Source organism: Strix aluco, chromosome 3 (assembly GCF_031877795.1).
Source record: "Strix aluco isolate bStrAlu1 chromosome 3, bStrAlu1.hap1, whole genome shotgun sequence".
In the NCBI taxonomy this organism is placed as follows: domain Eukaryota; kingdom Metazoa; phylum Chordata; class Aves; order Strigiformes; family Strigidae; genus Strix; species Strix aluco.
Genome location: NC_133933.1, coordinates 34892774 through 34963915, shown reverse-complemented (window position 1 = coordinate 34963915; position 71142 = coordinate 34892774). Strand labels below are relative to the sequence as shown.

The following is a 71142-nucleotide window of genomic DNA, read 5'->3' as shown; positions in this document are numbered from 1 at the left end:
AGCCAGCTAAAGTGTGTTTAGACCAACCAAAAAGGTATTTGTCCATTTTCTTGAAAAACTGCAATGAAGGCAATTATACAGCATCCCTATACAACCTGGTTTAGCACTTTATATAATCAAATGATGAAAATAAATCAGCCTAACTTGCAGCAAGGAAGATATATATTTAATATATGAAATATGTTACTGTTGTAAGGATGAAGAACAGCTAAGCACTACATTTTTATAACATCCATTCATGCACTGGAAAATTGTTAAAATCTCTACCTGTAACCTTCTCTTTCTTAAGTGAACAAACTAATTCCTTAAGCTTTGCTTTAAGTTGTGTTTTCTAAAATCTGCCATCAAGACAAAGTTTTCCAACTGAGTCTTTAAAATGATCAAGTAGAGCAGAATAATTACTTCCCTTGTTTAAAATATGACAGCCCTGCCCATTCATCCCAGAATGAAACTATTTAGTTGACTCATCTGTAGCTTGTAAAATACTTTTGTTCCTATACACTTTTCTGCTGTACTGCATAGTGTGGTTATTTTCTATATATGCAGCTACAATTTCTCCCTTCCTTGCTAGGCTAGTTACCCTTTTAAAGAAGAAAATTAGACTTGTTTGTCTAAGGACAGACTGTGGGGTGGACACTTATCAGTGCCTTACCTCAGCTCTCACATATTCATTCTTTGGTGTTTTATGCCAAAACTCTCCAAGGCATGAAGTTAGGCTGATGAATCTACAATCTCTGACTTCTCTTTGGAGCCAAATGCATACCATTTCTATTTTCCAGACCTCGTAGATATCTATGAGATGATTGCCAATTTTCAGCTAATTGCTTGAGTAAAAGTAAAATCAATAATGTCATACTTCAGGTGAATCGCAAAATCAGAGAGCAATTGCAAATTATCTACTGTTCGATCTGGAACAGCCACTGCTATACATAAAGATGGTGTCTCAAATTAATAGATATGAACAGATTTTACCTTGTTCTGATTTGGCCAGTACAGAGCGTCAGAGGTTCCCTCTGCATAGCAAGCAGGGCAAGCCTGCCTTGTGATTCCTGCTGTGTGCACAGCTCATGCTGGTACTGGGAGCCCCACACTAGTTCTGTTAGTTTTACAATTTTCTTTGTAATGAACATTTTCCGAGCACAGTACAATTGATTTCATAATAGCATGGGTTAAAGTGCAAATGTGTCTGTCATTAGGGAAAGCCTGGATGGTTGGAGTGGCAAGATACATGAATCAAGACTCAGGAAAATAGGCTGTTTAGCAGCACTCAAAGGCAGCTTCAGTTGGATGCGGGATGCAGGGAGCGGGGGGGCTGGGCCAGGACTGGACCAGGGAAACATGGGGTCTGTGGGTGCCAGGCAGAGTGCAGCTGAGCTGAGGGGCAGGCAGCTGTGCACTGAGCCATGCTGTGCTGGGCCACAGTGGCCCAGCTCATCCCACACTGGACCGTGCCATGCCACGCTGTGCTGTGCCATGCCATGCCATGCCATGCAGGACACACCATACCCAGCCGTGACAGGTCGTGCCATAACAACTTGTGCTGGCCTATACTGGGCTGACAGATGCCAGAATCTCATTAGCAAGCTAGGGGATGACTGGGGGAGGCAGGGATGCCCCGGGAATTGCAAACTGTGCTTCAAGCATGGCACTTTCTCAGCTGCAGGCAAGCCGGTCTGGCTGGCACCACACTGCTCTTACCTCCACTGCTTTTTGCTCTCCCACTGGTGATTGAGTATTCTTCCCCCAGATTTCCCTCTTACTAATTCCTCTATCCTAGACAGTATTGGAAGAAAGTGTTATCTGTAATGGGAAATTAGTTGTTGAGATTGTTTGAGCATTTTCCTGGTTCAAACTGCTGCAAATAAATAGAGCCATGTTTCAGTCAGTAAGGTCTGAACCTTCTGATGGAAAGTTTTGAGACAATTGTGTAGATACAGCCTTTCCCCCAAAAAGATAAATTTCAATACCTGTCAACTAGGAGAAAGTTGTGCTAATAGGATTCATTTCTACCTGCTCCCTCACTAGTCAAGTTGTTGTAAACAGAGGTCCTTTTCCCTGTCAGAAGGCCCAAACCTAAGGATGTCCTGTTCTAGCAGGGCTGTGGAGGAGGACTCTCAGAGCCTCCTCTTGTGTTGGTTTTAATGTCAGTTGCAAAAAGGAGTGAGCCATCTGGGGCTGCTGGTGCCACCATCTTGGGGACACTCTAGGGCTCAGCAGGACATTCAGACCAATTATATCCCATCTTGCGATGGGGCAGGAGGGCCCCTGGGCAGTAACTGTCATTTCCCAACTTGGAACCTCTCCAGGATCTTCTCTCCCCATTGTCTCCTGCAGTACATGAAATATGCCCTACAGGTCTGGGCTAGTAAGGTTTTAGCATATGTCTCCCAACACCAGGAGAACCAGTCTTTCCTGATACAAACGATGCAGCCAGGGGCTGGCTGGTTTCCTTTTTTCTGAACAGGACTGTATTCCTACTTCTTGAGAAATAATTTTTACTTAATGAGATATCCTCTTACTATAATGGCCTATTTTACCTCATGGGTCTGCCATGTCAGATGCGTAAAGAATATTTTTAATGGAAAAAAATTGGGTTTTTTAAAAAAAGGTCCTGCTTCCAAAACTGCCTGGGGTTTTTATTTCCTTTTCTCCATTTTTAATAACATGGATGATAAATAATATGAACTTTACTCCCACAGATTATATTTGTGTGCTTTAAAATATTCATTTTCCTTTGGAAATCCATTGCATGCATTAGTTCTACCATTGCTATTGTTATTTTTAAAATTCTGGGTATTCACACAGCGGTAGGTCAGAAAGTCCTCCTATTATTTCTTTTGTTGAAAGTATGTCAGGGATAATCCTTTTAGTAGGGGTCTTTTATGAGTCAGTATTTAAAGACCAACTAAAACAGCTATCTTCATGCAAAGAGAAAAATCAGCAAGTGGTTAACAAACGTATTTGTCATTAATGAAAATATGAACAAACACCAACATACACAATTTCGTGTATCCTCCATTCTGAGAATCCATTCCAGAGCCATCTTTTAAGATGCTTCCCTTTCAATTATGTATGATAATTTGATACTAAAACCAAAGGCCAGATCTTGAAAGTGTTTACATGTATGCATTATCTGTGTTCACATGGAATTTGCCTGAGCTAGCATGATTAAACCGATGCTGGTGCCAAAGTGTTCACTGAATCAGGTCATCCATCAGGTAAGAAAGTACTCACAGACAGTGCTCTTGAGACCAAAAAAAAATCTAGGAGTAGTATAAAAAAATGAAGATTTACTATGTGATGAGAAGAGAGATTTGCAGAGCTCATCCTTTGTACTTAGTCTGACTGGGCTTTGCCTTTCTTTTGCTATGGTCATCTGGCATTTACCTCTGCTTTTCCCCTGGCAAGCTGCTCAGTTCTGTTGTCGATTTAAGGCTATGATAATACTGTAACACTGTTAATAATTGGTAAAGGCATTCTTTAGGCAGTACTGCAGCGATGACTTAAGGGAAGGATTTGAATGAAGAAAATGGGAGATAAGCTGAAGGGAAGATGTATGTACGACAGAAAGGTAGATGGAAAATGTGAAAACTGCTTTACCCAGAAAATCTCCTTCAATAGATTGCTGCTTATTCTACTCAGTTTTTCTAATATTGGAAAATCTCCTTCCTCTCAAATAAATGCTCATTCTTTTTTATCACTTTCTGAGCTGCAGCCTTTTATTTGTGGAACTGAAAATAATGATCTATCCAGTGCTTTTGCTGTGACTCTCATTTCATTCAGGGATCTTCTGTGTGTCAACTTGATTTTGCTCTCATTGTAATTCATATGTTTGGGAAGAGGTTCCTCTACTGTGCATGGCAGACCTATTTTCTCATTCCCTCACCTCAGCACACTCACTACTTGTAAACTTGGGATTTTTCAGAGTTTATTTGATTTTTATTCTGTTATAACAAATCCATGTCATTTCACAGAATCACAGAATGAATCATCTAGGTTGGAAAAGACCTTGAAGATCATCCAGTCCAACCATTAACCTAACACTGACTGTTCTCAGCTACACCGTATCCCTAAGCGCTATGTCGACCCACCTCCAGGGATGGGGACTCCACCATCTCCCTGGGCAGCCCATTCCAATGCCTAACTACCCGTTCTGTAAAGAAATACTTCCTAATATCCAGTCTAAACCTTCTCTGGCACAACTTGAGGCCATTCCCTCTTGTCCTGTCACCTGTTACTTGGTTAAAGAGACTCATCCCCAGTTCTCTGCTTTCAGGTAGTTGTAGAGGGCGATGAGGTCTCCCCTCAGCGTCCTCTTCTCCAGACTAAACAACCCCAGTTCCCTCAGCTGCTCCTCATAAGACCTGTGCTCCAGACCCTTCACCAGCTTCGTTGCCCTTCTTTGGACACTCTCGAGTAATTCAGTGTCCAGTGAGGGGCCCAAAACTGAACACAGTAATCGAGGTGTGGCCTCACCAGTGCCGAGTACAGGGGTAAGATCACTTCCCTGTCCCTGCTGGCCACGCTATTTCTGACACAAGCCAGGATGCCATTGGCCTTCTTGGCCACCTGGGCACTCTGCTGGCTCATGTTCAGCTGGCTGTCAATCAACACCCCCAGGTCCCTCTCTGACTGGCAGCTCTCCAGCCACTCCTCCCCAAGCCTGTAGCGCTGCTGGGGGTTGTTGTGTCTGAAGTGCAGAACCCGGCATTTGGCCTTATTGAAACTCCTACAGTTGGCCTTAGCCCATCGCTCCAGCCTGTCCAGGTCTCTCTGCAGAGCCTCCCTACCCTCGAGCCAATCAACACTCCCACCCAACTTGGTGTCATCTGCAAACTTACTGAGGGTTGACTCAATCCCCTCGTCTGGATCATCAATAAAGATGTTAAACAGGAGCCCTGTGGGACACCACTCGTGACCGGCCGCCAACTGGATTTAACTCCATTCACCACAACTCTTTGGGCCCGGCCATCCAGCCAGTTTTTTACCCAGCAAAGCATGTGCCCATCCAAGCCACGAGCAGCCAGTTTTGCCAGGAGAATGCTGTGGGAAACAGTGTCAAAGGCCTTACTAAAGTCAAGGTAGACAATGTCCACAGCCTTTCCCTCATCCAATAAGCAGGTCACCCTGTAAATAAAAATAAAATATTTGTCAAAATATGGGGAAATGACCTAATGAGTATTGTAAGAGTTCACATTTAGAAGGGCATGTCACTGTGCCTTAATTTGCAGTCAGTAAAATAGTTAAACAAATCAAGTTTAATCCTAGAAATTTATCACATTGTGACCAGGACTGAAATTGGTCAGAATTCAGACTTGGTGAAATCTCAGCAACATTCAGATCCAGGTTAACAGTTCAAGACTGGAAATGCACCCAAGTCACAGATTTGAACCCAGAGCAGAATCCTCACTTTCTTGAATGGATGGAAAAAGGAAAGACAGGTCTGGATGCAAACCCCCACTTCCTCTTAGAACTACTGAGTCTTCAGAGTAACCCCATAGATTAACTACAGTTTTCTTCATTAAAGCCATTTTCAATGGTTGGAATGTACACCTGCATTTCCCATTTGGCAAATTTCTCTTTGTCTCTTTGGGCTGTACAGCTCATTTGTTGCATTACAACTGTAAATCCCTTTAGAGCAGAGTTTTCTGCTCTAAAGTCAGATATTTCCTTTCCAGTAAAAGCTCATCTCTGTCCTTTTCAGTACACTTAGCGATGTTGTCTTGATGAAGGTCATGGTGAGATGATGACCATCAAAGACATTGACAGGTTCTCCCTTTATAAGCATCACTTAGTACCCTCCTTTTTTAAGTTATTTATTCTCCAGCTGTTTTATGGAAAAGATCTGTTTTTCAGAGTCTTGGATGTTGGGTTGAATAAAAGGAAATAAACCAGGAGACAATAGCAAGGAGAATAAAGGAGGAAAAAATGCTGTGAAAAAAACACCCAGCAAGGTAAACCAGAATAGCAAATACTCATCCTTAAAGGGATATGTGAAACAGTAGCTTCTTAAGAAGGCAGTTTGAGGAGCATGAAATGTGAAAGTAGTTGTATCTGTGGCATAAAGCAGTCCAGAGCTGGTGACTCTAGATATCCACCAAAAGTAATAGAGTTACATTTATTTCTGTAACTAGATAGCTGAAAGCTGATGGCCTAAGGGGTAAAGTTGCTGCTCTCCTTTAGGCATTCATAATTCCCACTGAAGTGAATGACTGTAGCACAAGTGTTTCTCATGTAAACACTGTGCAAGCAACACCAAGGAAGTATCTCTACCCAAAGTCAAACAAACTTAATCCAAATTTTACATTCACTGGCTTAATCTTGAGATCCTTCCACAACTGAAACTTCTGCTGCATTTATATACTAGAATGACATTTAAACAAAACAGATGATTTTGTTCTCTACAGAGCTTCCCTTTTTTCCTTCAGCCATACACTTTGTCTATACTAAAGCTTTCACTATTTATAGCGTCAGTATTTACTCCATGGGAATCCTTGGCAGCTTGAATAATTTGGAATGTGCAAAAATATACCTGCCTGCTTACCTCCTTACCAAAAATCCTACTTTGATCCAAACATGCATAAACTGTCCCTCAAAGTAGATGGATTAATAATTTGAATCACTGTTTTAATTATGATTTAATTTGGCAAATGGAAATTCCTGACTTGAATAGTTTATCGTTTTCCACTCCCCTGTTTTTGTTACTTCCTAAAAAAGTTGGATTCTCATTGATTAGTAATCTAGTGTTCATTTGCAGCAGAATGCAGCCTCTACATTAAATTTGGTCTTCTTTTTGCTAATCAGCAAGACATGTTCTCTACATACACAAGCACTTATTCAACATGACATACATTTATTCAGATTTCTAATGTTTATGTTTTATGATGCTAGAAAAAGGTAGCTGATATTTCTTAAGAGTTGATTTCTTTTTGATTCCTGATTAGTGTTAGGCTACATTCAGGTGCAAATTGGAATTCAAGTATAATACAAACATTCAGAATACTAAAGTAGTGTTTTATTAGCTGAATAAAATCAGGTTAAATTCCTAGCTATAGGAATAAAAAGGCTTGTCAAAACAAAATTTCCATTTAAAATGTCACCTTATCTTCATATATGGAATGATTGTTCCTGGGCATTCCATCTTTTACAATGTTAAGGGTATTTTTATGTGGAAACTGAGTTTCTCAGCTTCTTAGCATCCCAGCTGTCAAGAACCTCCACATATGCACTGTTTACCTCTATAACTACCACGCTTTGTGTATCTGACTTATTGACGACCTTTTCAGAATTTCAGATGCAGTATTGAATTTCCTATTGGTATTAATAGGAAGATATGCAGGCTTGAAGACCACAGCTCAAGAGCTCATTGTTTACAGTTTCTGATTTGCACCTATACTGCTGTGACCATGGGCAGCTCCATAGACTTGCACAGAAATCCTCTTCAGTCCTTACTTTATTTAGACTTCACCCTTCCTTCTAGGATCACTCCTACTAAACCCTTTCTTTTTGCAGGTATGCATCAGATACTTATGAAGAAAGTGGTTGCGCTACACAAGCTTGCAAGGTAACTGGATGTATATAGACAACCAAATCTATGGAACACTATAGTTAAAGTGCAAGAGGCAAGTCTCATTTTCAGAACTGAGACTGCATGGTGGTGAACCATGCAAAGAGACAGATTCACAGCTAGGACTGAAATCCTGATACTGTGGTAGTAGGGTGCCTTCTTTGAGCCTTGAAAAAACTGGCAGATAGCTTTGCATTGTCTCCCAACCTGAAGAAGTGGAAAGACCTCCAGGGAGCAGCTCAGGGTACACAGGTGAATCTCCATCTCCATCCCAATACCTTCCCCTTCTCATAGGAGGCAAATGTCTTTTACAGACAACAGGAACAGTGCCAATGATAGATTGTCTGTGGTTTGTTTGTTCCAATAACAAAGATTATGAGTGATCTCAATGTATTTTTTCGTAGGAAATTAGGGTTTACATATTATGATTTTATTATATTTTATATAGTTACTTGCAACTTTTTCATGGCAGGACACTTTCATGCCACGGAAAGGCTATCTTTTCTGACTCCATTTCCCATTCAGAATTCTTGACAGCTTGTACACAAAACAGTTGCTATCATCTACAAGCAGAAAGAGATTGGCAGGAGGGTGTTCACTGTGAGAGGTACTTAATTGAGGAGTTGGCACCTCACCCTGAACTGAAATAGCCTCATGGGCATGCTGCAAATATTTTCCTATTGCCCAGACTTCTCAGTGGGGAGGTACTTGGCAGGAAGCTAAGATCTGTATGAAGGGTAGATTCGGTGATCTTGTTAGTTAAGATCTAACCACCAAGCGTACATATTTTACTGGCAGCTGCTGATGGCCCTGCTGGTCATCTGCTAGGTTTGCCAGGTTAGTTTTGTAAGCAAATCAGGGATATCTCTAACTTTCAGACTGGTGTCTCTTTCTGGATAGAAAAAAAGATTTCTCACAAATGAGGAGCTCTCCTTTCTGTTGAAAGGGCTGAGGCTATCAAATAATGAGCATACGCCCTACATTTAAAAAAATGGTCCACACACCAAAGAGATAATAAGAAAATAATAAGAATGTTTCCCAGTGACCCTACTGTATTCCTACTGTACTCTGAACTGCAATGAACACACTGTGATACTGGAGGTTGCTTTGTAATTGTGATAGCAAGGCTGATAATGCACTGGAAATAGATCACACAGGTAAAACATGATCTCTTTGTTTTGGCTGACAGATGTCTCACAGAAAAAACAGAGGTTTTCATATGCTGACCTTAGAAGATTGTAACTACATTTATAAACTACATGGATTAAAGTAAGTGGGTGCTAGTCTACTACAGGCTGACAAATACTGGGCTGGAGCAGAGGGGCAAATGGGTTCAACCACAGCTGAACTGAAGAATGTGAGGCATGTAATCCACTGGTTTATGCTTATAGGGCTGGTAGTCCCTAATGCCTGCTTTGAATGAACCCCAGAATTGCCATAACAGTCACATAATCTAAACTGCAATAGCAGCTCAGTACTAAAAAAAAAAAACAACCAAAACACCAAAATATTTTGAGAGAGAATTCTACAAAGAAGAATATAGTAACGGTAACTAGTATATAAGGTATTATAAGTAGGCCTGGATGTCTAACTAATTTTTAATCAGATTACATATGGTGGTGTACAATCATTTATATTCACTAGCAGTCAGCACCTTTTTAAATACTCAGAGGTTTAGAGCTGCCAGCCCAGTACGCCTCATTAGCACTACACTTACTGGCTTTCCAAAGCATTAAAGAAATGCTTCTAGCACAAAAGCTCACTTCCTTACTTGGTGTTAGAATTTGATGCAATGTACCTGGAGTGTAGTAGGACCATCTCAATGTTACAAGTACTGGCAGTGATAGCAGGGTTTGCCAGATTCTACTTTTCTTCTGCTAGTTATAAGAGCAGCTTATGAAACAGATTGCTCTTACAGTTAGTGAAGCTCTGAAACCTGCTGGAGTTCCCACAGTTGTAGAAGTAAAATAATTCCTGATGTTTAATTATCGTGCTTGACTAAAAAGTCAGGAACAGCTACACAGTCCCAGTGTATCACTGTCATCTCCTTCTGGGAGATTTTAGGGGAGATTTTGAGCCAGCTCCCAAAGCTGATTTTGTTAATGACCCAGGTACCATGACCTCAGTGAAGTCATTTGCAGATAGCGCCACAAGAGAGACATCAATGTCCCAGTGCTTCATTGTTAGGCCAACTCACATGCAATGGGATCTTCAGCCTTGAGGTGGGTACTGCAGCTTTCCTGCACAAAAACCTGTCTGTTATTGGGGGGCTGAAGGATGAGATCCTCAAAAAGCAACAATCTGAGTGAGAAGCTACTTAAGCTGTGTTAAGGTCTTAATGCTTAAAGGTTGCTAAGTATCAAATTCCCAAGATGAAGAGGAGGAACATGTCTTCAGTCAGTCAGACTTTCACCATGAACTCTATTCTAGAGATAAAAGGCAGATCATTCTTATAGGAAAGAGGAATACACAGTGGGTGATATATGGGTTTTCTGAATAACTGAAGCATGTTTAAATATTGACTACTGAAAAACAGCAGTTCATTTCAGAGCTGTTCTTAGAAGTTAAGAATGATACTTCCATGAACTTTTATCCAGACTTAAAATATTTTAGAATATTAAACTAAGGTTAAACATTTAACAAATCACTTTGTGGACACATATGCACGGTATTGCTCAATGTTGACAAACAGCAGGACAGTCATCAGTGTCATTCTTGGATCTTGCAAGAAGATCCAAAATTCAAGGAAGAATTTTCTCATGCTGATCAAGAATTAAACAGAAACAGATTCTGAAACACAGTTTGACGGCACTAACAGTAAAAACAATTGCCAGACACTGATTATCATATGTGGTATATTTGGAGAATCTGTACAAGAGGAACAGCTATTTCACAGCTTTGTTCTCACTTCTCGTTAGCACCTTGAGGTCTCCTAAAATTCTTGCTAAAATGATTTAATTCATAGCTACCCAACAAAAAACAGACAAGGTGTTCTCTCACTGTTCACAGCATAATGCCGGTGTAACATTTTACTAGCTGGAATCCAAAATGACCTACTCATCCGAACACAAGAAATAAAAACCAAACCAACTCATCCCAACTACTAACAAAGCTTACAGAAGACAAACTTAACTACATATCCCTGAAGAAACTCAGACATTACCCAGATTTCAGTCAGAGCTGGATGACCGCACACCTTTAGGATACAGACCCCTACTCCTTGCTCCCGAAGATTCTGTCCCATTTCAAAGGATTCTATGGGTTACTTCCCAAAAAATGCTTTGACCAAAAAAACAGGTCTCCATAGTCAGCATTCTCCCTGTGAATAGCCAAAAAATGTATGATTGATGTAATCTGCTTCTACACTGTCCTCTATCCTTTCTGGCTGGCAGGATTAGAGTGCAAGCTAAAATTTCCAGCTGGCATGGCAAGACAAGCATGCCACAGTGCTTCAGAAACTGCTGCCTGATAAGCTGCCCTTTGGAAGTCATAGCTCACTGGAAAAACAGTGAGACAACTATGTGCCCATTCCTAAAATTCACTTGCAGAAATCTGGTTAAGTGGACTACAGTGAAATATGGATAAGTGGCTGCAGAGAGCCACTCCTCCTCCAGAACTCCCCCCTTCTTTCACATGAATGCTTCTATATCCTGAACTTAGGACTCTAAAATACATAGAAATGTTATGAGAGCTTCTGCAGGATTCAAAGAAGAGTATTTGTTTAGCCCTCAAAAAATATTTTTAGTCCTTTTCCTTATCCTAAAGCAATTTCCTAGGAGAGACTGGAAAAGGATTGAATGATACTGTAACATGCAATGATATACCATGCAATCTATGTATTACAGTAAGTCAGTACTGCACTATCAGCCTGTTTCGATATATAGAAAATGCTCAGTCACCAGTTAACAGGCTGCCTCATTCCTCCTGTGAAGGTAATTTATTTATCACTAGCTGGAAATTCCAGCTCAGAAGTTCTGTTTGCCACTTTTTGAAGGGAATACAGAACCAACAAGGTAACACAATGCTGTTTCTTAAGATCTCTGGGATCAAACAGTCCAGATGCTTATGCATAGTAAAAAGATCAGCTGATATTGTATCGCTACCTACCTGCTGGTGGCAAGCTGAATTTTTATTAAAGCTTTATTGGAAATAAACCTGCAGTTAAGAGTAAATCAGATAGAACAAGTGGCATATTTTAATATACCATCACTAATATGCCACATTTTGTACCTTAGTTATACCACGCAGTACCTTAATACATGGCTTGATGTGAGAACCTGTTCTCAATGAAACCAATTCAATGCAAATTAGGTCCCTAACTACCTTTAAATATTTGCACCTCTGAACCAAACTATGAGCAATACTTGGAGAAAAAGATACTGTTCTACATCAAGAAGAGTGGCAAAATCTGACTGTTAATCTGAATTTGAATTAAAATTTTATCTTCTATAGATACTTGGAGTTTTTTTCCTATCAGATGATTGATTTATTTTTCTACCTGTTCTTTCTTCAGCATTCTTAGTTTTACCAATTTTATAAATATAACATTTTTCACATGCAAATGTGCTTTGAGGTATAGCTGTGTTCTGCAATGCTCTGTAATCGTGTTGACCTATCTTCTTGAGAAAACATTGTCCTACAACAACCTGGATATGCCTTAATCTTTGGCAGTATTGGGATAATATATCATAACTCATAGGTGTTCAAATAAGAACAAGTTAAACTGATAGTTTTATGTATGAAATGTTCAATAAATATCACATTTCCTGCCTAACTTTAATCAATACTGGAAGTTGAACAATTATACAGAGGAAGCATTTACACAAATAAAACTGTACAGCCCAAAGTATTAAGTCCTGGGGGTGAAACTTATGTACACACACATATGCACATACACATACATAAAATGTTACTGAAAACTGTTTGAAGGGACCGTGAGGGGAAAAAATCCCACACAAAAACTATGCTCTATTTTCTGAATTAACTAATTCCTTCATTAAAGGGGTTCTTGTGTGGAACTCTTGTCTTAGTCTGCCCTGGTCACACAGGTACCAAAAGTATTACATACACAAAAGACACAAGTTATCTCCTAGCAATCTACATATGACAGTTATTTTAAATGAGTTCTAACCCCAACCTGACACCAACTTCCTTGGCAGCCTTGGACAAATGCACTGAATGGTTCTTAGTTGTCTACCTCGGGTGGCATTGTGAGGGAAAATTAACGCTTACTGAGTGCTCAAGGACAGAAGTGTGCATTTGTGCTCCATGCACTTTTTCTGTTGCTAGTACTACAATTTCCTCCTTCAGTCTAAACACTGATTTTTCATCATGAATACACAGGCAGGAACAAAGCCAGAGCATATGGCACTTTATGATAAAGCAGTCTTTATAATACACAGCTAACATGTGACAGGTGCACTTGTCAAAACCTGGCTAACCTATATATTCACCTCCAAACAATCTTCATGACCTTGCCGTATATAGTCTTATGTTGGAAAGAATCTGAAACTTTTAGTTATTTGCTTAAATAAACTTAACCTTTAAAAAAACTGTCATTGGTACCCAGTTGTTTCTGAAAAAAACCCCAATCTTCAGAAATATTTTATAGAATAAGAAGGTAGAGATTGCAAGCTACTTTATATCCTTAATATTTGCATGATCATTAGTTTTAAATTTAGCTAAGGTAAGTAATTTTTAAAGTTTTCTCATTTATAACAAATGTATGTGACAGTCTTTAAAAGTTGAGGTTTTTTCTTCATGCACTATAATACCTGGTTGCCTATTTTTTCCTCAGTGCAACTATCAATGCTGCACTTACTCAAAGTTCAGCAATAACATAGGCTTGTATGTTAGCCAGGTGCGGAGAGGTAGTTATAATAGGAAATCTGGAAAAAACAGAAAGAAATGGGGGTATTATCAGCAAAATCTTAAGAAATCAATTGCTTTTGCTGTTCTCTACAGCATTTTCCTAGAAGCTTCAAAGATTCACTCACACAGTTCACTATCTGTAATGTTTTAGAACCTGGGACAGATATTAAATATAACACTTTGACTCCTAAAGCCTGAGTTCTGCTACCCTTGCTAGCAGACACTTTTTTTCTTAGCTACCACCAGGATAGGCACACGGAGTCTCTCTGCCTGGAGCCTCCACAACAACACTGCAGGATGCCACATGGAACACGTGAACGATGTCCCCTTCTTCCTCTTCGCTGCGGCCCTACCAAATCTGTGTAAATCCATATTGATCTACTTACCTGTCCACTATTCCTAACCTAGGCTGGGAAATGTGTCAGTTTGGTAAGTTTCTGAATTTAGATTTTATATATTCTGATGAGATCAGCAGCAATTAATCTTATTAATATCTCATTATCCAAACAAGGATCCATTTTAAGCTTGGAGCAACTAATCTCTCAAGCACTCCTTCAGGCTCTCTTTGAGTTCAGGCTGACGGCACTGCATACACAAAATATGCCTGACCTTTTGAAGACTTCTGTGAAACTTTAATAAGTAGGGACTACCTGAAAACAAAACAAAACAAATGTGAAAATCAGTAGAATAACTCTTCCCTTATATCACTTTTGCCTATTTCCCATCCTTTAGGAAACAATGATCTTGGAAGCCATTCATCACTGAAATGTCCTGCCATCACATTTTCAAAAGCCTTCCATAAAAAGACAGATTTAAGACAGTGGAGTAAAGTCTTTGCTTAATACAATTAGCATTTAAATATTTTAATCAATAAAAGATGGCAATTGGACTGGGCTAGATGCCAGCTCCCTGAGAGCCATGCCTTTTGTCACACATAGTCTCAGTTGCACTAATGTGTTACTGAACAGTAGTAAACATACCAGAACAGTAAAAGTACATGACACAGTCTGGGAGCTCTATAAACTTAAAATCTTTACCTTCTATGGCAGCAAAAGGAGTAACAGAAAATTAACAGCAAGGAATGATTTCCTGAAGACTGGACTGGTAACGATGTATTTAAGATGCCTGTGACGAGACCCGTTAGCCGGTAGAAAATGGCAACTGTGAGTTCTGTGTGTTTGCATGTGACCTGAAACAGTTAAAAATACTGATATTTAATCATCATAACCATGATGAGGCAGGGAAAAAAAAAAAATCAACATTTCTTTTCCCAATACCACTTGGCAGACGAGCATATAGTAAGTGCATTTGCTGGAAGTGCTTATGGTTAATGAACACTAACATTGCTAAATTCAGTCTGCATCTTCCAGTGCAAAGAGAGACAGGAAGGAGGGAGAAGTAGTTTCTAGAGCTTTCCTGCTAGAAAGACAATCTGGAAATGTCTGCTTAATTAGGTAGTTATTTGGCCATCAATTCAGCGGTACCTGAAAAATCTACTTGCTATTTATTGCAAATGAATGGTAGCAAAGCAAAAGAGTAAGTCAGAATTGTCTTCGTGAACCATGTAAGAAGCAATCTTTACCAGCGATACCCACATGGAGAATACTCCATTCAGCTCTTCCTTCAGTTTCTTGGCAAGATTTCAAACAGATTCTTCCAGGTCCCTTCAACACATCTGTTCCTGTTGCCCTAAAGCGGGTGAAGGAAGCACTCCCTGTCAACGGAGAACTCGCGTTTTCTGCAGACGTTAGCCAGACACAATGCAAGTTCTGCAAAGTGAGCTATGGCCTCCACACATAAAAGCTGATGCAAAATCAGCTTCTGATGAATTTCAGATGACAAATTCTTCCATAAAAGCACAAGTCTGGGAAGAAGACAAGCAGTTCAAAACCAACGGGTCTTCACATGAGGCACATTTATAATCCTTACTAAAGAAACATTTGGCTCTGTTATTCCTAAGGGCTGCCATCATGACTTACCAGATTGTCCAACCAGTTCTGCTGATTGGGAGAGCAAAAATATTTTTGCTTAATAGCAAACCTCAGCTGTGATGTGGCAAGGTGTTCATTCTCTCATGATATTCACGGTGAATCTTCCTGTCACCAGCCGTTTTGCACCCTGACACATTTTTTTTTTCTAAACCAGTGATCTGGTAAGATACTGTAAGCAAGAGAGATACCTGCATGCTCCCATGCTGAACCAGTGCTCACTGAGAAAATAGTCTATTAAGCAACTGGTAAGTCAGTGACTGGGCAGCAACATCCCAAGTGACACTCTTGGATTCTCCAAGAGCCAAAGCAAATGACAGAAAAGGGTCCATCTGTAGGCTGTATATACTTACAGGAGATCAGGAAGCCCAGTTTCAATCCAGGGGAAACAATGACTTGTCCAAGGGAGTTTTTAAAGACTTTATTAGCCCCAGAATCTTATTCTCAGTGTAGAGGCCCTATCACAAACCAAGTTTTGCCACACCAAATGTGAAGAGCCACAGCTCCTGCTCTTTCTTACTGTCTTTTGATGAATAATGAATCTCTCATGCTGGCGATTCTTTCTGTGGCTGGGAAACTTACAGCTTTGTATTAGGAAAATACAGCAACATGGTTCATTGAATTACTTTGTGCAGCTGTTTAATTCAATCTATCGGTTTCTGATTTTTGCACATACCTCTTATCTCCACTGATAATACAAAGGCACCAGTCATTCATGCTCAGAATTCAAGACAGTGAGATTGGCAGAGGGTCCTGGCCTCAGTGTCTCTGAGTAGAGCGATGCTCAGCTAGTACAGAACTGGAGCATTTGTGTAACCTCAGGCACTGTGGACAGACGGGCTGATGATAGCAGTGATACCAGAACAAGCACGTAGGTGCCACAGACTTACAATCTGAAACCTGTACATCTCTTGTTTTGCTAAATATGAGATTTTGGTGCAAGTCTAGGCCATTCTCAAGAAAAACTGAATGCAAAGTGGTCAGTAACATCCCAGTATAAAAGACAAAGTATTTCTTGCTATCCTTCTGATAATGAAGGAACATAATAAACCCAAGAGGGAGAAAAACCTGCCACATTTCTACAGGTAAACAATTAAAACAGTCCTAATGCCTTGGGACAGTATTGCCAAATGACTATCCCTGATGGTTCTTTCTCCAGCTTTTGCAGCATAAAGAACAGGGTAAAAAAAAACACAAAAGAAACATCACAGTAACAAATGGTAAGGATGGGGAAGAATGTGAGAACACCCTGACACAGCAAGGACCCTTCAACAGTTCCTGTTCAGTTTTCATCTGAATCTGACTGGCTGCTACACGGTAACATTTTTATAGCTAGTCTGTTCTTTTCTCTCAATAATCTCCATCAAAATGTTACACTCAGCTCAGTAACAGCTCTAGCCATAGAACACACAGAAACAGCAAGGACAGTATAGGAGTTCAGCAGTGCCAAGGAAAATTCTAATCCTACTAAATTTGGCAGCACAAATCTCTTACGTAACCTGCGATTTAGAGGACAGTCTGATCATCTGGAAACATTAATGTGTTCTTCGCAGTACATTAAACAGAAACAGCAACTTTCGATTACAGATTTTCTTTTGTTTCTCACTGCATAATGTCTCAGGAAAGGTGTCCCACGCCCACAGGATATTTTTAGTATCATCAAAAATGCTTTTATATGACCGTTCAACTATATTGAAGGTGTATGTATGTTTAAAAGCTAACTTTAAGTGCTTCTTTGCCAAGACTGCCTTGAACTGTGGTGCACCTCAGAGGTGCAGGAGAGGGCCCGTAATCTAAATTTAAAGCAATGGGTCTCCAAAACAATGCTTGGAAAATGGGCTTTTTTGAAAGTTGACAGTTACATCAACGAATTTTACAAATCTCAGGAACTGAACCTCTCGCAAGCCTAAGAAGGTATGAGAACTACAGATGGAAGGTCCCCAGCCTGTAAAAACCACTAGAATAAACCACTGTTTGTATCGACCATTAACAACAACAACAAAAAAAAAAAATCAACAAAACAAAAACTGTCCTCCTTTTCCAACCAAAATGCATTCTAACATGCAAAAGCAGCTGCCCAGAAATAGGATACAGGTGCATAAAAGCTCTATTCACAAAATAATTATGAACAAAGGATCATATTGTTTAAATCCCTGTTGCTCTTAAATCAGTTACAAAATGAGGTAAGAGTTCATTCAGTGCCAATATTTACAGAGTGCAATAGACATTCAATTCATACCATGTATTCAAGAATTACAAACAGTAATGCTTTTGAAATAAAGATACTGGGAAGTTTTAGGAAGACCACAAAAGAAGTTTTATTCACAGAATAGCAAAAATCAACCAATCATAGAACACACCCCTAAAGGGTGAAGAGTTCAGCGAATATCAGAAAACCTGCCACCTGAAATTGCCACACACTCTGCTGAAAGCACTTGAAGCCAATTACATTTTCTTTTCATCCATACAAAGGATGTGTCATAGAGCTGTAGACTAAAATTAGAATTCCTTGATGTGTTTGGAAACAAGTGGCCACCACCACGTCGAAATAACTTTGCAGGCTGCCAGCTATCACCAGCCAGCTGATCCACATACCTCCATTCAACTGTTAAGGTAGGTGAAACTTTTCAAATTAATAGCAGCAACATTCCTCTCTTCTTTTGGGGGACCCAGCTCATTCCACTATCCTGACAAAGCTTCTTAGCAGCTATAAAATGCTGAAAATAATTACCATTTTAGCAACTGCAGGATGTCAACACATTTGGAACACGAAAATTTGGTGACAAATGCTCAGTAATGGATAATTAAGGATGACAGGAAATGTCAGGCAATCCCCCTTAGTGGGCTACTTACAGCACAACCACAGCATGGCAGGAGCTAAGAGTAAAAAGAATAACTATATATGCCCAGTGTTCTTTATTTTCTGCCACTAAGACATAGAAAGAACAGTGATTTTTCAGTCTCCATTATTCATGCAGTTGTCTCAGTAATAGATATGAGAACAAAAGGAAACCTAAAACGAGTATCTATTCATAGGGTAATTCCCACTGATAAGTTTTTTCTGTTACAGTTGAAAGTTGCAAAAGCATAAGAGATTGCCAAGAGGAGACTGCTGGGAGGAGTAAACACTTAAATAGGTCTAGTTAAAACCCCAGCATGAATTAAGAGTACCATTTTTTTCCCTTAAAATGAATGCACAGTGAACACTTACTGCTCTCCATAACAGAAATTGCTTTGTTATGTAGAAACTAACCAAAGGACAAAAGAAATGCAGAGCCACACTCACTCACAGTCTCTCATGTTCAGAGAGACTCACTTCAAGTCTTACATCAAACCAGTGCTGAAAGGAAGGCAGCCTGTTTTGATCTTTCAAATTTGACATGTATATAAGCAATTACATCATAGAATTCAAGAGCTAGTTTCAAACCAAGTATTTAAAAGCAAGACTAACTTAGAAAATGACGAGACTGAGACTTGGCATTAGAAATTGATGCTCATTATTTTATTGCCTTGGGCCACCAGATGCCGTATGTAAAGCATCCTTAGAGGCTAACAAGGGAATACCTAATCAGTCTTACTGCTAAAGTAAGAACTGGCAGAGTAACACACTAGATTTCAGTAGTTTAACAATCTGTGATTTAACCAACCCTACTGTAGGCAGAAACAAAATTCAACAGGACAATTGCATTAAAATCTGAAGAGCAATAGTTAGAGGGGATGATGTAATAGTCTGGAGTGAGAGTAATAAATACCTATAAGCACAGAACTAAATGAAGATACTACTTTAATGAGGTGATACAAGCTCATAATTTATTCATCTATAAAATATTACTATCAGACAAGCAGAAGACTCAAGTTACAGCAAAAGAGTGTTAATCACAAAGATCTGTGTTACGATGGTAACATAGTTTCAACCTATCCACTAGGATCTTCTCATTCACTTTGAACTGTATCCATTGCTGCAAACCATTCCCTTTAAACATCAGTTAACATTAGTGACAAAACAACAAAAATCAAATATTATGTACATTTCTAGGCAAACAATCAGGCTGTCTTTACCTTTCATCTCATTCCAAGTAAATGTATTATCTTCCAGAAAATAATATTCACAAATTATTTTAGAGAAAAGTTACTGTACAAAGACACAGAAGTTAAAGTTCATAAAAAGACTAGTCAGTACAATTAGACAGAAGTTTGCTTGTAGTTCTTCGTATCCAAGACCTTCTTGCCACACATTGAGCAGATGCCTGTAAGTATACAAAAGGTGTATAAATTATTAAAGTCATTTAAGTTCTTCATCAAAAACATAGTTGCTATGTTTTTGTAAAGGCAGTTTTCAAAAAATTGTTTAAATGAGCTCTCACTGACAATCTGTGACAAAGTCTGTGCATTTTCTCACCAGATATTGCAAATTCAGAACTAATAATATGACTTCTAATACAAGTTAGTATTCGTAGCATATGTGTAATACTGCCACTAAAAAAATAGTAAGCTCTATTTTGAGAGCATTATGATTCACAGCACTGCCTGAAGCCTCTGTAATTTGCTGGAATACTGGAAGAGAGCCAGGAAAGGCTCCCATCTGGCAAACAGGTGAAAATGGTGTATTATTAAACTTTGTCCTGTAACCAAACCAAGGCCCATGTCCTTGTTTCAGCCAGGATAGAGTTAACTTTCCTTGGGCTGGAAGGAAGCACAGCTGGAGGGCCAGGCCAGATCAGTCACTGGAGTATTACATATCATGTGACATTATGCTCAACTCAGTATATAAAGGAGGCGGGTGCTCTCTCATTTCCTCTGGTCAGCCCAGTGGGATTTTTTATGCTGTCAGGATTGCTGCTGCGTACCAGCTGCGTACCGGTTGCCGGGTGGTGAGCAGCCACATTGTATATTACCTGCTTGGACTTCCTATTGTTACTGTTGTTTTGTTACTATCAGTAAACTGGTTTTTTTTATTCAACCTATGAATTCTCCCTTTGTTTGGTCCCTCCCCTATTTTACTGGGGAGGGGGGGAAAAGTAAGTGGCTGGCTCTGTGGTGATTGGCTACCAGCCAAGTTCAAACCATGACAGCCCAAGATGGAAAGAAAATATAGTCACCAACAAACTGACTGCTAAATGGAAGATTAACAGGTGGGGAGCTTCAGACAATTGAGAAAGTTGAGAAGAATACGGTTTCATAGAATTAAGCTATTTATAGAGTAGTAGAAGTGAGAAACAGTGGACACCAAGAATACTTGAATGTTGAAGTGAAGATAACCACTGATTTCCCAGAGGACTTTGACCTAAACCCAAAGAATGGCAAGTCAGAAGACTAGAGCAGCAAAAGGTACACAAGTTTAGCAAGGGCAGAAGCAGGGGCTGTCTCAATGTTTCCCCTCTTCTTCTAAAGCAGAAAGGTGCTAAATCTTTTGCCTGGCAGGGCCACATCTCCTTTTACAAGACCATTCATTAGCAGACAAAAAAAATGTCAAGTGGCAACTACTCCTGTTAACTCTTTCCAAATCATGTGCTTTCACATACTGACATCATGTGACTGGACACATATCTAGGAGTCCATTAGGAAAGAGAACATGTCACATGATTTACTTTGGAGGGCAAAATCCAGCCCACAGGCTGTTCACTTCAGGTCTAAACTGAGGATTAATTAACTTTAGATTGCCTCTCAATTTCAGAGATGTTCAACAGTTGAAGCACTAAGCCATATGACTGCATTTGCTTCAAGAAATGTGCCACAGTCTTTGAAGGTCAGAACGAGAACCTAAAGCACTTAAAATTCTGAATTTTATGAAGAAAACAGATTCAACCTGAAAGGATACACAAGCAGACAAAGATGAAACCCTGAAGCCCACCCAAACCACCCATAAGTTTAAGAAAGAGAACAAGGTTCTAACATACAGGGTTCAGGCAGACATCTGGTGAGCATCTAGCAACTAGATAAGGCAATCCTCCTACAGGAGGCTGCTAAACCACTGACTCAGTGACACAGTGCACATTTATACAAGAATTAAAAGTCATTTCATAAACAAAACTTACTACTGGTTTGCTGTAGCTCTACATCTAGCAACTGGTTCACCCCGTGTCTGTGTGCTATGTGGATTCCTCTGTATGAATAATGTGAGTTCATGTTGGTTTTTTCCCCTCCAGGAATTACAAGTTTGAGCCCTTTTGCTTACCTACTCAAAATCACAAGACTAATAAAAGTTTTATATCCTTAAGGCTCTCCATCAAATTTTCTTGAAATTGATTTTTTTCCCCCTTCAGGAACTTTTAAACAGTTTTTAACAATCCTGAAGACTTATTTTGAATATGGGAGATAGAAAGCTTCCAGTTATAAGCAGAATTTCCGTGCAGTCATTCATACATAACTCATAAGTACAGGAAGATTTTCTATATTATGTACTGCACAGTGCAACATCTTGCTTTCTATGCATGAGGATTATATTATTCTTTTTCATTTTTCTGTTTCACCTTAAGCCAAGTTTGACTTACAATGCATCAAGCATGTTCACAACACAACCGGAGACTCCTTCTAGAGAAATAAACCTTTCAATGGCTTATGTTAAGCCACTAAATGCCTAAGAATACATGCAGGCACAAAGACAACCACGAGCATGATTTGCCTTCAGAGATACTTTCTTAATTGCTTTTACAACTCTATTTATTTTTTTCTTTGCCTTTCATTCCCCAGATATTCTACTTTTGTTAAGTTAGCCTATTGCTTTACCAAGATCAGAAGCTGGATTTTATGTTGTTTTGTGGGTTTTTTGGGGGGGGTAGATGGGTTTGGGGGTTTTTTTTTGGTGTGGTTTTTTTTTTTTTTTTTTTTGAGGCCACTATTTAGAGTTTTAGATTTAGCTATTACAGAAAGGGGAGAGGGGAGAAGGGAGCAGATGAAAGACTGCAATGAGCAATTGAGTTTTACAAAAATCTCATTTTTTTATTTTTAAAAACCAAGAAAAATCAAGCTTGCTAGGTGACAGTTTTCTATGCAACTGCCAAGACTAAGCTTACAGTTATTCTTCCAGTTCTACTGCTTAGATACCAGAAGCATTCTAAAAGAAGCAGAATCATAGAATGACCAAGGTTGGAAATGATCTCTAGCAGTCTCTAGACCTGCCCCTGACCAGTTCAAAACACGGACAACCTGGATGACGCTGGCTCAGGGCTTTTCAAGTCAAGCTCTGAATACCTCTCACAGAGATTCCACAACCTCTGTGGGTCCCTGTTGTTATATTTGACCACCCTTATGGTGAAAATTACTTTCCTTATATGTAATTAGAATTTTCCAAATTCTAACTTGTGTACGTTGTCTCTGATTCTATTACTGTGCACCTCAGAAGAGTCTGATTCCACCTTCTCTATGCCCTCCTATTAGTAGTTGAAGATAGCAATTAAATCTCATCTTAGCCTTCTCTTTGTAGGGTGAAACAAAATTCAAGAGTTCCACTTGCTCTCCAATTTCAACTCAAACTGGGGGAATTTGGTACTTGGTGAAACTCACCTTTTTTATAGGCACATCCTTGACAATAGTGAGACCCTGGCTGATGGACAGAACTCTTACAAATCCGACATATGGCAAATTTGTTCTTTCCATAAGGATCAAACCTGGGAAAAAGGAAAGCATTTTATTTATACACCTTGAAGTAAAGTATTTCCTCTGCCTCATCCTAAAAAGTCCAAGCCAGAGGGCCCAGACAGAAACTCCAGCAAAAGCTAGAATTTAGAAAAGGGACACACAAGGATTATTTCTAATAGGCTGCACAGTATTTAGAGAAAAGCTCCCACTTTCCCCATTAAGAGAGATTTCTTGCATTATGGACAAAAACTTAACAAAAGCAGAACAAAAATGTGTCTTTTTATTAAGATACTAGACTATTTTGAACTTAAAACACCTGCCTTGCCCCCTTCCATAACAGAACATCCCCCAGGCATTAAGGAAATGTTCAAGAGATTGTACCGGCAGCCTTAGCACAGAAAATAAGCCTTTCCAGCTCCTCTCCTAACAAAAGCATCAAACCCTAGCAATTTCCATGAGAACTACAGTAAAATAGTTGCCCATGCTCTATGATTCAGCAGAATGTACCCATGAAATATGTATGGACATACTTTTACCAACTAATCAAATGTCATAATCCCTACTTTTTTTTTTTTTTTTTTTTTTTAAAAAGTTGTATTTTGGGCAAGTTTTGAGCAGTTACCCAGATATGCAGGAAATAGGCCTCAGTTACAGCAAGCTGACTTTTTTTAGCCAAAATCAGTATTAAATACTAACCTTGCCTTCTTTGAGGTCAATGCCTTGTTTTCATTTAACTTGCGGCCACCACTTTCTACGAAAATAATAAAACCATAAACCAACAAATTATCCAGTTCCAAGTGTACTTTAAGAAGCTTGGTTTAACAGCTTTTACTTACACATGTGCAAATGCAGCCAGAAAGAGAAGTAAACCATATAACACAGCATTAAAGCACAGGACAGCAGAATACCTTATACTGTGCTGTTTGCTTATCATCGTTCCATACAACGAGAAAAAAAACACAGACGAGCTCAATACTGAAAAGCTTAGGGTAAATAAATTCCCAATGCGTTAAATCAGCATGGCAAGGAAACTACAGGAGTTAAAAATTAACCCGGCTAACTATTACAGATTTTAGCCTTAAGATTGTAAGATAGCTCAGGTGCCCAACTGGCTTTAAGATACCTGAAGAACAAGTGTTAAACCTCCCCAAGATTACCTGTTGTGTTTCTTGCACCATCTTTCCACGTATCGGGAGTGATCACCGTACCGAGCTTCTTCTCACCTACATAACGAAACAGTACAAAGGACAAAAATTAAAACTACAACTACATTAGTACTCACAATCAGCGCTGCCCGTGGGATAATGACAGCTGACACAGACGCTCCCGCACCCGCCGCCGACAGCCTGCCCTGTGCAGCCCAGGCCCCGCTGCTGCTGCTCTGCTCAGGGGACGCCCGGGACGCCCGAGGGCGGAGCCCAGCGGCCCGGGCAGAGCCCCAGGGTCCCCGGCCCCCAGCCCCGCGCCCCCCGGCCGCACTCACTCACACTTCTCGCACACCATGGCGGCCCCGGCCCACCCCACAACACCCACAAGCCACTTCCGGGGCCGCCCCGGAACTGAGGTAAAGGCGCCGCCGGTTTCCGCTGCCGGGCGGCCCCACGCGCGCACGGCGGCGGCGCTGCGGTAAGAGGCGGACCGGGACCGCGGGCCTTTCCCCCTCACGGCCCGGGACAGGTGCCGCCGGGTGAGGCCCGCCAGGAGGCCGCCCCGCCGCTGTCTCCCGGCTGATAAGGGAGCGGCGAGGAGGGGCCCGGGCTGGGCGGGCTGAGGCGGCTCCCTCTGTCAGGAAGCAGCGCGCTCGGCGGCGAAGGGGCCGCCGGGGCACGCTGGCGGCTCGGTGCGAGCACTCCGCTCGCCCAGCCCTTACAGCGCGGTGCTGCTGCGTCCGCGGGGTTGGGGGTGATTTTTAAACGAACGGCGTTCTTCTGCCCCAAAAAGAATCACTTTCGCCCCCAAACTAAGCTCGGAGCGCAGCCTTGAGTATGGCGGCTAGGAGAAATCTGGTCCTGTAGGGCGGCCGCTGTGTTGCAGTAACGGGGTGCCACTTGCTGTCTTGCAGGTGGCCGGTCAATAGGGAACGCCATGAAAGAAGCAGAAATAAGGAGGCTCTTGGCTGCCAACCTCCTCTGTGTTTTTACCGTTATTCTGACAGCGGTTGTTCCATCTTTCTTCTGGGATGGATTCACGGTTTTGGGGACACACCTCGCGTGGCTATGTATTTGTTCTGTTTGTGTTAGTACCCTTAATATAATCTTGCACTTAGTCCTTAAACCAAATCAGTCTCATAAGAGAAGTTCATTTGCTCACAAGGTAAGATTTTTATTCTTAAATCGCTACCAGACAATGTGGAGGGGAAGCAAATTTTTTCACTGAAATAATAAAATGAGAAAGAAAGAAGACAATTTTTGGTGGTGAATTCTTATTTTCCATGAATGAGCTGAGTGTAGCACCTTTTGAAATAAGTTCTCCAATATTTTTGTGATGCTAAACTTTTTCTACCTGTAAATAACACGTTCAGGTGTGTAATTCTGTGCCTTTCCTTTTTCTTGTCAATATATTGTTTGTAGTCCCAACCATTGATCTTACGGCAATTTGCACGGTGGCAAAAATTGGCAAAATTGAATGGGCGCAGAACTCATAGTCTGGGCCTGACCTTCAGCGTTATGAAGAAACACTTTTCTCATGTGTAGTTATAAGTTTGTAATAACTTTAAAGGAAGAGAAATACAATTTTTAGAATTTGAGACATAAAAGACCAGCTCATTACAATTTAAACAAAGTTGGTAAATTTTTTAAAAATCATGTGAAAAAGTATTAAAATGGCTCCATTTGCTTGAATGATGACGTTTGCATGCAGGAGAATCTAAATCTGGGAGAAACTTTTGTAGCTACAGGTTTTAATGGGAGCATTAAAGGTATGAAGCCCAATGAAATATGTTTGAACAGAGCGAATTTGAAGTAGCACACAACTTGTTTAGGAGTGGGGGAATACACCAGCATTTTGGAGTCAGATGGTTAGTCTTGCACTCCCAGCTTGCTGAGTCAGACAAGATTTAGTGCTCTGATGTGGTGATTCTTAAACATTTAAGCAAACATCTCTGAAAGAAGTATCTTGTATGCAAAGCTTCTGTCTGGTTTTGCTGATGGAGGAGGATGTGAAATACACAAAATCGTTATGGGAAACAAGTATTTTAACCATCTGTGATTTAAAAATGAAGCAGGCTTCGTGTTGTAGGTGAGATTTCATCACAGCCTAGCATAAAGAATAAATATCAAAAAACAAAAAGCGTTCAAGTGAAATGATGGATTTCCATTGGTGACCTGATCAGAACAGACTTAACCAGAACTGTTTATCAAGTGGCTATGCTTTTATATGATATAGTGAGTACCCAGAAACTGTTGTTTAAATTCACAGAAAATTACATGTGTTTTGCAGATTTATAGAAAGTCATGGACATTTGTCAAGTGGATTTAGAGCTTAAGATGCCAAGTTCAAAATGTTGTGGGTTTTATTTCATGTAATTTTAAATATTATGCTTGATTCTGAATGTCTTTTTTTAATGTTACATTATTTTTTTGCTTTTAAATATTTTTTTCACTTTCTGTGAAAGGTGCCTTTTAATGAATGGACATAACACTCAGATGTAAAACAGAAATGTAAAAAAATCCAATAAAATTATCTCTGATTATCTTATCATTTCCAGTTATATTTTTTGTATGTTTGCCTTTATTATATTAGGGTGCATGACAAAAATTTAGATGGGAGTGTGATAATTTTTAATTAATTATTTAAAGTATTAAACATGGGGAAAACTGTTTTGAAATATGCCATGCTATTATCATACTGTGCTGTAGCTGAAATTAAAGAAATAGGTAGAGTACAATGCTGTTGATATAGTCTATGTATGTTACTTATGTTCTCTTTTGTTTTGAAACATTATTCTGACATTTTATTGCTCTTTTTTAGATATCCAGATTTCTAAAATGCTGTATATACTTTTTCATGTCTTGCATACTATTTCATGCGATTATTGTTCTTTATGGAGCACCTCTCATAGAGTAAGTCAGAAGACCCTGTCTTTCTCTAAACATTTTAAGGGGCAGTTCTCCTTGCAAATATTGGTATAAGTACTTGTATATTCCTGGTACATTGGAAGTTACAGGATAAGCTCCTGGCTAGGGGAAGAAGGATGGCTGCTTTGTTTTTTTGTTTGGGTTTTTTTTAGAAGCTGGCTATTCCAATTTCTGTATATTTGGAGATGTGTTGTTCAAAACAGTTACAAACAGCTCCTTTAATATTAATGTTAAACATGGATACAAAAATTTTTCAAAGTTTCACATAGTCATGTTCCCCATAAGACTCTAAAACATGCATCTTGCATATCTTTCATCCTTTTGATATTAGTGTTTTAATTTTTAGGAATGACTGAAAAAAAAAAGAAGGCATGAAGCAGCCTGATTTCTGAGAGAGAGATTAAGTTACTGACTGACAATGGCATCATGTAGTTTAGTTTCATGGTTGCTTCCACTACATCAAGCTAGAAAAACAAATGGAATAATTAAGTAAATATCCAAGCTTACTTCAATTCAGAACTAATGTTCTATATGAGGTACACCTGTGTTAAGTGTTCCAGTTATCAGGCATTTAAAATAATTACTGCATTTCGAGATAACAAGCAAGTACCGGAATTCTTTCTGTCTTTATTATTCTAGTAAGAGTAAGAAGAAAATACCTTATTCTTCTACATGAGGTTTAAGAAAGCATGCATGCTTTCACAAGTTGACTTAGAGGGAGGTTTTTTTCTTAAGTCTTGGAACTCTTAGAAAATTAGTAACTACCTCACTTAATTTTGTAATATTTCTTCTTTGTAGGTCAGTGACTGAGACATTTTTGTTTGCAGTTCTCCTGTCTACCTTTACTACTTTACAATGCTTGTGTATGCTGGGACCAAACATACAAGCATGGATACGGGTATTTAGTAAAAATGGGTAAGTTCAATTCTAAAGTTTCTGATTTTACCCTGAACAGAGATGAACAGAATTGATGTAAACAGTATATTGTGGAATTTTTGGTAAAGAAAGGAAAACTTCCTGAATTATGGGTGGTTTTAATATTTGAAATTACAGGCTTGTGAAAGCTTTTCTGTCAAAATTATTTATTTTGAAGACATTGATTCAGAAAACTGGCTTTTTATTTTTGGTGTCCAGACACTAAATATCACTTTATATGTGTTTGAAGGAAGTAAAGTTTCATGCACGCATTTTACTGGTGTAAAACCATTCTGCAGTTTAGTATGATGGTTGTCAAATAAAGAAGAGTCCTCAGACTGAGCTGTATAGCGACACTCTTGCATGTTATCCAATAGTACCTTCGTGAATACAGCTTCTCAAGTAGGAATAACAAGCCAAAACAAATACTATTTTAACAGTATTTTTAACTGGGATATAATGATGAAAATTATATATAATTTACTGTGGTCTTAAGTATGTAATCTTTACCCATGTTCTTTTTCAAATTTCAAAGAAAGCTGTTTTCAGTGTCAGAGTTTTCAAGCATTTTTTGTCAAGAGTATGTTTAAAGTAAAATGAGCCTTTTTACCTTATTTTCACCTCAGTGACAGTCATGACATGACCATGTATCAAGGATAATGTATTTTTCAGAAGTATTCTATCTCCTCTGCCTTTTTTTTACTCACTAAATAGGATTGCTGAAAGACTGGGATGCTGAAACATAAAGAAGCCCCACATATGCTTGAGATTTAATAATAAGATGTTAGCATTCATTCACTTTTAATAGTTCATAAGGGTGAAGTCTCATCTCCAAGGAAAGTGAAAAGTTGTATAACACTGCTGACCTATGGAGTTACTTTTGGTTTAAACTTCTGCAGAGGCGGACAAAAGTAGACTTATTGTAGTTTCAGGTGTTGACTTGGTTTATCTCAGTTCTCAACTTACTGAAAAATATCTTGAATCTTTATTCAAGTCAGTTATGCCTGTTTTTTTTCTTTTCAGTGGAAGGGTTGAATAGACTTTAATAAAAGCATGGAGTTGTTTAGCCAAAACAAATTGCTGATTCATTTAGTCATCTTTGGAGGTTTTGCAACTGGAAATAATAGCTGAATTCAAGTAACAGATGTTTGACAACAGTGTGTCTTTGTGCCATGCTAGCTTTTGAATGCCTGTCAATGTCTTTCTTTCCTAGTCTAGATCTTAAAGTTATTTCAGCACAATTATTGCATAGGAAACAGAGTTGTCTTGTTTTGACGCTTTTGCTGTGACAACTTGTACATACTTGTTACTAGTGAGCCATGTGACATTATCTGAATGTCTATTTAAAGATGATGTTTATTTAGACTAGCCTTTGAATGAAAGTAGACTACAAAGAAATATTGTAGCAAATCTTTTTATGGATTGTAGCAAGCTGCTCTTTTAAAAATAATCCTGTGTTTTTTCATTTGACCTCAGGAACCAGTTGAAACATCTTGCATTTAGGAGTGAACTGAGTGTAGACAGGATGTATTAAAAGGCTGTCTCTAACTTAACCACCTCATGGAATGGGGTGTGACTGGCTGAATGGAGGGAAAGGATGGTTAGGTAAGATCAACACAGCTGTTTACCTTGAAGAGTTTAGTGAACTGCACTGGAACAGCAAGCTGGAAAGTCTGATTAAGCATATAGCTTAGTATGAAAAAGGAATGTGTTTTAAAAATATCTGAACGCAATTTAGAGTTAAGTAACCACTGGCATTTATTTTTGTTACTCTTATTTGCCTGTGCTGTACTTACAAGATCAAAATGTGCTTGTGCTATTGTTGTGGCAGAAAGACAGAAAAAGACATCTAGAAAAAGAAAGTTTATTTTGATATGTCAAGTGTAAATAAGTAACAGTTATTAATTACCTAGTTATTGCTCTGGATAGCTTTCTGCTCTGTTTAAGGTGGTCTAGTGTGAAAATACTAATGCACATAGTGTCGTAGGGCTATTCATAAAGTTACATTCAAGTAACTTGTATGCAGTATATTGCATCATTATAGCTATGGTACAACTGAGTCAGTCCGACTTAAAAATTTTGGGGAGTATCTTGTGCTTACTTTTTTTGCATAGATGCTTAGCTTTCTCTGTTTCTACTTGCAGAACTTGGAAGTACAGTCAATGCTAGTAAAATAACTTCTAACAAGGTTACTACAAGATCAGTCTTTAAGTGCCCATGCCTCTAGGAGATGGATTATATGCGGTGTCTCATTATAACATGTGATGTGTGACACTACAGGTTTACTGTGTATATTATAAAGTTTGGGTTGTTGGTGGGGTGGAGGGGAGGTGTTGTTTGGTTGAGGGTGTTTTTATGTATGAAACAATTGCATAAAACACAACTGTAGCTCAGACAGAAAATTGTATATGCTCCACATTTTCAAACTGAGTACACTTTTGAATTGGAAATGTCTATTTGATGGACCAAATACATTATTTTTTACAAATTGCCTTATTTTAAGTAATTTGAACAGTTTGTTCTTACCCACATATTTATTGTGTATGTACACATCGAATGTGTGAGAAAAGTAAATTTGTTTATTCGTCTTAAAAACTTCAATTCTAAGTAGGCTGTAAATAGGGCTCTCTTCACTAATTCTGCATTTGGGAGGAGGTGGGCCCATGCCAACTATCTCTGGACTCTGTATTCTGACATCTAGTGTTGCGACCAGTGTCATGACACTGATCATGTGCTGCTGTAAGCAGATAGAGGGAATAAAAGCTACAGAAAAGGTTATCAGCGCTAATGGAAGCAGGTGACTATTCTTTAAAGGACTTTTCAGTAATTGTTGGCTGAAATAGCCTCCTGCATAAAAGCCTTTAAGAAATTAGCTTTCAATTGCTGATTTGTATTGCTCCTTTTGGAGACTGTTTATTTTAAATTGCTAGTCTGAGTAATTGTGTTGAAATTTCTGGTATGATAGCAATTATAAGATGTCACGTGGGTAGAAAATAGATTTTATTTGGAGCTCACCAAAAAAAGGTATAAAACCATAACTTTAGGGCTCCTTCTAATTTTCATTTCACCTATTTTATCACTTGTTTGTGAATGGCATACTCTTACAGACTTGGAAATGTCCTTTGTAAAAGTAAGCATCATCAAATACTAAGTGCTGCTTAGTATTTCAGTCCTGCCACAGCCCAAAATTCCAGATTTTGTCTGTCCGGGAGCTGTCTTAGTAAATTCTTTTATGTTAGCTAACCTCTTAATTCAAGCATTACTTAAAACAGCACTTAATGTATTATTTAAAGGAGTTAAATAATTACTTTAGGCTTTAAAAGGCATTTGTGCCACTAGTGATCAAATATTGCTGGTTTTGCCCGCAGAATGATCTTAGTTGTAGTGTACTCATAGTTAAAAAGTAAAGAAACCTATAAAACTCAAAGTTTATAAATGTTGCTGCAGTTGTTAGCCTCATGCAAACGAGGGGTTTATTTGATCGGTTAATGGGCTAAAGAATACCTGCAAAAATCCCGATCGGTGACATTCCATGAAGAAAACAGAATAATCAGAGCATTGTTCCTTTGGTATAATGTTGGGGGACAAGTCAGGTTGTATTTGAGTAGGCAGTGTCCATGCTGCAGGGTGGCTGAATTAGCAGCTCAAGTGGTTGCCAAACCACCAATGGCTATGCTTCACTTGGGCACTGTGCCTTGCTAATTCTGTTGTTTTGCTTTTGGACTCAGTCTGGTGTCTCCATATGGTGCAGCAGTATGTGTGTAGATTTACCAGATAAGATGTCTTGTGGGGTATAAATGTACCTCAGTCAGTCCTTGGTATATTCTGCTAGCTCTTTCACTGCTTTAAAGCTGTAGAGAACAAATCCTATGAGGAGCGATTGAAGGAGCTGGGAAGGTTTAGTTTGAGGAAGAGAAGGCTAAGGGGAGACCTCATCACTCTCTACAGCTACCTGAAAGGACATTGTAGAGAGGTTGGTGCTGGTCTCTTCTCACAGGTGATTAGTGACAGAACAAGAGGGAATGGCTTTAAACTCCAACAGGGGAGGTTTAGACTGGACATTAGGACAAAGTTTTTCACAGAAAGAGTGGTCAGTGGAATAGACTGCCCTGGGAGGTGATAGTCACCATCCCTGGACGTGTTTAAGGGTCGTTTAGATGAGATGCTGGGGGATATGGTGTAGGGGAGAACTTTGTAGAGTAGGGCTAATGGTTGGACTCGATGATCCCAAGGGTCTTTTCCAACCTGAATGATTCTATGATTCTTCTAGCCATAAAAATGCACATCTTTTTTTCTTGTGTTAGCTAAAGCTAGGTTTGTTTTTATAATCCAAGATGTAGCAAATTTAAGATTTAGATCTCCTCCTGATTTGGAGCGGGGATTTCAGCCCAGTTCTCCTGTCTCAGAACTGTGCCCTACTGTGTCCTGAACTTCTGCTGTTGTTTCTCATTGGTACTAAGTGCTCAAATGTTCATGGCTTGAGAAAAGCAAAGCAATCACTTGGTAGACTGTGATGGACAGTAAGTGCTTATCTATCGAGGAGAAACCCAGCTTTTCTAAAACTTTTGAAGTCAGTAGTGGTAGAAGGCTATAAACTGAGAACTGAAGTCATTAACATCTCTTATGATGTGTGCCGTGATTGGCAATGCAACAGTTCTCTAGTTTGCAATAAATGTATTCTGCAGCCAGTGTACTTGAACTTGGATGCAGTGTTGCTGAAGGGTTGCAACATGCAGGTTATTTGTATTGTTTCTTTTCAGTTGATGGAAATTGGCTTCAAAATATTCACATAGTGGACTTCTATTTCCAATTTCAAATTGTTAGAGTCATCAAATTAACAACATGTCTACACCACAGAGTACTTTGTGACTGTACTTGTGCTTTTCTATACAATCCCATGCTACCCTTTCATGTCTGCCTCTCCCTGCAATGCACACAGTATCATTGTGATATTTTCATTTGCTCGGTCAAGCAGTGTTTCAAGACCAGTAGGAGTATTTCCAAGTAAAATAAATTAGCTTTTGCAGTAAACATCTCAAGGGGAAAAAAAATCTCCTGAATGTGTGGTATAGAAAGATTGTGATTATAGCTAAAATATGCAACTTACACTTTACATATAGTTTGTATCTTTTAGGAGAAACCTGCATGCTATTTATCAAATATATAGAATTTTATATCTGTTTGTAAGCTCAGAAATCTTGGCAGAAATCAGATCTAACATTCTGACATGGTAACTTTTGCTGCTGTTGAAAACTTGTAACGCTGTTTTTACAGAGCTATGTCCATCTGGGAAAGCAGTCTACAGATTACTACCATATGCAGTATACTTGGAGCTTGGTTTGGAGCATTTCCTATTCCTCTTGATTGGGATCGGCCTTGGCAGGTCAGTATGTACTCCTGTATCATAAATATTAAAATAGTAATTTTCTGGATATGTATGCTACACAATTGCTCTGAAAACTGTACAGGTATATTGAACTTACTCATAAGTTGTTCCTACAGGGTTATGCCAAACATTTAAAAAGTCATTGGAAGCATCTGTGCTTACAGTGTAAGATGTAAAATGCAAATTTTTTACCTCCATTTCTAATAGGTTCTTTGTTATAGATTTATGAGTGTCTGTTCCATGCAAATTTTATCATGAAATAGAGCTGTAAGTATTCTGTTAAGAAGCAGCTAGGCAAGCTGGAAGAGAAATGTGAAATGAAGATGGCTCCAAGTTTGTCTGCCTTCAGTCTGGTAGCTTTTATAGTTTATGGGTAGGGAAGGAAAGATGGTTTCCTAGGGTTTTAGTTTACCCTCCATCTTCCATAAAAGCACTTAATAGAATGCATTTTAAATAGATTTGGATTGATTTGTGGAAATGGTGTGGCTAAAGCACTGTAGTAAAAACTTACTTTCTGATTTCAAAGGAAGGCAAGCATGGAGAAACGATTCCATTAAACATAACTGAAGTCTGCCATTGCCATAAAATGATGACACTAACACTTTTTCCTAAGTGTCTTCAGTGGATATTTTCTTTCCTCAGGTTACCAAACATATACACTCTCAGCTGAGTAGTATCTACCAGGCCTGTTCTTAAGCAGATGGTTTCAAAGTTTTCTTTCAGAAATGAGTATAACAGACAACACACTATTCTCTCTGATATTGTAGAGACATTGTGGCTTACAGCTGCAGTGGAAATTTGTCTTCCGTAAGTAGCCTGCCTTTATGCCACCAGCTTTTCTTTACAACAGCGTTAATAAGATACTAAAATCTCTATTTAAAAAAATAATAGAGTAGGTTAATACTTTAAGTAAAAATATGAGGTTTTCTTCCCTAAAAACACTTGATTTTACTCTTACAAGATGTTCCACCATCCATCTGACATAGGTATGTGTTGGCACTAGTTACTTGTTGTTGGACATGAACGTAACCCAAAAATCAAGGGATTCATTGAAATGCAATCTTGTATCTTCTTGCAAGACCTTACTTTCCTGTTCCAATGGGAGGCAAGCACTTCTTTTTTGCTCAGCTAGGATTTTAAAATGGTATGTCACATCAGGCAGGTTTTATTTTATTCCTAAAATCTCAGACTTTGCCAATATACTGTGTATAAAAATTTCACCTTCTATGCACCAATTATGTAAGGAAAACTTAATTATTCAGTCAGTAGGCTCTGATTAACAAATCACACTAATAGATTAAGACAGGTACTTTAAATACAGTTAACTTTTTACTTTATTTGCCCATTTCCCCATCTTCTCATAGTAGGAAACAGAAGTTTGGTGATGGTCTGGCAGCTTTTTCTGTTTGAAAATTCTTCCAAGTCAATAAAAGCCAAACATGACTGATGGAAGTTAAGATCTATAATCTGTGCTTGGACATCTAAAAAGAAATTGTCTGACTTCTCAGAACAGCAAAGCATCTGCAGAAGCCTCAGATACCATAACTTGTCAGTAGTTGTTTCTGGGCATGAATTCTCCCCAGAGGATTCAGACAGCAGCAGAAACAGTATGTCTGCACTTTCCTCCTTCACCATCTCCACCCTCACTTCTGACATGCTCCTGATACCAAAGTTGGCAGGGGTGAGTTTCTGTCGATTCCTGCATTGAAGCCATTTTCCTGTGCCTAGATCCAGAGCATTTGCTGATGTGTTGTTTCCCTTAAATTCCCCTCTTTTCCCCACCCCCACTTCTCCACCTTTTACCTTGTAGAGTTTAAAATAGCAGGGTGGGGGAAGAAATCTTGCTTTCCATTTTGGGTCTGAACTGCTTGATCATCACTTTAATCATCATGTGAGCAATTCAAGAGCAGCCTTAGAGAAGTTTGCTTATCAGTCCTGCAGGCTGCCACTTCAACGGTCTTAAAAACTGCAGTTTTAAGTGCTAATTTTTAAAGATCTGCTGTATAAGGGGAAATGAAAGAAGTCCTTGTTAAAACATAGTTTTTAAAGTCAAATGATCTCAGAAAAGCAACAGTGAAGCAGCAAAATGGTAAGAAATCTTCAAGGCAGAAATTAACCTCTTTAATGTAGCTTGTTAGAGATCTTGTTCACAACTCTCAAAAGTTTTCAGTCACCTGTTGATAATTTTCTTTGTGAAGGTGATCTCTTAAATATTGGTCACCAAGGCACAGAAGAAGAGGGAGTGGGGGGTGTGGGAAGTGTCAAGCCAGGCATTTTCAGTAGTTGCCCAGGTAACACTGCTTTCCATTTCAGCCAAGCTGAGATATATATGAATCAGGTTCTCTGCAAACACTGAACTTTATGCAACAGTTGACATGAGTCTTTTGTCTTTCTATCCCCACTGAGTACTGTGGATTGAGCGACACAGGTATTGAGTTGCACGTAGTAGCTCTGCATTGCTGTCTCAGAAACCTTCAGAGCCAAGAGACATTTCTCTTCTTCAGAAGTTCAGTGGGCACTCGCAGCAAAACACCTTTTTGCAAGAGTATTCCTTTTGATACCTGTTGCCAGGTGATTACAGAAACTCATAGTAGATTCTTTCACTGTAGCAGTGAAAGAGGAGAGGTGCTTTCTGCATTGTCTTCAGCCTAAGACAGGGGAAAGAAGAATGGCCCTCATAAAGGATCCTTCTTTATGTCACTCCTGAGTGACTGACCTAACCACTGACTTACTGAACATAAAAATACATGTACATAATGCAGTTGCAGGAAGAGGTTCTTTATTTAAAAAAAAAAAAATCCCCCCAAAAGACATGGGCTGTCAGTGTTTTGTGTACAACCTAATCCAGCTGGTATGCTTATGGGAACACCTACAGATTAAGTCCCAAACAAGGTCTGAAAAAAGTCATGTAGATCTTAATGTAGGCTTAAAAGTAATCGGAGCCCAGTCAAAACCAAATTACCACTAAGCATCTGCATGAATAAAGTATTAAGCTGTCGCACTTTTGACATCAGCTCTTTCTTGTATTGGCCTAAAAGCAGAGAGTTTGAGGATTACAATTTTGGATTTGCCCTTCTCAGGTCCAAAAAGGGACTCAGATGGAATAGCTTAGTCTTTGGATTCAAGACCAGCTTTTGAGATAAGAACATCTTTCATTAGTGATTGTTTTCCTTTTCATAATTTACTTTTTGTTGTAAACAATTTTTTTTGTTTTTAAACCTGTAGTGGAAATGGTTCTGCTTTAGAACAGAAAATGTGGTTTAGATCTTATTATATGGGCAAGACTAAAGTGGTATTATCATTTTAGAGAGCAGTCTTAAGGCCTTTAAGCCTGCTTGTTGGAAAAATTGGTTCTGATGTTTGTATCAGTTATGGTTAGCATTTGTGGTGTAACAATGTTATGGAAACACAGCTGCATTTGTACTTTTAGCTTCAGACAATTCATTATTTAAGGAATGTTGTAGACAAGAATTGGATGGGTAAACAGTAGGGAGAAATATCACATGATAGAGCAAGCTAAAGGGTTGCTGGGCTGCCCTTGTGTTCTGTTTGTAACCCTGAAATGTCAGAAGTTGGCAAAAACAGCTGACATTCAGCAGGTGCAGAAATGCACTATGAGTTTGGAATGAAAAATACTATTGCTATTGATTTAGCTCTATTAGAACAATTAATATAACCTAAGGTTCACACAAAAAGTTAAGCACTGTGTCTTGAATTGGTATGTTTTTCCACTTGATCTCAATTTAGCACTTTATCCAATCTAGTGTCTACACTTTAAACTGCAAACAGTTTCAGAGTGTCTACAGTCCACTTTTAAATTGACTGTAGTCCAGTTCAGAGAGTGGACTGGAGAGGACTTCAGAGAAAGCCACTCCTGTGAAGTCAGTTTTGTTCACAGAAGTGGCTTCAAATGAAAATAGCCTGTAGTCACTCACCTGAAGCAAACAAGCAGTTGAAGGAAAGACGAGAGAGAAAGTGAGTACTGAGGATGCTGGAATGCCAGTAGAGTACTGAATAAAGCTGCCTGCACTTTTCTGTAAGGCATCTGTTGTCTGAATTGCCACACCGATACATACGGCAGTTCTTTGTTGCTGCTTTGTGGCCTTAAAAGAAATAGCAACCAAGGGCAACATTAGTTTCATTTTTTGCTAATCTATTTTCCAGTCCTGTCTGTATTAGGACTAGCATCTGTTCCTGCCATCTTAATAGAGGAACTGAAATATTATGATAGTCATCCCTTTACATCATGGTTGAGATATCTTAGTAGAAGCTGAGAAGTTCGTAGTACCATTACCTACATCTTACCTGATCAGAAGATCAGATGTCAATGTCTTGTATATTCTTCACTAGAATTTGTTTTTACTTCAAAGTACTTCAGACTTCTGTGGAGTAAACTGGGTATGAAATTCATCATCAGGAGCTCCAATTCATGTGCTAATAGCTAAAACCAAAATGCTACTTATTCCCGAGTTATTCATAAACCAAAGAAAACATACTGGTTCTTTACGCATACTTCTTGTGACACACAATAAAACAGATAAATACAGATATCTCAGAAAATCTTCACTTTATTTTCCATGTTTTTGTTTGAAAAATATTGCATACAGGGGATATTCAGATTAGTGGGCCTGTCTACATTTAAAAATAGTAATGTAAAATGCATTTTTTAGCACATAACAACTTTTAAGTAAATATTACTTAATAGGAACAGAATATTGTTTTGAAAATAAAATGACATTATTTGAATAATGTTTCAGAATGGAAATTAAAAATATATAAAGCATTTCTGTTAGAAGTATAAAATATACTGCTGACAGTCAGTTGATATCCTGATGATTCATTGTTTTTCATTATTCTGTTGTTGTTCCTAAAGTAACTTTTTAGGATAATTTGGCCATGCCTATTGCCCCTCTGCTAGTTTTCAGAAAATTTTGTAACTATGCAACAGTTGGTCAGGGAGGCCTACTCTATTGTTGCTCTGGGTTATAGGTCTGCAGAATTAAGCCAGTCTCAGACAAAGGTAAAGATAATTGCCTTACAGGAATGCAAGATAATCCCTACAGTAATTACATTTCTGTATTGGGGAAAAAAAAAAAACAAAACAAAAACAAAACAAAAACAAAAACCCAAACAAAAAATCCCACCAAACAAAAAAACCCCACCCAAACTTTTCAAGACTTACTCTGCAAGACATGTTTCAGTTTATTACGAGTGTCAGACTGGTAGAATAATTTTGCCAATGTTTTGAGATTACTATCTAATTCATAAACAATTTTTAAAATAGTTTGCAACACTTAATTATGATCATTTAAATAAGGCTATTCTAGACGATGTTCAGAATGTTTGGAGTTGTACATCGATCTCTAGTTGCCTGTGTCCTCTGTGATGCACAGCAGGTATGTAAGGGTTATGGTTAGGATAGTTCTAGCAAAGAAACAGCAAATAACTTCCTTTGTTACAGTTGCTTAGTTTTTTCAGATTGCCTATTTTGAATTGATGGTGTACTTTTAATAACGACATGTGATTGGGATCCTAGCTTCATGTGTCATCTGAGCAGTGGCACCTTAAAGCACAACATCACTGGAACAGAAGGGGGTCATTTAGGTGTTACTAGACACATTGTGACACATCCTTTCTCTGCTCAGCCTGATGTTAATTTAGTTGCAGAACAAGATGGTATAATTACTTATTGGCATGCTTTTTATGTGGTGGCCCTAGCATTCCAGACACCCCATTCGTCATTGACAGCTGAATTTTGGAAATGTTGATGTTCCTGGGTTTATTGCATGTTTTGATAACAGACTTTAAAAACATGTTCCTGGGTTTACTGTGTGCATGCTCATCCATCCATCTGGGGTTTTTTGTAGCATAATTTTGATCTGTAGTACCTGTTACTAATGATAAAAGTGACTTTGAAACAACATCCTGCCTACTGAGTTTTCCTACCATTAGGTAAAAGTGAAATTTATATATTCCTACTTTATGCTGGGTACTACAAACATAACAGGTAGTGCTGATAGAACTCAAATGAGTTGATTGACTGCCATGTAATCTAGGCCAAGATATTAGCCTAGATACCTCTCAGACATTTGTAACCTGAAAAATAATCTGGACAATCTCAGGTACAGTTCTTGGTGGCTACTCAAGTAAGCTGAAATAGGACTGTAAACTTTCACACTACTTTGTTAACACAGTTCAGAGTTTCCTTCTTGTATTTGCTTTTGTATCTACTACCTACTGTGAAAGTTTTGTTGTAAAAGAAGTTGCTTTATGTGTGTAGAAGGGATAATATGCTGTGTTCAAGTTTTTTTTTTAAACAGAGGTAGAAGCTTGTTCCACTTTAGTGTAGTTATCATTGTTTATTTAATGATATGTTTTCTAAGTGTAAACCTTAATGGTGAGATCAAAGGCAGTTATGCTTACTATAACTTTAGAACACAAATCTACAAAACCAACTTCTAGTTACAAATGCCAGCCTGAAAAAAACCTCACACTTCTCCTCGGCATGTGCTTGTCAACACACACATTCTGTACAATGTGATAAGACACTTTTAGTTAACATGTGCATGCAACCAAAATAGATTAAAGGCATGTACTGAAATTTTTAAGACAGTACAGACTAAACAATCAGGTATTTAAGGCATGTTAGAAACAGGGAGGGAAAGTAATTGTGCTCATTTATTCAGTTTTAAAATGAAACAAATTATTACATAGCTTTCTCAAAAATTATTACATAGCTTTCTAATTGACAGTCAGAAATGGATCTTTTGAAATACTAAGCATACAAAAAAATTGAGTTTAGGAATATGAGAAAAGCACTCATCTAAAGAATGCAACCAGTTTACTAAAAAAACACCAAGTACGTACAGTAGATTGCCCCACTGTATTTGCATGTATGTATTAAAGTTCCAGCAGTCAGCTGCTTACTTTACAGTATCTTTAAAAATTTTATTAGAGTGTTGTTGCTCTGGCCTATAAGAATCTGGCCTTTAGGTCCTTATCAGTGTCTATGTAATTCCCATTGCATGGGATGCAAGTTACAGACTTGTAATAGATGACCAAACTGTCATGCAGTCGGAATTCTGGTTTAGCTACATGCATAGTACAGCAGAGCTAGCTACCTTGCTGGTATCCTGCAACATTCTCTGCTTTCCATGCAATCTGCTGAGCATTCTCACATCAGTTCTAAAGAGCACTGAAGAAACTAGCTAATTTGTGTCCTGAAAAGTTGGCAATTCCTAGTCCTAATTCTTAAAATGAGTTCTAATATATACTAGAAACCTTGCAGTTCTGCAGTGTCTATTTAGCTAGCCTAAAGAAATCTCTGTTAAGTCCTATCACTGCTGCCAGATGAAAAGGCAAAAAGAAAATTTAAACAAATAGCAGAGGTCAGGATTGGTTTGTATTAACCGCTGGGTCATGCTCTGTACCTTAAAACGCAGTTTTTGCACTTGTTAAGCATGTAAGTGGAGATTTGGTTTTGCCAAGCTGCTGTTCAGATTCCTAGTAATCATATACAGGTTGTTAAAGTTGCCCTTTTCTGCATGCATTTAATACGTAAACTGACTCTTCCTGTATTAGACTGTGAGGATGGTAGCTGATTCTTCCCAGCTGCTGGGACAGACAAGGCATTTCATGACACTTCCCAGAAGAATGTTCTGTCCTGTCTCCCACGCTCCCCACGCTCTTCTCTCCAGATCAACCTTCTTCCCCCTCAAAAAAAGCGCAGTTAGGCGATGTTGCCTAACATCTTATTCCCCTGCTGCTGACCCAGCCTAGACATGACATCAGTACTGGGGTAGGGTATGTCAGGTTCTTCACAGCAGAAGGGAGCATAAAGTAGGAGGAACTGAGCTGAATTGTTCTCAGGGGATGAGGGGTGTATTGCAGGTTGCATATGTTAAACAAGTGGAATGGAATCTCTTAGAACAGGCAGACGGATATTAGCTGCTTAGATTTTTATCACTTAGAGGCAGTTCATACCAAGTCAGGGAAGCTAAACCAAGTTTAAGAGATAATATAAAATACAGGGCAAAAGCAGACCAATCAAGCAAGTCAAATTCATTTAAAAAGGTCCAGCAGAAAGTGATTGGGTCTCAGAAAAACAAGGCCAGCAGCTAATGCAAAATAAAGCAATCCACTTTCATAGACGGACAGAAAGCATATGCGAGGGCTCTTATTTTAGTGCAGCTGATGTGCTTAAGAGCCACATCTTAATCTGTCTTTGATAACTTGCTGTTTTAGATATGCCCATGGGTGCATCTGGTTATAGGTAGCCTAAAGGCCAGCAGTCAAGAATAAAAGGTGCAGAACTACTATCATTACCTGTTTGTTAGGCTGGTTTTGCCCTGCCTTGAGGGTTGGAGAAAATAGTGTAAGGACAGCAACGCTCTTAAGTCCAGTCTTTTAACTCCTGTGCTTAGAGAGTTTTCAAAAGGCCAATCAAACTGTCTTCAGAACTACTTCGGGCCATCTGACGAGCATAGTAAGAATGAGTACCTGGCCCAGTACCCTTCTGTTCTGTGCCACTAGAAGGGATGAGGTGGTGTTTTTCTGTCTCATCCATAGACAGTGAGATGGAGTGTTTTATGGTTTCTTCCCTTTGCCCCTATCTTTGCCAGATACCATTGGTGAGGGTTGGATTTCAGAGGTCAGAGAGACTTACGTGTTAAGTGAGACAGCCTGAAACTGCTGTTAAGGTAACACTGATTTTTAAAAAGCAAAGCAAAAATTGCGCGTTTTGGAAATGGAGAGAGGCATAATTAATATTTAGAAGTTACACAACTATTGAAAAACCATGTTCCAAATTGCAGTTCAGTCACTTAAAAAGAAGCTACAAGAATCATCAGAGATCCTTTTAATTGTACCAGCAATTGCCCACTTTACACAAGAAACCAAAAGATACAGGGTCAATGGGTCACTGGGGATACTGACTCTCTAGTTAAGGGAACATAAAAAATGTAGAGTCCAACATCTACCTATACTTCTGGAAAGCAAATAGGCAACTACAGATTCACCTAATGTAGGCAGAATATAATGCAGGATCATTGATCACTCAGTGGTAAAAAGACCACTGAGTTATGAAGCCTCTGTCCGTAGTTTTGTAGAAATTAGAGTGATATTTGACTTCATCAGTGAACAGGAAAGTATGACTCCTCTTCCAACTGAACGTCACTGAGTGAGCAGCTGGGGTTGCAGGGACTTTTCTACCATTTTGTCTTTTAGACACATGTAATGCAAAATGCTAGAAATAACTTAATTACATTTCATTTAAAAGTTGAAAAGATCCACCTGAAGCATAAGTTTAGCCAAGGCCACAAACTTATGTGAGTTTTAAATAAACATAGTATCTTACCATGCCAAAGCATCTCAAGGCTTTTTATAGATCTACAATACCACTGTTAAATGAATGAAAACAAGCAAGTCTTTGGTTTGAGAGGCAACAGCCAAAATACTCAGTAACAAAAACAAGTAGCAGAGACAGAATGTCCAGAAATGGCAGAATGAACTAAGGTCAATAAAGAGTACCTAAGGCACCTTGTTTAGTCATCTTTGCTACACTCCTTAAGACCTCCAAATAATATATAAAACTGCAAATGCTAAGGAATGTGAAGATGAAACAGCTGAGGAGACCATAAAGATGAAACAGAAGAGGACAGAATATGTTACTCTCACTCCTAGTTAAAACTCCTATGGTCAAGTATGTGAATAAATACATTTTTCCAAATAATAATGAAGTAAAGAAAAGAATTTGAGCTAGGAAAATGAATGAAAGGAGGAACCGGTACCATTAAGAGTAAGTTCATTTGATATTCATGAGTTGCAAGTCAAAATGAAGTAGAAAAGAAGGCTGGGTACTGAGATGTAAATATTTTCTTCAATGTCTAGTGCATTTCTCAGTTGCAAGTACTATAGAAGGTGGAAATACCCTCTTAATTTAAAAATTAAAAAAAATAGGAGAGTGCAGTCTGTACTTGCTTCAGGAACATGCACTGTATAGCAGGAAGTGCAAAATTGTCCTTGCAAAAAAAACCATGCAAAGGAGAATTTTTGAAGAGGGATGGGAATTCGGTTTATTCTATAATAAATATTATTAATCACCAACTCAGTTGAGACTTTCATCAAATGCAGTATGTAGTTGACTGGTAATATAAGCTACATCTGAGGACAGACTGGTTAAGTTTTGTTTTGGCCACTCCTCCCTGCAAATCAATACCAATTAAAAAAAAAATACAAGTTGTGTGGGATGAATCCCATTACTTCTTTGCCTCAGTACTAGATGGTTTGTGAAAGGGAGTCAGCTGTATTGAGTCAGTTCCCTGTTCTTATACTAGGAAACAGAGCTTATAATTAAAGCTCTCTTTAACATAACTGGCTTACCACGTTTCATGAACTGGATGCAAGATGTTCAGTCAGTTTCCAAACTTATGTTCCCTCCCTACTGCTAGTCAGAGAGAAATTCATCCCTTTACCTACTTTTCAAGACAAAAAAAGAAAGAAAAACACTCTATCCATCTCAGCCTCTGGCCTTATTTGAGTATTAGTTCATTTATAAACACCTCTAAAATTTTTGGAACACCATGAGAGATTGGAAGGACAAATCTCCAAGAAATCTGTAGGTTTCCAAATGTGTGCAGCAGAACAGGAAGGTCGGCTAGCTGAACACTTTAGGGGATATAGATACTTGTAAGCTTTTTCACATGGTTTTGGGAATATCAAACTAAAGTCTGCAATAGCCAGAAGCCTGGTTACATTTTAATGCATATTAATTAAAAACTGTACAACAGCATTTAGTGTTCATGAAGATGATTGTTACACTTTTGGCATTTTTAGGAAAGCACGTCAAGCTTTAAAGTAGAAGACGACTGTACTGGCTTTCAGTACCTAGATTACACTGAGAATTTGTGCTCACAAAGTACAAAAAACCACAAACGTTTTCCTCATTGTCTGCTTTTACCTTGTGTTCTCCCCTCAGGTATGGCCCATTTCCTGTTCCCTCGGAGCTACCTTTGGCTATATGGCTGGCCTGATTATTGCGCCTCTGTGGATACACTGGAACCGGAAGCAGCTTACGTACAAAAGCAGATAACTGGAGCAATGAGAGACAAGGTATTTCTTTGTGCAGATTCCATACAGACTGTGCAAAAGTTGGGGTTTTTTTTTGAGAGAGAGATGTATAGTCAAAGCAGAAGACTATCCAAATTCATTAGAATATTTCAGGCCAAGCATCTCCACTCAATGAAATCACATAGATGCCACTTGAGCATGGTGCAGTTTTTGCTTCCTCTAGACTATGTAACCCTGAGAGATTGTACCTTCCAGTCTGAATAAAATATTTGTAACAGATGCGGTGGCTTCTTATTACAAGTTCGTTGAGTTTGATTTTATTCTTCTGGATTTCACTGGTTGTAGAAGGCAGAATCATAGTTTTAGCTTTCAAACCTGTAACAAGTTTGCTGTGTACTTAATGCATTGTATTTAAATTCAGTAGAATTTCACAGTAAGCCTGGCCATTGTCAAATGTATCTCACGTGATCAAACAGCAGTTTATGCATCTTGAGCCTATTCTCTTCTTCACTGTGTGTTTCTTTGGAGTTAGAATGGCTATAATAGCTTCATCAAAAACGGTCTTCAGTCCTTTCTGTGTTAAAGCTGAACACTCCACATAGCAGTAGGCTCCTATCTGTCAAGAAAATAAGTTAATTCAATAGCAATACATTTCTGCTGTTCAGTTCTATCTGTGCACTTCTGCTTTTTTTTTTTCCCAATAGCAACACAACAGTGTTTGTCTGGGATCTAGAAAGTTACCTGCATGTGCATCCCCCTGTAGGAGAAAAGAAGATTTGTCTTTCAGCCAAAGATCTGGAACATATTTAAGTTGGTTTGGTATATAAAGAAAGCATATTAAATAAGCTCTTTGGATTGGCAGTGGAGTCCTAAGGTATTTTTGATAATTAAACAGCAAAAAATAATTAGAATTACATGACCAATTCATGTTTCAAAAATAAGACTCTATAAATAAGTGTCCTGGTAAGTATTATCCACACAGTGTGTTAAAATGATAGTATAGCATCCTCAAATAATTTCTTAAAGATGCTTCCAACATTTTGCTTGAGCAGGAGAGGTCCCTTCCAACCTCAACCACTCTGTGATTTTAACTCTCTCTGACTAATGCTTATGTAGTTTTTACAAGTGTCTGCACAAAGTTAGAACTATTACTAACAGAGAAGTGCTATTACACAGGTCTGCTTGTTAGCTGTATTCAACAATTTAAGTAAATATTGTTAACTGGTAACTAGTCATAAGGTTTCATACGTTGACTGGTAAAAGAAATGGACAAAATGGTAAAGGAAGAACAAGTCAATTGGAAGTAGGATTTTTTTGCTTCTTTCGTTTCATTTAGGAGTATCCAGTTTACCTCTTTTGCTAACTTCTGTCCTTGCTCCACAGATATGGGCTTCTCTTTCATATCATTCAGTCTTGCCAGAGTTTTTGGGTCATCACGAAGATCAATCTAGAAAGAAAGATTGCAGTCATGTTGGAATACTTTTTCTAAACAAAGTCAGCAGGCTATACACTATCGTCTTTTTAAAGCAGACATACTTATTTAATGGAGTATTACATGTATAAAAATGGAGTCATGTCATGATTCAGATCATGGACCCTTCCTGATCCAAAAGCCCCAGAAATTTAAACTGTGAACTACTACCTTTAATCCAGAAGGAACAAACGTTTATTCTGTAATTCAGCTCTTCAATTAGATGTGATCATCTCAGAATACCAGAATGTATATCCAGCAGTGGCAGAAAGATTAACCCAAACATAATACCAACATGTGGGTCACTTTGTAATTGGAAGCCCAGTCCACTGCCCACAAGAAGCAAGAGGAAATTGTCTCACTCCTCCCCTTGCTCCTTTGCTTCAGCAAATATTGGATATGACCAATAGTTGTAGACCCAAGTAATCCCAGTAACATGGGTATGAACAGACAATTTTATTCTGTAAGTCCCATGACTTTATAGAAAGTCAAATGGAGAGATGCAGCCAATCTTGCCACCATTTACAATGCATATATTTTAACAAAATGGAGGTAGCTCATTAGCAAACAACATAGATCTAGATTTTTCTGCCACTTGTTAGGGTTGTTCCTCCAAAGTCAGAAGGAGATACTGCTCAGGTCCTGTTGGGCCTGAACTTCCAGCCCAAAGAAAAGGCACCATACAATGATGTGAATTGTTTAAATGAAGTAGAACAGAACCAGATATACCTGTGTTCCTACTAGTAAAAAGGGAACGTTAGGTGCATATTCCTTCAACTCCGGTACCCACTCTTCCTTCACATTTTGAAATGAAGCAGGGTTTACCACTGAGAAGCAGATAAGGAAGACATCGGTCATAGGATAAGATAAAGGTCTCAGACGATCATAGTCTTCCTGAGAAAGAAAAATTCTGTTATCTGCAATATTAAATTATTGCTTGTATTTTGTTAATTTTAACAGTTATATTCAGAAACTGTATTCATATTTCAGGAATTTTGTTGAGGCAAACTTTGTGAATGTTTATAACTATTCCAGGTTAGTCAATGTGGCTGTTAGAGCAAAGTGTGCATATGAGGGTAACTATATATGAATATAAATATTTTGAAAAGTGTGTTAATACAGATACTTACTTCTGTACAAGAATATACAGAAGACTACCCTTTAAAAAGTTTTCACGTAAAGAAAAAAAAAAAGGCTTATGGTTTAAACATACTTGCAGATCAAAGGTTAGCCAAAAATAACAAAATAATAAAAGGTTTGACCAAAAATAAATAAGCAGATGTGACTGCTATAGAACCATACAGGCTATACAAAGCTAGGCTTAGATGAAGGTTATTTAATGTACTTCAGTGTTCTCTTTTGGATCATATGTAGAGGTGATATTTAAGGCCCTCCTTAGAATTTTCTTTCTGCCTCTTGGAAACCTTACTGTCCTGTTGCTAGTGATCAGGGCTGATGAAATAAGGATCAGATAGAGGACCTCTTTCGTCCAGACTGCTTTCTGTAAGCAAGCCCAGCAAAGAGTGGGAAGGAACAGAAATTAAGGACTAAGAACACTATCAGAGGAACATTAATGCCCTTTCTGGGGGGAAGTTAGTGTGAAAAGATTATTATTTTGGTCGTTTAGAGCCACAGCATTTAAAGTCACCAGTCCTACTGCCAGGGAATACAATACTGTGGCAACAGAGGTACCTAGGAGCATTGTCCCTGTTGTAAAACAGAGTTCTCTCTAGTGCCATATTTTTTAGCTAAGAGCGGGAGGGAACATGCCCCAGCTTCTCTCTGCAAGGCTTCCTTTGGTCTATGGCAGTGAACCAACTTTACCATTCCTTACTAATGGCCTTACCATTCCTACCATAGGGTTTTTTTGCCTTTTGTTTTTTTTTAAAACATAGATAACTAAGACTGAGCCCAGGCATTGCAGAGACAGTGATGAATGCTGGTTTTATGCCTTCCCTTCCACAATAAACACCAGTTTATTATGGCTGCCGCAGCAGCCTCTCTCTTCCCCATATAAGCTCCCCATCTTAATTAAATCTCACAAATATTGTTAACGATTTGTTCATTAAATGTAGAAACAGAAAGATAATTCAACTCCATGTTTGAAACAAGCCAGAAAATTAAATTTTTGTTTCCTTGGCAACAGTCACATTACCAGATTATGAACCTATAGTTGCACCCTCAAAAAAGCCCTTCATTGATTAATTATTAAGTTTTAAAGATGGTGTCACTAGAATTTCAGAAAACATGTGACAACTTCCTTAGAACAATTTCTGCTAGACCCATCTTTTCATTTGGAAGTCAACAGCTACGGGAAGAGGGCTGTCACCCTCGTCATAAGATGGAGAAAAGTCAAGCACTGGAGAAGATTCTGCACTAGCAAGGAGGTGACTGTTGGCCAGTACTCTTCAGTGTCTATTTACACAATATTCTTACTTGTAATCAGCGTTCTTGTGTGCCATTTTGATTATGCAGTCTACTGCCAGTCTTGTATACTCTACAGTTTTGTCAATAAGCTAGAGCATGCTTGGCTGTAAACATGGGCTCCCAATTTCACATCCACAGTAACTGACACTACTGTGAAACTACAACATTTGACAGGCCTTTTTGAAGATCAGTTGTTTACCTGCTAGTGTCAGGCTCCTATCCTGACTCAGAAAACAGTAACTGTGTCTTTTCCACATCTGTGGACATCCGTCATAGAAAGCAGAAATAACTTTAAGAACATCACAATAGCAACTTGAAACTCTTCAACATTCAATTCTTTTTTAAAGCATGTATTTTACATTTCACTTCTACTACTGAACACAGTTAGATCCTGCTTCAGGGTTGCCACTCTGTTTTCTGGGGTGGAGATCAAAATCCTAAAAGAAGCTTCCCAGCTGCAAATTACACTGGTCCCTGGAGTATAAAATCTGCATGAAAGAACATGCAGGCAGATCCGTTAGTTGCTCTGAAATTCAGCTCCACAATCATATGTGGGGTGTTACTGAATAGAGTTTTTCTTAAAAAAAAAAAATCTAGTTTAAAGTCATAATTTGTTCCTACCACCAAAGAGCTGCCTTCACTACACTCAACATTGTCTAAAAATCTCGCATCTGGGTTACAATAACTAGAATACTGTCTGCATTAAATGCTGGAATGGAGAAGACCTTTCACTGTCACCAGAAATTACTGCTAGTCCATTGACCTTAAAATATCTCTTTAGTTAATCCATTTCAAATTACAGATGGACCATTTGTTCATAGCAAATACTAATAATTTTCTGCTCTCAAAGCTGAGTTACAGTTGCATGGCTTACTTCAAAAATTTGCTATTATCTTTTTAAATCCCATTAGATACAAATCCACGTGCATTTAGCCACATCTTGGTACTGCACCTTACTTCCCACGGATTCATCAGCAGTCATCTGGGAGTGAGCAATGTTACTGCTTTTAAGGCGTGTGCGTTGCTGAACTCCTTTCCTGCCCCTGCATCTATTTATATGCCTTTTGATTTATACCCTGTCCCATCTGCACTGGGCAAGCTGTGGGGCCATTCTGTGTAATTAAGAAGTTAAACTGAAGGCAAGTACAGTGTGATTGGATACATCATGTACCATGGCCAAAGATGTATGTGATATTCACTACAGTGACTTCACTGCATTTACACTTACTTAAACAGAGAAGGCTATACTCACCAATCCTGCTGCTTGAAACGAGTCAGTGCTTTCAGGCTCTCCTTTAAACCTTGTCTGTGCTATGAAAATTAGGTTCGTATTGATACTAATAATGGCAGGTAATTCTAATAAAGCCTCCCACCACATGATTACGCTGGTCCTGGGTCCTCGTAAGAGAGACCCTGGCTTAAATGTTACTAGCATCTAGTAGGCCATCTGTGTTTAAAGACTCCTTCCACTCCCCAACAGCCCCTCAGAAATAGCAATCAAACCTGAAAACTTTCTCTGATGTATTGGGCCTAAATAACCGCTGCACTTGGTAGAAGAATCTGAAATACCAAATTAATTTAGCCTGAATATTAGAGAAGCCTGGAAAAATCTGACTGCTTCAACTATAATTTATTTCCTGAATCTAGTGTAAGGGAAATAAATGTGGTTTATTCTAAAATTAAATGCAATGACAAAATCTAATTATACTAGCCAGTCAACATAAATTCCAATTTGAGTGCATGTATACCACATTGTACAGCAATTATTAGACTTCCAATCTAAGTGGGGGAGGCACTGCATGTATATTTAGGCATTAAAAATATTTAAAGACTTTAAATGGACTATTTTAAGAATGTGAATAATATGGGCAAGAAAGCCACTAAGGATCGAAATATGCAGTACGAGTCTCAAAAACTCCAGGCTGTGACAGTGAAATGGTTCATCCTCCAACACACTCTGGACTTTTAAACAAAATTCTTCACTGTTTGCTGAAGCAGATGAATATAGATAGAAAAACATGTTGAAAGTATGAGACTTGTAATAACTTTAAACAAATTGGATGCAAGTATGTTGGCTTAATTAATGTTATATGGAGCTATGATCCCTATAAAAGATACAACATTGCAGCAGCACCGTCCATCAATTACCTAGTATCTCTGGTAACCCAGGACAGCTGCCAGTACAGAACAAATGTGGGAAAGGAGTTGAGATGGAGGAACTAATTACTTGACTTGGCTTATCAACTACAAACTGGGAAGGACTGTTTGGGTTTGTTTGGTTTGAAAATGGGAGAATGGAAAATTCTTTTAAATTTTCATTTCTCCCTAGTTTTGATTCTCTGCAGGTAAGTCTAGCATTGCCTTTATCTTAACTCCTTAAAATCTCTCCTTTATGTCTCTTTTTCCATGTTACAGTACCTAATAATATGCCTCTCTGAGATCTTCTGCTGCCTTGTACTTGAATACTGAATCACTGATTTTCACTGTATTTTTGGATGTTCAGGTGGATTTGTTTTAACGTGTCCAGAATTTGGCTATTTCTCTTCCTGACATTTACCTGCTCAGAAACAAAGGTCTTGAAGAACTTTCTGTATGCAGACCGAAGAATGATATTGCAGTTCTGCAGCATTATGTTCTTCTTGATTTCAAGGGTTCGGTCAGACTAAAAGCAGAATGCAGTGCCATATTTCAAGTTGTACAATTGATTTTGAAGTAATACTTTTGCCCAATTCCACAGATATCAGCTGAGAGGCAGTTAAAAACACACAAACTGTATTCCTAACTCTGCCACTAGCACAATATGTAGCCCTGAGCAAATTATTATCCTCTTTCTACTTGCATCTTCCCATCCGTAGGGGTTTGCTATCTTAATAATGCATTAGTCTTTGCAAAGCACTCCAAAAGCCTTTGATGTACATAGCTTATGTGCAGTGGGATATTTTTTTAAAAATAAACTAAGCCAAAGTGAAGTCTAGTAATTTCTGGACAACCTTTCTGACCCACAAAAAGCATTATTTCCTTGTATGTATTAGAAAACTGAAGTTAAGAGGTGCAGGCATACTGAGATCTCCTAGTACTGGAGCCCTGTAGCTCCCCTCTTATGGTATCACACTCTTCCCTGCCCAAGTTAAAGTGATGGGGACAGAAGACCTTACCCCTCTCTCAGTAATGTGAGACCACAGGCCTCTTTCTCTGCTGGAATGGTATTAGGGTCTCTCTATTCAATCTGGGGAGATGAAAGGCAAGTAGAGGAGTCGCCTTTGCAGTCAATACCTTCCCATGCCTTGACCAAGACCTTTGGGGAAATTCACACCTCTCAGATCTGCTGTTGCAGGTAGCGAAGAAGATGCTAACCTAGATCTGTTTGTTTGATTTTTGCTCCTTGCAAATATGAGGGCTAGTGTCTTTAAGCAAGTAGGAGAAACCAAATTCTGCTATGTCATTAACATTGTGGCAGGAGCCCAGAGCAAGGTGTGTCATGCTCATGTTTGAATCCAGGCCCAGTGTTTTGTACTCTGAAGGAACCAAAGTAGTTTTATGTGTTTTGCAGCTTAGGAATGGAATTTTAACAATACATCTCCAGTTATACTGACATACTCTCATAAACAAAAGGATAAGCCTGTTTCTTTTCTATGCTGAGAAGGTATAAAGTGGATGGGAGGGAACAAAATAAAGCTTGCACCACTGGAAGAGAAACTGGAGCTCAACAACTCTAGGTTTGTGATCTCTGTGTTAGCAACCATCTGTTGCTTTCACAGCTTACAACAGCAATCGTAAGAGGAGGTTCTCACTCCTAACCATCTGTTTTTAGAGGGGAAGCTAAAAATAGACATCGGTCAGAGCTGCTAGAGGAATCCAACCTTCATGCAGTGAAGGGTAATCACTGCTACTGCTCAGAGGGTCTCAGTGAGGCACACATATGTAACTAGCTGGTTTCTGCAGAGCAAAATCCCAGCTAAAAGTCCAAGTTTTAACCCATTTCATAGTAGGCCCTGGTAACAACTGTTGAAAGTCCTCTCAATATGAATTGCCATGCTTTTAATTTTTGAAGTGCATTTCAAAGCTATCCTTCAAGACAGCATTCTTCATAGTTTTCCTCCCTGAAAATAAATTTCCGTTTCAGAAGGCCCCCTGTAGTATTTCGGAAAACATAACAAGTGAACCATAAAGACTGTAGTATCTAACATGTGCCGCAGGGACTTAGTAACAGCTCATAGTTACCCCAGTGGACACATCCTGCCATCTTCCCCAGGTTATCTCAAATTAAAGGCTGATCTGCAGCTTTGCCATAAGCACCAGGCTGAGCCTCGGAGAACAACTGTCTGCTCCAGAAGCGCACCAGGAAACAAGACTTCACCCCGCTGAATCACCCTGTGGTTTCTGATTCTACGAGATGCCTGGGTGGGGGAGGAGAGAGAGGGAAGTGGTCTGTACTGCCCCATGCCATGCACAAATTGCTTCCCTGGCTACAAAAACTCTGAATTTTTTCAGTCCGGGCTGTATAACGCTGTAACCCTTTGCAAGGAAGGAGGGTGGAGTGACGCCAGGACGCTGGGGCTTCCTGGCACCACCACTCACAAAGCACCACTAATGCCGGACCATTTGGCAAGCTGCAATTTGGACTAACAACGTTGCCATGAAACGGCTGCTCGTCCAATTCTGCAACCCAGGCCCTGTTATGCTGATTGCCAAGTTTGATTTTTCAGATGTCTACATCTGTAGCCACTAGCTTCTGAACACAGAAAACAAGATGTGGTGATTATTCCCTGGCTGCCAGGGAGAAGTGCACTACAGACCCTCTTGTCTCTTCACAGGCTTCTGGGGATATAGCTTGCATTGCTAAAGAAAGCAGAATTGTCCTGTTGTGGCTTGTTCACACAGGTTTCTCAGGGAGTGCAAAAAGCTGCTGATTTGGGCCCAGCATCTATTTTTAATTTATAGAAAAGGCTGCAAGAATGCAGGCTAAGTGCTCTTCCATTGTATTCTAAAAATGAAGTAAGCTGATCTAAATCCATCTCTAAATTCCTGTGAGGAGGACTGTTCATAGGAGGTATGAATTATACATTGAAAAAGCCCAGGGTTTGTGAATTACGATTTTTTTGACAAAACTTTCCTTCTGGCATATTTGAAGACTGTGTGGCTGCTTACATGTCTGAATAAGCTTTTCTGTATAGAGAGAAATAACTAGCTGGAAGATGGAGCCTAGTAAGATGGATTTTAGAGCATTAGAGACAAAAAAGACAGAATATTCCTTTAATTATACACAAAATTGCCTTTAAGTGATCAGAATTGATCCCAGTCTTAATGTGGGATTAACTACTGTCCAAATCCTACATCTTGCCATGTGGTGATGCTAAACTATTTTCCTACACAGTCTCAACAGAACATTCCCTCTCTTCTCTCCATCACTACAGGAACTTCAACTTGCTGGCTTCTTCATGGTTTTCTGTGGAAGTCCCTGAATTTTCTCTATAAGACTATTTTAGCGTCTGTAACAACAGAACATGGATTCAACTGTCTGCAAACAGTATCGGCAAGCACAGTTTCACTTAAACACCTTACACCAGATGCTTATCCACTATGGAGCTCCCGAGAAGTGGCAGACTAACTGCCATGGACAAGCCCTTTCACTCCTTACCCGTGAGAAACTACAAGGCTGCGGTGCATTCCTGTGCCGCTTGCTTTCTCACTGTCAGTGACCTTATGAACAGCACTCTTCCCACACAGGATTTCTACTTTCTCCAAGAAAGGAATTCACCCCAGTTTGGTGTCTGCAGCCATGAACAATCAGGATTTTCCATTCTTTCAGATATGGGCAATCAAAGGAAAAAATATAAAATTCTCCCTGGCACAGGGAAACTGGTCAGATCCTCTACAGAACCTGCTCTTTTGAAAGATGAGTTCTTTATCTTTACAAGAGAATATGACCATCAGTGAATATGTTCTCACAGCAAAAACAGACTATGGAATAGAGATGGTTTAATATAGTTATCCGTATCATATCAGACATGTCTTTTCATTTACTAACTATATAAATCCTGCCCAGGCAAGAAAGACTGATCAGTTAGGTGCCCCATTCCCTTTCACTTTTTACAAATAAACCCCAAAAGCACATTCTTCAGTCCAGTGTTGAGCAACAGCTGTAAGATAGAAGGCTAAGCCTTCACACTGACTCAAGATTAATTCCCATCACACAACTCCTCAGAAGACGAAGTGCCATCATGTGCACACTGAGTAACACATCACAGTGAAAGAGCTTCTGGAATTAAAGGAGTTCCTAAGAGTCTTCTGCACCTCATTTTATGTCAGGTCCCAATTTGTCAGAGCTAACAGCTTCCATTGAAGAACGTGGTAAAACAAGTCAACAATTTCACTGCAGCAGATGTTAAGGCAGTTGAAAAACTGCCTGTGGTTTTCCTTAAGTGAGGAATATGTAAGCCATCTCACTGCCCGTGGCTGGGCTATCTGTTGGTCGTAACTAAAGATGCAGCCCAGGTCACACCTGACATCCATCCTTACTGACTCCACCACTGCATCCCAACTGGAAATCAGACCAACAAGGAACAAGCATTCAGTCCTACTGACCTGTCAGCATTCATGGCTACATCTAATTTAGTGCGCAAGCTGCATGAAGAACTTTCAGTCTGTGTTTTATTCATCTGAAGCACTAAGTTCACCTAGGATGCTGGTAGATGTTCCTTTGCTCTGGAGAATAATGCTGCCACCTCCATTTTTATACACACACCAGTGAGTGCCAGCCACCGCAAAGAATTATTGCACACATGCCACATGGATGCAGCACAGAGCAGGATTAAAAGAAACTGAAGACAGTAGCCGCTAACGTGTCAAAATGACACAACATCTTCGGAACTGCTGAAATTGTCCTGTAGCGTTCAGACACATTTTTCTTGACACAAATCATCCAGTCACCAATCCAAACCAACAGACTGCTTATAAAACCACAGAACAGAGCAGTAAAAAGATACAGTTTGCCTCCTCTCTGCCCTCATTTTGCATTTTTTCTAATTAGAGAAGAGGCAGTTTTGTTAGAAATGTAAGTGCTAATTTGGAGGTTTAAAAAAAGTCCTGAAGCTCTGTCCCAAAGCATCCCTTTTAGTAATGTTGATTTTTATAATTCACAATAAAACTGCAGGATTTGGAATCAGTGTGCTTTATATTGTTTCTTAAAGCCCAGGTTCCTGGAGTCTCATGATAATATAAAGAAAAATCACATCCTTTTCCCCTTTAAATGAAAGGTAAATTTCTAGTACCCCACAGATACAGAGAAAACTTGAATATATGAAGCCCAGAGGCTTAAAGAAAACCCACATCCAGCAAAGGACAAAAGAAAAAGTCTCAAACCATTTTGATTTTCTAGGTTTTTTAGGTAGTAGTGTCTGCGGATAGGAATAGCTGACTCATCATTTTGAATGCCTGGGACTGACAAAACCTCAGTATTGCTGAAGTAAGTTTTACATCCACTTTGTCCATGTGTTCTCAATAAAGGAACTGGAACAAAGCTTACTGAAATCAGCAATAGGGTGCCTGCTAACACAGGGCTCTGGATCAGACTTTAACACACACTGGAAGTCCTTTTGCATTGCAGGTCTGCGCCACGGAGGCAGTACTCTAGTCTAAATTATATTTAGTTTGTTTTAAGATACAGTTTGGAGGCTGAATCAGGAGTTAGGTTATAGATGAAAAATGTGCATTTTTTTATACTTTTTCTATTTACCAAAATACAAAGAGCTCTTTGCAAAGGAAACGGATTTGTCAAGAAGTCTGACCTGCCGAAAATGCCCAGGGTCTCGTATGTCCTCTATTAGAAAAACTGCCAGCTCATGCCACCTTACCCAGTTGTCCCATTCCATCACTCTTGCCTCATGCAGTACAGCTGTAGATTATATGATACTCAAATCACTGCAGGTGCACACACCATCTTAAAATGAAGTCAGGAAGAGGATATGCAGTAACATTGTGCTGGAAGAGCAATAATTATTGCTTGTATTCAGTGTTGCCTTTTTAGCTGGTGATGTCTGGATAGCATTGAAAGATGCCACTGTACCTCGAAGAAATTATAAATTAGTAAAATTCAAAGAGAACTCTGTCACAAACTAAAGGATATCTACTAACTATTAATCCAGGAAGAAGAGATTTTTACTTGAACACATAATCAATGTTTGGCAAGAGTCTCTCCAGGTTAGTAGTCTTCATAAAAACGTGCTTTTAATGTATCAAAAATTGAAGTTTCTGAGAACCTCTCAAACTTGGTTGGCTTTGGGTTCTTTACTTTGGCCTGGCATTAACTTACTGTTAATTTGGTAAAGACATTCTGGATCTACATTTTCAAACACATCCCTTAGATTTTATTTTAATATAACGCAGTGCCGCTATTCAGAAGTGCTGTGGGCCTTTTGACACTCTGAAAATGAAACATAACAGTCTTGAGTTTTCAACACATATTTTAGTGGATGCTTTTGGGAAGTCAGAGCAGCATCTCCCATCCTGAGACTCCCCATCTGGAAATAACTATACTTACCTATCTTTCTAGGAAGCCTATGACGCTTTCAAAGTGTGAGTCACAGCTCACAACGAGGCATTTGAATGTAAGCTTTGCACTGGGATTATTACTGTTGGAAGGCCATTTTTAAAAGCAAATCTGAAGGTGTGAGTCCCCTTCCTTTTAAAGGGAAAGCCTGTCTTTGCTTAAACACTTGTCTAGAGAACTGTCGACACACAGATTGTAAGCTCAGGCACTTCACCTCCTTCTTTTGCATTGAAAAAAATCATATTTCAAAGGGAGAATCTAGGCACATTTTTCTCTGCATACATCCAGTTGTTGCTGCAGAGCCGTTAAATCTACGTGGCTGGCAACATCCTGAAGCAGAGCAGCTTCAGCAGAGGCTGAGCTATTCATAGGCCAGCACGAAGGGCCTGGAGTGAGCTCAGGAGCTCACAGCTTCCCAGCAGCTGCCAGCTCGGCTGGGACATCATAAAGGGAGCAAGGGAAAATGCATGTGGGAGGAGGCAGGCGCAGGGGGGGACAGAAAGGGGACAGGATGTTAATTGCTAACATTTCATTTTTAGATCTGCCAAAATCAGGTTACAGGTTTTGCTGTTTACAACTGTACAGTAAAGGGTGGCAGGCTTTGCGTTGTGCGAGACCGTGCTTGCATGTTCCAGGCTTGCAGTTGGTACTACAGCTGTGTGGTAGGTCAAACTAGGAAGAAGTAATGTGGTCTGAGGAGGGACATTTCTATTTTACAACAGACCAGCCAAAATGATCAGCAGCTGCCTCTCCTTTCAGTAGGATACTGAAGTGGTACCTGCTAGACCAGGGCTACCTACCAAAGCCGAGACAAACAGCCAGCAAGGAGTACAAAGATTACTGCTATTTCTTGTTTTATTTATAGCAACCACAAGTTTGGTGACCACCCATTTTAATAACTACACCTCCACCCCCCTCTTTCTCACAGGCACATTCACAGTTAAAACCATTTGTTTTTACACCTGGCCTTAACACAGGCACTGATCTTGCTAATGTTTGAGTTAGCTTTACACACTTCAGCAGCCTGACCAACTTTAATATAAAATTGCTTTTAACACCAGGACCTCCTTTACAACCAAAAAATGAGTATCTACCTGAATTAAGATGGCTGCGGCTGCATCCAGAGTAGCCATTGGTATCTGAGCTGAGAGGAACCGAGAAGTGGCTTGTTCTGCTCTTGTGCTTAGCATATTTTGTGGCTATTGTTTTGGTGACAGTTGGGAAGGCACCCAGAGCTTTATTGTATCAGACCTACATCTTGTCCTACACATATTAGAGCCTTTAAGGGAGATAAATAGAAATGGAAAGCCAAGGAATACAGTTTACCTCAGCTCTGTCCAACCAGTCCACACTGTATCATATCAGTAAGTGATGCTGAGCAATACAGATGTTATTATTAGGCACTGCACCATAGTAAGATTCACTCTGCTCTTTCTGTACCCAGATCTGCACTGCCCAGATGCTGGCTTGGTGCCAAACCTGCACCAGCCAGCCACACTATGCCTCAGCATCTCTCTTCCCAGGGCAGCAGGAGCAGCACAGGCTCCGCTCCTGCATCCCCCCCATCCCCCCTCCAGGTTCTGACAGTCCTTCAGAGCAAAGACACAGGAGCATAGCAAAGCTTCCACCTGTATGTGGTCAGCACATACTGGAGAAAAGGGACACGATGGATGGAAAACCCCATAGCAAAAGGGACTGAGAGGAGGATGGACCCCAAATGCCATTTTAAGCAGCAGCCTTCAATATGGAGCAAAATCCCCAAGAGGTAGCTCCTGTGTGTCCTCACACTTAGCCTGATCTGGCAAAGGGACATACTGCACACCTCTTTGTTAGTGCTTACAGACATTTCTCCAAAAGTTTTATTATCATCAGAGTTGACAGTATTATTTTTGGTATTATGGAAGCGCAAAATTATCATCACTTGTCACTAGTTCAAAAGCACTCCAATACAGTGAAGATAACAGACCCCTGATGAAACCACGGTTCTCTTCCCAGGGTGATTTTGCCACGTTCCCCTGCTCAAAGAAGAGCAGTACTGACACACAGTTAGTCTCGCAGAGCAGGAGAGACTACTGCAAAGCCAAAGGCATCCAAGCATCAGTAGCACAAGCACCTCACATTTAAACTTCAGTGCACTGATGCTCCCCAGCTCCAGACAATGTAGGTAGGTTCCACAGCTCTCATCTTCCTGGGGAAACCAGGACCCACTCCAAGCCCACCCCCTCTCAGTGCATGGCTCTGTGCAGCAGCAAGGCTAAAAGGAGCTGCTGGCTCCACCTCTGGGAGGAATTGCTGGAGGAATGTCCTCTCAGACACCACCGGCACCAAATTCCCACCCACTTCCCTGGCATGGGAGACTGCCTCCACAGCTGCAAACCCAAACAGGCTCCCAGAGCCTCCACTGCCCAGCAGCTGTACTGGCTATTTTCTGCAGAACCAGGGCCTCAGTATTTTGAGCCAGAGAAAAGCCTGCCTGAACTCACACACACCCAAAGGGCGGAAGGTCTGTCCGCGTATAAACTGAAGTTTGTGAACCGCTAGTGGCATTTTTCCCTGCTATATATAACCTGGGGAAAAAAAAAAAAAAAAAACAACGGTATTTTAATAGATTTGTTCTCAACCTACTTTAAACTTGCAAAGATAAGAGGCTTTATGTCATTGGTATAGTTACTACATGTGACCCTGTGTGTGTTGTGAGGAAACGAGCTAGAAATGAGTACTGGATGCCATGAACTCAAAAACTTGCAACTCCTTTGCCAAAGAGAAGTCTGTCACAAGTTGCTATACATAACCATGCAAGTTAAAGAGAGCCACAGGTTGATAAGTTAGTATTCCAGGGTGACGAGCCTGCTGTGCACCAGCTAGAAATCAAAAGGTCTTTGTCTTTAATCCTTGCTCTGCTATGGGCTTCCTGCATGGAATTGGAGTAGGTCACTGCCTGAACCTCCATTTACCCCCTCCTCTTCCCCTCAAAATGAGATCAGTATATTGTATCTATGTACTCTGTCCAGAGCTGGGAGTATAAACACACTGAAGACTGTGAACTGCTTAGCTACCACAGTGATCATGTACTGTAAAGTTTTGACAAAATTATACTATCAGACCAGTATTTTGCAGTGAAACTATCTGGGGGTGACAGAATTGGAAATAAAAGCACTGATGTATGCTGGCACAGAAACCCTGACTTTGAGAAGCAAAGAATCCGAGCCGTACAGAAGTCTGTGCAAGCAGCAGGCATGTACCAGATGCAGCACGCTGTTTCCTCAACACAGGGAAGGCACCCTCAACTCACGTCTTTTCTGCTCTTTACGATATACATTTAAGCTTTAACGTAAGCTTGCTGTTATTGCATAGCTGTGGGACGACAGGCTTGTCAGCATGCTCTCTGACAAAGCAGCTAAAAGAATGAAATTGCTGGACTGGCACCATCACACAGACTCCCCTCCTTAGTTGTGCTGGATGTTGGGATGGGGCTCCCGTGGGCAGCCTCAGATGCCCACCAGTTCCCCAAATGCACCGAAGTGGGATGGGAATAATGGTAAAGATTTTATCAGCAGGTCTGACTAAAAGGGGGATTTTGCCAAGACCAGATAAATTTGTAAAGATAGCCTCATTAAAACACCCTATGTGAGCTGAGGCTCCTCTGAATTAGGCCAGCAAGATCTGGTCCTGGGTACAGCAGAAACTGCTCTGTAATTCAAATTTAAGATTTCAGCTTCTCAGAATTTGGAACAAAAAAAAAAAAAAAAGCTTACCTCAATTTTTTACAGGTCTGGATATAAAATCTCACACTGAAAAGTTTTTCTTAGTCTAACAGGAATACCTTCACTTGCTGTTTGCTGCAACCCGGCCAGTTTATCCTACTAGTTTTTGAGGAGGCCAAAGGTCATTCGGTTTTGTACTCAGCACGTTCAGGCAGAGGGGGGATACCACAAAACCACACAGTGCTAACAACACACGTTCCCATTAATAGCAACAAGCCAGCACAAGCAGTTTGAGATGGCATCCACAAATAAGCTATGCGTATGTACAGTAGCGCTAGGGTCACTTTCACAGTTTCCAGTGCTCATTATAAAAAAAGAGAAAAATAGGTGCATATTAACCAAATGCTTTATTTGCCTGAGCACTAGATCCTCATTTTGTAACCTACTTAAGCAATATTTTACCAGCTGTGTTTTGAACCAATTACTACTGAAAAACAGGACTATGACAGCAATAAGAAATGCACTTAGTTGGCATAAATTTGACTAGTTTGTGTCTACGTCAGTGCGATGGCAATCATGAAGTCAGTCTTTTTGGGAAGAGTCTCACCCTTCATGTATCGGCTTTCTGGAAATGGGGCTGTTTCCTACAATTCTCATGGAATTAATTTTATTACTGATTTCAGGCCTAACAAAGGTACAGAAGACTGGTCAAATGCTGCTTCCCTTACTTAAGGCTGTATGCGGATCTAAAAAGGTACACTAATCTAGGCAGCAGTTGTTCAATTAAACATAGGAATAACGTGGTTAAAAAATATGGCTTCAGCCTACGCAAGTCCAGCGAGATTATCTTACTAGTTGCTCTTTACAACAAGGAAGCATGTCGGAGGTCATGTGAGACCAAAACACATGCTTACACTGCAAGAAGAAGTTTTAATATAAGGAATACACAACTTTATTAAAACCCATGCAGCGTTTCCGCATATGCTCCACACCTCCTTGGGAGACGCCTGCACCTCCCCAGGGGTCAGGCACTTCACAAACTATTCTGTTTCCGATCAGGCATCTCCAGAGAGCTGGGGTACTTTAACCCAGGAGACCGCGCTCGGCCCGCAGCTGGTGCTGTGCAAGTTAAGCTGACCGAGAAGTGACTTGAATAACGGAGCCCTTTAGTTGCTGCTACACCAGTGACCCGCCGAACATCAAGCATTTTATCCATCATGAAAGTTACTTAAGATACATGCTGACAGAGCATCTTTCACAACAGGCTGTAGTAATCTTAACCAAATCAATCACTTGAATTGTCTGAGGTAGCAGAAGAAACCCAGGTTATCTGAAAGGCAGTAACTGAGAGTTAAATTTTATTATTTACCGCCCTGAAGTTGAACAACTCTTTTCAGCTACCGAAGAGCTGTAACGTGTAAACATGGCAAGCTGCGGCACCGCCTGGGTCTCTCCCCGACCTGACGCGTCGGAGGCAGCAAGTTCCCTCCCCGCGGAGGGAGGCACATTCCCCACCCGGAGGCCGGCGGGAGGGTCACCGCTCCCGCTCCGGGGGGGCTGACGGGGGGCGATGCCCGGCCCGGGCGATGCCCCGGCCGCAGCTCCCCCGCAGCCGGCCACCCACCGCTAGAAATAAAGCCCGTCTCCGCCCGCCCGCCCGCGGGAATAACGGTTGGATCGATGGTTTTCTTTTAAAGCCTGTTTTTATCAAACACGCACACCCCCCCTCCACCCGCCAACCCGCTTCTGAATCGCCCGGCCCGGCCCGCAGCCCTGCGAATAACTTCAGCGCCGGGAATGCGGCGGGGCCGGGGGGGGGGGGGGGCGGGGGGCGGGGGGCGTCGGGTCGCGGGGGACAGCGCTCGGCACTCACCTGGCCGGCGGTGTCGTACAGCCCCAGCAGGTACTGCTTGCCCCCGACGGTAACGCTGACTGCGAAGGGGGAGAAACACAGCGGGTGAAGGGGGAGAAACCCCGCGCGTGAAGAAGGGGGGCAAACCCCGGCCGACACCCCCCCCCCGCCCCGGCAGGGTAAGGCCGGAGGATGGAGGGATGGAGGGGTGAAGGGTGCAGGGCGGTGGGTGCCGGCCCCCCGCCCGCTCACCTGCGTAGTGGTCGAAGACGGTGGGCACGTACTCCTCGGGGAAGGCGTCGTTGGCGTAGCTCATCAGCAGGCACGTCTTGCCCACGGCGCCGTCCCCCACCACCACGCACTTCAGCATGACGGCCGCGCTGCCATGGGCCATGGCCGGAGCCCGCCCTCATGGCCCCGCGGGCGCGCCCCGCCGCGCCGGGCCCCCCGCCGCCGCCACCGCCATCGCCGCCGCCGCCGCCGCTCAGCGGGCGCCCCCGCCGGCCCCCGCCGGGCGCGGCCCCCCCGCCATCCGCCGCCGCGCTGGGCCCGGCGGGAGCCGCCTTCCCCCGGCCGCGGCCGCGCCGCGCCGCGCAGGGGAAGCGCCGGCCCGGGCGCGGGGCGGGGAGCGGCCCCCCGCGGGGCGGGGAGGGGCGCCCCACGCGTGGGCTGCCGGCGGGGCGGCCGCGCTGGGGCCCGCCGGCGCCTGCTCAGCGGCTGCCGGCTCCTCTCCGGGAGCGGGCGGCCCCACAGCCGCGGGGCGCTGCGGGCGGCGGCGATCGTTAACGCCGTGCTGACCCCCCCGGGTCGTGTCCGCGTGTGTCCGTGTCCGTGTGTCTGTCTGTCCCCCCCCGCCCCCGATCGTCCTGGAAGCTTGGGTCGCATCCTCCGGCATTAGCCCATAACTGAGTCGGTATGAAAATAATCACGGGACGCGAAAGGATTTTATTTTTTTTTCTGCGCTGAGTTTATTGTCTTTGGGTCTGAAGTTCAGGAGTGGGCATGTATTAAGAACACTAATGTGTGTGGTTTAGGCGGCCTAGAGCACCCACCTGAAAGGCTGAAGGACTGAAGGGCAAGAGCGAAAGAGAGCAGACACTGCATGGAAAATGAGTGGAATCTGCTCCCACTCGTGTCAGTGGCAACAATCCCACCATTCAGTGACACTAGGCTTTCACCCTGGCAAGCTCTTTCCAACTTAACGTTTTCAAATGGTGTGAAACACACAGAGAGAAAACAACTGCCTCCTCTAGTCTGAGCTTTTTTGCAGATTTATGCTATAAACCCCATCCAATTACGGCAAAAGCCGGCACGCAACAGCACAAACCACGAGGAGACCTCTGTGTCGTACAGTTTGTGTTTCTATTTGATCTGACATGCTTGAGGGAGAAAATAAATGCAACTCCCACATTGCACAAGTCTTATCTGAATATTCAATAAAACATGTTTTCAAATCAGGACAAAACAGAAAAGTTATTACTTTGCAAGTTTTTCAGCTTAGTCGATCAAACTTTCATGCCTTCAGGCCACGGAGGGGGAAAGCAGCACACCCAAGATTGCTCAGCTGCGATCTCCTCCCAATTCATCCAGAGAGCGTCAACCCAAACCACGAGCAGACAGAGGCTGCCCCAGGAGGTATTTCCTCAGCCCTTTGGAAAATGCCAGCTATAAAAGAAAGCTGGGTTTACCGAGAAGTCAGCTGGCAGCCAGCGCAGGACTTGGTGCGCAGGTCTCCCAGAGAGCCACTTTGCCTAACGAGCAGGTATGTCCCACATGAGCAGCTATTGCAGGATGGGGTTTGGGACTAGATCCAGGAAAACTGCTTTACAGGGATCTGACTTACGCTACCTGAGGTTAGACGTTCCCAGGTACCTATGAGGGAGTTGAAAGCATGCAAATACGCAGTGGCCCAAGTGACAACCACGTCCTTTTTCTGTACTTACCAATGTGTATGTTCAGGAGCAGCCAACACCCGCATCCCTGGGCAACAGCACCCCAGGCCGCCTGCGCAATCAATGGGAAGTATAGTTCCTCCAGTCTGCTGCTTGCTTAATTGCTAGTGTTGCTTCCCAAATCCTGTAATCATCATTGTGAACTTGCACAATCTCAGCCAAATGATTCTCATCCAGTCCCCCATCTCTCTCAGACAATGGACGGCCAATTAGTCTGCACTAAATATTTAGAGAAAATGAAGATATGAAGCTGGTAAACTGAAACGCTTGCCTCAGCAATGCTTACCAGCCTGGCTGGTCGCACAGCCATGGGGAGTTGTGTAGCTGCAGGAGTGGGAACCTCACAAACCCTTATACAAGCCCCACGGCCAATACAGCTCTGTGGAATCACCCCTAGGGGAACAAGACTGTAACCCACAGGACTGAAACCCACAGGACTGTCGGTTTCACCCACAGTGTATTTCTTGTCCCTGTTTTTCACCCTCTGCAGATGTTGTTTTCTGGCAAGCACCCACAGCAGTGCGTTAAGGAGGGTGCAACAATAAGAAGAATATAATCACTGAGAGTTCCTGGAAATGGATTTCTTCTCTTAAACTTTTCTGAATTTCAGCAGATCCCTAAGAATGTGTTAGAGCCTCTTCTGGTGTCAACTGGTGTGGCTCCCTGGAGGAATTCAACCCAGCTTTATCTTGGCACAACAAATACCTTACCAGGAATCACATCCTTCTTTCAGACAGATTAACAATCTCTTCTGTGTAATATACTTCCATTTTTCAGCAGTACAAATATAAAAAATGTGTTAAAATAACTACCTACCTCTGACAAATGTTATTTTAAATATCTTTATTAAAGGCACTAAATCTAACCATTTTTCCCTAACTTCTGTATGAGGTAGCAAAATGAACCAGTATGAAATGTTAAAGGGAGACTGTTACCATCTTAGTGATGTTTAAAATGTCTTTTTATTTCTCGTTGTTTACTATAAAGTTGTTCAGAAATGAAAAACAGTTCGATCTCATTTCTCACGAAAAATTAATTTCTAAGGACAGTTTGTGACTAGTTCTAGCTTATGCACTGAACAGTTACTTCAGCATCACATATGAGTGCTAAACAGTCCATTTTTTTTGTTGTAGGCCTTCTGTAAGACCTCTCTACACATATGAGGCTGAGCACTCACTGGGAGGAAGGAACACAGGTAGATTACCCTTAGGAATAAGGCCTGTTCCAAATAATTCAGGTCAGTAATAGTGGAAAGTGTATAGAGGAGAAGGTGCAATAAATGATGGGAAGCCTATGAGGATACAAGCTAGTGAAACCCCATAGATGACCATGCAGCTAGACGACAGAAGGTAAACATTTCTTGGAAGCAATTTCTGGGGTATACAGACTCCTGCAAGTGAGAACATGGAGTGGGACCCTGAAGTAGAATCATGAAGTCCTTCATGTGAGTTACCAGCAGCAGGAAAAATAAAAGAGCAAGTGATGGAGCTAGGCCTTAGCAAGCAGCAAAAGACTGCATGGTCTATGGAAACAGGGAATAAGTGTTGACAAGATAATTCTGTCCATCTCAATTATTAACATGTCTCTAGATTTAACCTCAAAATTTACACAATGTGGTTATTTTCATCAATTGTGCTGCCACTCTATTGTGAGCACACTCCAGCATTTCTTGGTCCACATCCTCTCGCTCACTCTGCCAGATAGGCCGCGGTACCTCTCTTTGTCACCAGATTGATGTGCACCGCTAGAGAGTGACCATGCATCTCACTACAAAGGTGGACATCTTCCCATGTTGGGTGAAATGACTTCATGGGAGCAGCCAATATTTGAGGAAACATCCCTAAAAATGCCAAGTCTCAGACAAAGCTCAAAGTGATGTGTGAAAAACACTCAAGTTAGTCCCACAAAACATCAGAGAGAGGATTCATTTTTTTAGGCATGACTGTTTGTGCAAGATTAGAGCCATGGTTTATGATTCTCTAAAAAACTTTTAGACTTACAAGGAATGTTAAGTCTTTAGGAAAGTCAGTAAAAAGGGCAATGTCATCTGAATGTCCTGTTTGCAGCGTATCGTCTTTCAGACCAATCAATCTCTGGTTTTCGAACGGAGCTGTCCCTAAGCAGCAGAAGGTAACACCCGACTGAACGTAACGCAAGCCTGGCTTTCAGTCAGAATAATTTATTGTTGTCATAAATGGTGAGAAAGCCATTTTTACAATTTATGAAACCAATCATTACAGTTTTGCTTCTCTACCCAAGATTATATAATGCAGAGAATGTTTATGTATCCCAGCCAATATAGAGGAAACAAATCACATATTTCTAATGTGCCAAAAATGGATAGGCAATTCAAGTAGCTGCAGATCCAATTCCTTCTGAATGTCAGTCTGTACTCTATCCCAAATATTTTTTTAATCATTTACAAGAGCACTGCTACTAATTTCCTCTCAATTTAAAGGGTCCCGACTGTGTGCTTGCTTCCCTCATAATATGTTTCATGAACAGGGTGATGACTCCAAGCAAAGGCATGCAGTATATAAAATCAGAATAAACAAGGATGACACATTTTAGGTCATCTACTGTAGTCATCTGATTGCTAGAGCACGCTGGCTCTTTGCTGTACCTGCAGTGGTCCTCTTCTCAGAATGGGGCTGATTGTTGCAAGCAAGGGAAACGACTTGTTCTCTTCAGGGAGCAACCTCGTGCGGTCCACTCTATGGGAAGCTCCTGCACAGCTCTCATGAACTGTCTCATCTTACTCTGTCAGGCTACTACAGCTTGTGATACTTTGTTAACTACCCTAAATCTCCTTCATTTTTGCAGGGATGTGTCTGAGATGGGGGTCTTTAGGGGACTTTATACATGGCTTGTCAGTAGCAGAACAGTGGCACCAGGACCAAACTAAAGCCCATTGCTGAGAATGCAATACAATAAATTTGGCTCTAGCCACTGGAAAGTGTCACAATCACTACTCTGTGTGCTTTTTCTTAATAACTGTAGTGCAGGGGCTTTAAAGATGGTCAAAGAAAATACACCAGTGGAACCCTTTTCTCTGAAAAGGCAGCTCCTTTGAGGCGAACAGTTTTTGAAATCATGTGAATTCCATGAAAATGTTTTAAGAAAGGCAGAAAAATGGTCTGGCAGCTTCAGACCATCCAGTTTTTCTATTTTTAGAGCAAAACATTTTCTTTTCTAAATCACGATGGTTTCAGTTTAAGTTAGCATAGTGTTAGAATATAGCGTAACATAAATCATAAGGTGACATCATTAAACATTTCAGTCAATCAACCTCATTTTCTTCTAGAAGTTTTTTTTGAAGGGATGTCAAAATTTTCAGGTTGCATTCCTAACTAGGACAAAAATCTCAAAAATGTTCATAGAACTGAATTTTCATTGTCTGCACAGCTTATGCACTCCCTCATGCTCATGGCATGCTAAACTATGGTAAGATATCTTCTAACTCATAATACCTTTTTCCCCTTGAAATCTCTTTGTCATTATTTTCAGTACTGAAGTGCCCAGCTTTCATCGTTGTCCAAGTATAACCACACAACAAGTGCTGTCCACTTCTGAGCTGTGATTCTTTTAGATACACGTTCCAAGAATACATCTGATTTTGCAGCAATGCTGTATCACCACACTATTATTAATAATTGTTCTGCTGTATCACAACAGAGTCTTGTGGCCTCATTAAGGTGAATGTTTGATTTTAAAAGGAACTGCTCAAATATAGGGTGGAAAACAGTTTATCTTCTGCAGAATGTCTGGTCCAATCCCTGAAGAAATTCAACCAGCACACAAGACATAAAAAGGAGTGAGTTGATACAAACCATGGGTACACGCCCAGCTTTCCAGGTTTCTCTGTCCAAAGAAATAGCTGTGAATTTGATTGGTTTTCACCAAATAAGTTTTTTAAGATCTTACTTAATCTTTTTCTTGATTTCTCTAGGCTTATTTATCCCATGCTGACTCCTGTAATACCTCCCAAATTAGTGTTTGCTGCCAAATTTATTAGCATGCTATTTACCAGCCCCTCTTAGGAAATTAAGGAAGACATTAAATATAACGCTACTTTACTACAGTTGGAAAAGAAGATTCCTGAAGGAGAAAGGAAGAAAAAAAGTGAGGGAAAGCCAAAGCAAGGTGAGGACACTACGTGAAATGGAGGGACATGGAAGAATGAGGAAACAATGGATAGGAAAGTAGGGGTAGAAGAGATATTTAAAAAAGAAAACAGAAACATCCAACCAAAAAATGAACAAAACAGTCTGATTCAGTTAACCTCTAAGAGGGTACTTAACTTCCAATATTAGAAGTCCACAGACCCAGGCCCATGCCTAAAATTAAGCCTATGTTTCATTCAGGCCAACAAAAATAGCAGTTCAATCATTGTAGGTCCCTTTCAACTGAAATTATTCTATTATTCTATTCTATTCTATTCTATTCTATTCTATTCTATTCTATTCTATTCTATTCTATTCTATTCTATTCTATTCTATTCTATTCTATTCTATTCTAAATTACTGTTTTCAACACGAGCATTTAAAGCACTGGAAAGAATAAATCCCTTCAAAACTTGGTGAAATTAGGGCACCTACCTCCCGCAGGTTTCTTGAAAAATCCAGGATTTCAAGACATAGTATTAAACTACAAAATAAATTATGCTAGTTCTCTTTTAGTGCTATTCCCTATTCAGTGAAGGAGCCTGAACAGAATAAATCACTACTCAGCTATTTAGCACTGGGCTAAGTGTCAAAAAGAAGCAATTCTCTTCCTCAGGCCAACTTCGCAACAATTACTTGCAGTTCACCAGACATTTTGTTGGAAATAAAATCGGTATCATGGTGGGTCTTTTTGTAGACCTAGTCACCACCATTCCTAGGCACAGAAGAGAGGACTAAGCAAGCAAACACCTCCTCTAAGCACTTAACATCCTCTGTTGATGCTACCTATATGGCTCCATACATCACCATAGTATTAGAATATCCCTTTCATGGTTGCTAAGAAATATATACCTCTGACTCATTCCATTGCTGAAGACTGTACAGTGGCTGTTATGTGCCACAGTGTACCAAAAAGAAGAATGAAATAATATACTGAACCTTGGTTCAATACCAGAGACCAGGAGAGGTATTCTTCTTACATGAACAGGGCAGGATTTGCATAGGGAATACGGACTCCTTCTTGACACCATGTATTTTGGAACAAAACTAATCCCCTGAAATGTCTGGTTCTGGAAAGTTAAACTGAGCATCTTCTGTAAGTTACAAATCACCCTCCAGTTGTACAGGCCTTATTGGAAGTTAAGGGCATTGCACGATGAATCCGTGAGATAACAGGTTTCCTGTTTTGTACTTCGCTGTACACTAGACTTCCACAGGGCACCAGGATCACTGCCATGTTGTGTCTTAGTTTGCTGCTCGGGCCTGTGATTATCCCAGATATGGCTCTTGTAGGCCAAAATTAAAGCTTTAGCAATCTCCCATTTTAGCTAAATGAAAGTAATCTTTGAGGAGACAAAAAGGCCACAAGCTGTAATCCTTCAACTAAACTAAACTGTGCCTGAGCCTATTCCATGGCTCTGGGACCAACAGACACAATCTGGCCATGTCCATGACATTGATGTCTTGTACCCTGTTGGGAATGGTGCCTTGTCAAAGCTGACTTCTGCATGGCATTCATGAGTTCCCTGCAAGAGTCCTGGTGTTTCTCCACCCAAAACTACCCCCAAAAATGTTCTAGGGATGTCACAGTGCTGACAACTGAGTCTTAGCATTCAAGAATATACCCTGCCTTTGTTTAATTTACTAGGGTAGATGTCATCATTGCAAGGCCTATGATTTCTGAATCTCATTTTTACTGAGCTGTACCAATTCCACTGCAAATTATTTCCCTTGGTTCTTACCAGTATTTATGACTGTTTAATTCTGGTAATATTTCCCTCCATGCAAAAAACAACTAACCAACCAACAAATCCTCCAGCTTTAACATATATACATGAAAAAATACCTTTTTAAATTCAACTTATTACAAATGAATCTGCCTAAAGCTGACCTCTGGATTTTCCCCAACCTTTGATGAAGTACAGATTTGGGTTTGAATTTTCATGAAGTCTGGACTTCTTTCATCAGCCTCTTTGAAGCGGATTCTTGATCTGCTTGACAGAAGTAAGCCCCCAAATTACTTAATCTTCTGTACACCAGTAAGATTTAATTGTAAAGCCAAATGCTGAAACAAACATCTTTCTTTCTTTGAATACATTGTTTCACACAGAAAAATGTGGCCATATTTTAACCCATGCAGTTATCAGCTTCCTAGTGAAGTGCCTTGAAAAGTCTAGTGTCATGTGGAGGTAGAGAATGGTGATGGATGGAATATTGGGAAATGGGGGTGGATGGCAGAGAACGGGAGAAGTCAGTGGGAAGGCAGGGAACCCCACAGTCCTTCCTCTCAGTCCTGCTTTAGGACCTGAACCCACTCTGCACTAGGAGGGAAAGGGTAAATTCTTCTTTGGCTGTCCTCTTCAACATCTTGTCATGTAATCTGGGATGTGGAGGACACTGGAGGGGATTAAAAAACAGACCTGAGGACAGAAATTCAGACTTGGGCAATCTAGCATATACAGGGGAGCATGGGGCTGCAAGAGGCTCACTGTGAAGCATGCCTGCGGCAGCAGAGATCAGAGAGCAAAGAGAAACTCTTAAAGTGCTAATAGCTTCTAAAAACCTAACAGCTTAATA

The 71142-nt window shown here is 40.3% G+C and overlaps 3 protein-coding genes and 1 long non-coding RNA gene across 7 annotated transcripts in view; 1 reads left to right on the top strand and 3 right to left on the bottom strand.

The window, feature by feature from the left end:
* LOC141921736 (uncharacterized) overlaps positions 1–1720 on the bottom strand; it is a 6116-nt gene extending 4396 nt beyond the window's left edge. The window contains exons 1-2 of the long non-coding RNA XR_012622760.1: positions 1699–1720; positions 653–824 (exon numbers count right to left, since the gene is read on the bottom strand). This is a non-coding gene — a long non-coding RNA (uncharacterized LOC141921736). The remainder of the gene's footprint in view (positions 1–652; positions 825–1698) is intronic.
* A 17186-nt stretch (positions 1721–18906) lies between these two features.
* CRIPT (CXXC repeat containing interactor of PDZ3 domain) lies at positions 18907–24605 on the bottom strand. Its single transcript, XM_074818071.1, has 5 exons — positions 24492–24605; positions 24162–24227; positions 23701–23755; positions 22930–23033; positions 18907–19673 (listed from the first exon to the last, which is right to left on the bottom strand). The coding sequence occupies exons 1-5, from the start codon at positions 24505–24507 to the stop codon at positions 19609–19611; spliced, it is 306 nt and encodes a 101-aa protein (XP_074674172.1). The 5' UTR covers positions 24508–24605; the 3' UTR covers positions 18907–19608.
* On the top strand, positions 24587–54346 carry PIGF (phosphatidylinositol glycan anchor biosynthesis class F). Of its 3 annotated transcripts, none has more exons than XM_074818068.1 (7): positions 24587–24630; positions 25067–25317; positions 26974–27065; positions 27879–27995; positions 33270–33378; positions 44357–44490; positions 45153–45686. In XM_074818068.1, the coding sequence occupies exons 2-6, from the start codon at positions 25090–25092 to the stop codon at positions 44468–44470; spliced, it is 660 nt and encodes a 219-aa protein (XP_074674169.1). In that variant the 5' UTR covers positions 24587–24630; positions 25067–25089; the 3' UTR covers positions 44471–44490; positions 45153–45686. The 3 variants fall into 3 exon arrangements, 2 of the variants coding, with proteins under 2 accessions (XP_074674169.1, XP_074674168.1); XR_012622443.1 differs by lacking the exons at positions 24587–24630; positions 45153–45686 and adding exons at positions 49258–49334; positions 53761–54346 and having other exon boundaries at positions 24756–25317; XM_074818067.1 differs by lacking the exons at positions 24587–24630; positions 45153–45686 and adding an exon at positions 53761–54346 and having other exon boundaries at positions 24756–25317.
* On the bottom strand, positions 37932–62945 carry RHOQ (ras homolog family member Q). 2 transcript variants are annotated; one of them, XM_074818069.1, is made up of 5 exons: positions 62703–62945; positions 62472–62530; positions 46649–46813; positions 45800–45895; positions 37932–45064 (listed from the first exon to the last, which is right to left on the bottom strand). In XM_074818069.1, exons 1-5 carry the CDS (start codon positions 62842–62844, stop codon positions 44909–44911), a joined length of 618 nt encoding a protein of 205 aa, XP_074674170.1. In that variant the 5' UTR covers positions 62845–62945; the 3' UTR covers positions 37932–44908. The 2 variants fall into 2 exon arrangements, with proteins under 2 accessions (XP_074674170.1, XP_074674171.1); XM_074818070.1 differs by having other exon boundaries at positions 37932–45060.
* Between the last annotated feature and the right edge of the window lie 8197 nt (positions 62946–71142).

Coding starts and splice junctions, on each gene's coding strand:
- CRIPT (XM_074818071.1), bottom strand. Junction 23,034..23,700: donor TTGACCTCAAAGAAGGCAAG/GTTAGTATTTAA, acceptor CCTTTTTCCCAG/GTTTGATCCTTATGGAAAGA. Junction 19,674..22,929: donor AGGATGTGCCTATAAAAAAG/GTGAGTTTCACC, acceptor GTATACTTACAG/GCATCTGCTCAATGTGTGGC.
- PIGF (XM_074818067.1), top strand. CDS start 25,090: ATGAAAGAAGCAGAAATAAGGAGGCTCTTGGCTGCCAACCTCCTCTGT. Junction 25,318..26,973: donor GAAGTTCATTTGCTCACAAG/GTAAGATTTTTA, acceptor GCTCTTTTTTAG/ATATCCAGATTTCTAAAATG. Junction 27,996..33,269: donor CGGGTATTTAGTAAAAATGG/GTAAGTTCAATT, acceptor CTGTTTTTACAG/AGCTATGTCCATCTGGGAAA.
- RHOQ (XM_074818069.1), bottom strand. CDS start 62,844: ATGGCCCATGGCAGCGCGGCCGTCATGCTGAAGTGCGTGGTGGTGGGG. Junction 62,531..62,702: donor CGTCTTCGACCACTACGCAG/GTGAGCGGGCGG, acceptor CCCCCTTCGCAG/TCAGCGTTACCGTCGGGGGC. Junction 46,814..62,471: donor TGTACGACACCGCCGGCCAG/GTGAGTGCCGAG, acceptor TTTCTTTCTCAG/GAAGACTATGATCGTCTGAG.